This window comes from Phoca vitulina, unplaced genomic scaffold, assembly GCF_004348235.1.
Source record: "Phoca vitulina isolate PV1807 unplaced genomic scaffold, GSC_HSeal_1.0 scaffold28, whole genome shotgun sequence".
NCBI classification, from domain to species: Eukaryota; Metazoa; Chordata; class Mammalia; order Carnivora; family Phocidae; genus Phoca; species Phoca vitulina.
The window spans coordinates 9,571,698-9,643,786 of NW_022589731.1; the positions used below are offsets into that span (position 1 = coordinate 9,571,698).

A 72,089-nucleotide genomic window follows, 5' to 3' on the forward strand; every position below is an offset into this window, starting at 1 on the left:
AATGACATTTAAAATCAAATATAGTAACATTTCAGACAAGCCCTATACACAGTGAGGATATTTATCTTCAGACCCGAGAAATGGCTGCTGGAGGTTAGCACAGAAGCAGGGTCCTCCAGCTGCCAGGGTAGAAGCTGTATCCCCTGGGAGAAGAAAATGCAGCCTGCCCGGCCTGCCCACAGCCCACATTGTCAGGCCGGGGATCCAAGAATTTTATGCAGCCCCACCCCCAGGTTGGCCACGTTCAGAGACGCTGGCTGCAAGAGCCACACCAGTCGAAACATGACACCTGTGCCCACAGATGTCAAGACCTCCGTGGGCCCTGTGGGGCACAGAGGTCCCAGCAGCCCAGGATGGTGGCTCTCCCTGCATCCTCCAGAGAGCCTGGCCCCATGGTTAAAGGCCAGGGCAGAATAAGGAAAACATCCCCCCCACCCTTGGTTCCCCCGCCCAGAGCAGCCTGGAGGAAACGGCTTTGGAAGTGGGAAGCAGAGCCAGCTCCATGGGTTGGTTCTCGAACAGTGTCAAGCCGGGGTGGCCACCGGGCCAAACCCTCTCATGGTAGAGAGACCTAGAGAAACCTTCCTCCCTGCCTGTCTGAATCCTCCTCCGTGCTTCTAAGAGCGGCTCACTGCCCTCCGCTCCCTCCTCCTCCTCCCCTTCCTCCAGGTTTGTGGTCCCGCCTCCCCCCCCCCCTCCCTGCTGGGCCCTCCTCCCTCACTCAGGGTCCCCAGCACACACCCCCCACCCCCGACCCCCGCCCCGCGGCTTCTGAGCCTCCCCCGGCAGGACGGGCTGAGCTCCGGCCACACCACCTTCCCGCCCACTCATTGCGGGCCAAGGCCTTGTCACCACCCCAGCCAGCAGCGCGCGGGGAGGCGACCCCAGGAGACTCGCGGGTCTAGCGCATCCGATGAGCTCCTACTGAGTGCAGCCCCCAGCTCGGCCTGAAGCCCGGAGAGGGACAGACGGGCCAAAGACGGGTGCTCCCCCAGGAAAGTCACCCTGTAGGGAGGGGGCTGGAGGCACCCACAGGATCCTGGGCGGGCCGACCCGACCACACACACTGGGGCCAACTCAGGGAGCCCTTCTAATGTTCACCACCGGGGTGGGGGGCTCTGGCCAGGGGTCCCCACTCTAGGGCTCACATGGCCAATAGTGGGGCCAGAGGGGTCGGCGAGAGGCCCAAGGAAGCCGCGGCCACGTGTGAGCACCTGAGCGGTGGAGCGGGTGCAGGGGATGCCAGACAGCAGTTCCAGGCACTACAGTATGTCCATCCTGAGGTCCCGGAGACACCCCAAACCTCGCCCACTATCAGCGGCCCTTCCAGCCAAGCCCGGCGCCGGCAAGTGCCGGCCGCACTGAGAGGTGCTGGCGCCCTCTAGCTGCGGAAGTGCAGACGGTCCTCCTCGACCGCGCCGCGGTCTCCGGCTTCTGGAGCTTCTTCCCTGCGGGCGGGGAGGATGGCTCACGTTCCCAGAGGGGCAGGGCCGGAGCAAAACTGTGCAGCGCGGGACACTAGCCTTCCGGCTTCCCGTTCCTCCCTAGGCCCCTCCTCAGCGTTTGCCATCTTCCCGCAGATCCAGGCGCAAAGTGACACATCCTCCCTCCCACCCCCAGCTTACTTTGTGGATCTCAGCTTTAGTGAGGTGCGAAATTGACACTGTAAACAAGACCGAACAGGGCAGCCTTCGGAAGGCAGTTTACAGCCAGTAGAATCTTTGTTAGGATTGAAGTTCGGATCTGGTTCAGGCGTCCGGGATGTGTTTCTAGGTGTGTGGGAGGCACCCACTGTCCCCTTCTGCAAGACCATCTGGACCACGGAACTCCTAAAGCACTCCACTTTCCAGAGGTTTAGAAGCAGGCAGGCGGGACCACCAAAGGGAGAATAGGAGGGATCTAGAGCTCGCTGCTTAAGCAATAGCAGTGAGGGCCAAGTGGGCTTAGAGCCCCGTGGGCACGGAGCAAAGGGGAAAAGAGCCCGCCCAGCCTGGCCCCTCACTGTCTCCATGCATAGCAAGCATTCCTCACACAGCCAGGGGCAGGCAGCAGAGCGGACCCTGCCCCAGCCCGGTTGGCAGCATCAAATCCTGATGCTTGTTTTGCCCAAGGGAGTCCACCCCAGGAAATGCTTTCTGGGACTCAACAATTAATCAAGCACAGTTCCTGCCCTCTGGAAGTTCCGAGTCTATGAATCAAATGTCAAATCGACTGTCCAGGTCACTCTGCCCCTCCTGCGCCCAACCCGGGAGCTGGCTGCTCCATCGTGTCACCCTTGGCTTCTCAGAGGACACATGGCCTCAGAACCCCTCCGCCCCAGCCCAAGCCATTGGAGTTGGTATTCAACTTGACACGAGACCCCATCCCTTTGTGATAGGGAAGAGTTGCCTGTCAATCTCTAGAGCATATCCCAGTGGGCCCACTCTCCCAGTTCCTCCCACCGTGTCCCGGACACCATCATCTTCTGTGCATCGTGCTTTCCTTTCTTCCCCTTCCCCCCAGGCCGCGGCACACCAAACAGCAACAGTGCCCTTTAAAGGGCTTGAGCCTTGATTTCCCTTCGGTGACCTCCTACCTTGTGCTCTGGTGCTGGGTTCCAGCCTTCCCCCAGCTTCTCTACAGCTAGTACCTTCCTGTCGTAGTCCCAGGGCCCCACTCGTGCTGCCCCCTAGGCAGAAGCAGCCCACTCCTGAGCCGCCTTGCAAAGCTGGCTCTTTGTCAGCCTTAAGGCTCTCAGCTTAACCGTCAACTTGCTCAGAGAAGACTCCCCCAGTCCACATCCCAGTTATGCTCTCTCGCAGCACCCCAACACCCCTTTAGCTTCATTCATCCTCGTCTGTGCTTCATTTACACTCGTGTTCACTCCTCTGAGGCCGAGCTCAGCACCTGGCATGCAAGCTCCACGAGGGCCGGGACGTCAGTGTTGTTCACCACTGCTCAGCACCTTGCTGCACACAGTAGGTGCTCAGTGGAATGGATGAAGGCGTCCTGTGCCATAGGAGAGACGCAACGAGCGTTCAGAAGAAGGGACAATCACTTCCAGGTGACCCAGGGGGGAAAAGAGAAGATTTGAACGTGCAGAGGTGGTGACAAGGCTGCAGAGGAGGGCGTGTCTAAGGAAGGCTCTTAGTGGTTGGGCTTGACTACAGTGAGCAGTGAGGGCAAGGAGGGGGGATGTGGTCTTGGAGGGCTCTGGGAGGAGCAGAAAGGCTCATGGAAGACGGACAGCAAGGCAGAGGGGACAGAGGCCAGGGGGACCGAAGAGCGTGACAGAGTGGCCAGAGCCTGAACTAACACAGGGGATGGGCCGAGACACAGCCACAGACATAAGCCCAAGGCAGAGGTGACAGGGCTCCCTGGGGCCTCACCCATTGGCATCCTTGTTCCACTGGGACAGCAGACAGGGGACCTAGGGCCGCAGGAACCGCACCCACTGCTGCCCTTTCTATCCCACCGCTCCCCACTGAGGTCTCTTCCCTTCCCTTTCCTCCCCTTGGAGGATCCATCCTGAGGTCTCAACTGTGGCCGCGGCTGCTGAGGAGCAGAAGGAGCTTCTCAAAGCACCCCGCCCTCCTCCGGGAAGCGCACCTTCTAGTCCTGCGGTCTGGGCGGGTCCAGGAGCCCTCGGTGGGGCGCTAGCACCACCTAGTGGACGGAGCCGGCGTGGCCACACCCTGCCTCCCCGTGCAGGTGGAACCAGACTGGGGCCAACTCCCGTCGGAGGCTTCACGACCTCAGCTAGGGAAGCACAAAGCACTGTTCCTGACCATGCTGCCCTGTCATGTGGCTGGCAGAGCTTTTACCAGAGTGTTCCGGAGATCTCCGGCTGAGGGAGAGCGGGCAGATGGAAGTAGAAAAAGCAGAGGGTCCTGGGGAAAGTTTGAGTCATCTGGAAAGGGACAGAGCCTTGACAGAGCTAACATTTATAAAGTATTTCCTATGTGCCAGGCTTGGCGCTAAATGCTTCCCGAACATTCCTTATTTCCTTGTAGCCCCTGTGGGTGGAGGCGGGTAATCAAGAAACAGCTGGGAGGTCCCCGGGCTGGTCAGGAGGGAGCTGGGACTGGAAGCCAGGGAGCCTGGGCAGATTCTAGGCACTGACAGAATCACAAAGCTATGGACACGTCAGCAGCAGTCAAGTCAGGAAGACAGTTAACGCAGAAGCCCCAAGACTCCTGCGTGGGACCCTACCTGTTCAAAACTATGTTGGCGGTTCAGGGCTCTGTACCTGAAGAAAGTCGTGAACACGGAGTCACCCATAACTTCCTGGTCATGGCCTGCTTTTCCTCATCCAGGCTTGGGATTCGCCCATCTGTCACACTCAACTCCAGCCCTCACATCCCCTCCTGAAACATCTCTCTGTCCCGGGGTGGGCGGGTGTGAGTCCTGAGGCAGGACTGGGAGGCCTGTGGGTCCTGGGAGGCGGGCTTCAAGTCATAGGGGTGACCATAAGGCCCCACTTCTGGTGCGTCCCCGGGCTCTCTCTCCCACTACCCTCACCCCTAACCCACTCCTGAATGTGGTGACTGTGGGGACTTACCAAACCCAGATCATGAAATTCAAGCACTCAGGAAGAAGCTCAAGGTCAAGGCAGCCCCGGGGCTTGGTGGACAGAGCAAAGGTTCCCGCGCTAGGCTGGTCATGCTTCCTTTAAGAAGCTTGAGGCTTTTCCCCAGGACTTTCTGCCTCCACTTCTTCATCTGTAAAATGGGGAGTGGCTGGCGTGCCTGGAAAGCTGTTAGCTCAGCGACCAGCAATTAGTTCGTGCTCAATATGTACCATTTTACTCTCCCCTAAAAAAAAAATACCTTTCCCATCTGCACACTCAGATGGCTTTCTTTTTTGTCATTTTAAGTAAAGACATGCATTTAGAGACATTGCTCAGTATTTGAGGGAAAAAATTAAAAACTGCAAGCAAGTGCAGTGATTCAGTGACCTCTGACCCTTGGCCTCAGGGCCGGGGAGCAATCAGGTGGGGGCGGGGGAGGGGACAGTAACAAACTAAAAGCCACAGGCCTCATCTGAACCCATTGTTCCAGGTGGAATGCAGACCCACTGTTGCCAGATCTTCTAGGAATCTTAACAAAAGTTAGAATTTTAGAATTTAGAAATCTTTTTGACAGCTTGCACATTGACTCCATTTGTTTGGCATTTCAAAGTTACGGAAGGAGGCAGGTCTTTGGGCTGACTGAAGCCCACAGGTGACCCATGCGCATGGGTCCTGCACATGCGCAACTTAATAGCTCTGTGAAATTTAATTATCGAGTGAGATTCTGCAAGGATTCCTGTTCCCACCGCCTGATTCTCACCCTGCCTTCCAGACCCAGCTGAAGACTGACTCTGCCATGTGCCCCCCCCCCCCCCCCCCCCCCCCCCCCCCCCCCCCCCCTGGTGCCTCCCCCCCCCCTCCCCCCCCCCCCCCCCCCCGCATCTCCCACAGCAGGTTCTGTATTTGCCTCCAGGTAACTTTTCTTGGGAAAAGTCCGTGTCTCCTAGGAGACAGGGAGCTGCTCACTTTACACTTTGTATCTTATTCTCCCGCCTATTAAACCCTGTCAGTGTTGGCAACTGATAACAATAACACTCCCCGAACATTTACCACCTGAATGCTGATCTCTCCAAGCACCATGTTGATCTTTCCCACTGACAACCAGCAAAAGAGGCAGGGCAATGTTTATAGATCATTCCTCATCACCATCTTTGAACATGGATCGCAAACTGGGAATTAGATAAGTCAGGTTCTTTCCCTCTCTCTTTAATTGTTCTGCTAGCTGGCATGACAGTGCATTGGTGAGTCCAACTTAGCAGCCTCTGGAAACACTCTTAACATCGCTTTGCAGCTCAGCAGCTAGCCAACGAGTAGTCATGACGGCTGTCTTAGTTTGGGTTCCCCTAAAAGCAGCTCCTGAAACAAGAATTTGTCTACAAGTCATGTATGTGTGAGCTGGCGCCAGGAAGCACCGGTAAGGGACAGGCAAAGGGAGACACAGAAGAGGGAAAGCCAAGAAAAAAGTATAATGAGTGAGTCACTGCCATGGCCGGTGGAGCTTAATCTCACTGGGGGTCCTCTGAATTGTTCCAATGAGAGGCAAAAAAGCCATCTATTTATCTTCTGGTTCCCACCCCTCCTTGGTGGAGGGTCACTCTTGGGATGTTAACACTCCAGCACTTCTGGCTTGCTCTCTGGGCCTCTCATGTTTCCCAGCCAGAGACTGCCCTCAGCAGGGAGATCCAGGCAGACAAGGGGTGCCGGAACATTCTTGAGTGACCCCCAGGTGGCCAAGAGGGTATAGACAGAGTCCTACAGAATCTCCTGCAAGAACTCTGCTTCCAGAAGACCCAGTTCCATGGCACTGGGAGAATGAATTATACTTGCAAAGCATAGCCCACTGGCCCATCTCGGTTCCCCATGATAGGCATGGGGCTCTGACTCGCTGCTGTAATTTACAAATGGGAGAAATCAAGTGTTTGCCCAGATGGATAGAAACAGTTACTGACTCTAGTTTGCGGACTTGCTGAACTTTATATCACTAAAGACCTTGCCAGGGGGTTACTTTACGCGTAGCCAAGCATCTCATCCCTTCAAATTATTCTGTAATTCTTATTTATTTTTATTTTTTTAAAAGATTTTATTTATTTATTTGACAGAGAGCCACACTGAGAGAGGGAACACAAGCAGGGGGAGTGGGAGAGGGAGAAGCAGGCTTCCCGCGGAGCAGGGAGCCCGACGCGGGGCTCGATCCCAGGACCCCGGGATCATGACCCGAGCCGAAGGCAGACACCCAACGACTGAGCCATCCAGGTGCCCCTATTCTGTAATTTTTAAAGCTGATTTCCTCACATCTTTTCAGGGAATTTGTCTGGTTCCTGGTGCGTCTTTTTGCGCTTGAGGGTCATCTCTGCTACAGAAACCTATGTCTGCAGAAATCCGATGTCTGTCCCATTCTGGCCCCTTCCAGTGTCGTGAGATCTGAATGCCCTTTCTGACAAGTACTCTTTCAACTTGTACATTTCACGTTAATTTATGTAAAACTGTCTCCTGGGCACTGGCAAGATTTTATTGTTAATAAAATTGAATTAAAACAGCAACCATGGACACACCATTTACGCTGATGCCCCCGGTACAATGGATTAGAGAGCACAATGAGTTTTCATTGGGAATGATCTCAATGGAAGGTTGTTGCCAATAAAAATTAAGTTTCGTCCTGATCAAAAACAATGGCTGTGTTCCACTGCCCATCTGAGACATTCTTTCCAAATTAATTTGCCTGCTTTGTGCCTCCAGTGAGCGGGAACTTCAGTGGGGAAAAGTTAATGAGGCTGGAAGGCTCCTACAAAGCAGATTCTGTAAAGCTTCAGAATCCAGAGATAGAGGCTAACTTTCCGTTAAAAAAATGACTTGCTGTTTTGAGCCTTAGAGCATTACGTAGCTCTGACCCTGTGGATACCATTACTGTGCCAGGAGTGCAGATTTAGAAGTGATTTATTCGGTGCTTTGTAGGGGAGGGGAGCTCTCCTGACCCCAGATGGAGGGGCCAGGACCGCAGGCTGCCCTGGGGGACGACAGAGTGGAACCTCACCTCTTCCCTCCACAAGAGAGACAGTGACTTGTCCAACCCAGTGAACACAGTGGAAGACTTCGGCGTGAGCTCAACCAAAGCCTGCCTGCCACTCAAAACACCTCCCAAATAAATGCCACCTGCAGATTCCGGGTCAATGTTATCCGTTCTCTCTTCCAGACGTGAACCCACCAGGGAGGCTGAGTGCCTTCACTGAGCGCTTATAAAACACAATGCTGAGGATCACAGCCCGCTGGCAACATGACCTTGCCTCAGTTTCCTCTGAGGGTCTTGAGGACCACCACCAAGTGACCAGCATGGTGCCTGACACACAGGATACTAAAAATACTATCATATGATCCTTCACAAACTGGCCCTTGTACACTAAGGGCAAAGAGACACCAAAGAAAGAGGCAGACCACTCCAGATGGGTAGGTGGCAGCCGTAAACAAGCAAGGGAAGTTACTTATGAGGCTTGTCCTGGGCGGTGGCAAGACAAGTAGATCTCCACCCCGGAACCTTAAAAGTTCACTGAGAGACCTTCACCAGGTTCCGTCACAGAAGCCCTCCAGATGATCTGAACAACTCCTTCCTCTCTCAGCACTACCTCCTTGAAATGGCTGCTAGGGCCGAAATAGTAGGCGAAATGTACAGGGGAGAGGTGAGGCGCCTCCCATTGCCCTGGTCCAGCCTGTGGGAGGTCACGTTCTCTGGATAACCTCCTCCCACACCTATGGCAATCACTGCTGAGTTCTGGCTCTGCACCATGACGGATACACGATAAATGGCAGCCAGTTTTAGCCATCTTCAACCTCGGAGGCTCTCCTCCTGCTCAACTCTGTGCAAGCAAAGGGACCATGGCAGGCAAATGGGTGTCTAGGTATAGGATCAGCCCACCAATAAAGAACCCAAAAGGAAGCAAGGGGAAAGGTTATCTACATCTGCTCTTGCCTTATGTAGGCATGTCACTTCTACGAAGTTCTCTATCTTGGCTATTTAGTTAAGGACTTTAAAAGGTGTTCGAGGGGGTCTCTGTATGGATTCTTTTCTTTCTAATCTTCAACTGTCCTGCAATGGGAAGGTGGCAAGACGTTTTCCCAGAAAGCTAGAAATTGAGCTTGTGCACTTATTCTCATCACTCCCTGCCAGAAGCTTTGGTCCTAGTACCAAGGCCACTGACAGGTGCAACCCTGGCTTGTTTTGACATACCCTTTCCTCGATGTGGGCATAGCAATGAGCCCGACATCAAAGGCTGACTCAGATGCCCACCACCTGCGTGGTTAAACATTACCCAGTGGTCCTCATCAAAGCTTTGCTTTGAGACCTCATCCCTGCTTAACTCAGATGAGCAAGGTCAACCTTCTTCCAACAACGGATTGCCCTCTGGCTCCTGGAAGGGGCATCTAGAACTGTGCTTTCATAGCCACTGTCTCCCAGGCCAGAAGGCACGAACTGGCTGCTGACAAGACAGAAAGGGCCCAGCAAGCCAGTGTACATGATCACATCGTTTGTTGCACTGACATATGAAAATTGGGTTCCTTCTTATAAAAATAGATTTCAGACAAAATTGATTTTTTTAACTCAGAGACTGCAGCAACAATACCAGGACCATCTGATAAGTGGTGGGAGGCAAGGAAGAGCTGGAGAAGGTGGAGTTCTGATGGAGACAGAAGACCAGAGGGCCAAGGAAGCTAGAAGGGCAGAAGCAGCATCTCACTGAGAGGCCAGGCTGCAGTATGGACATCGCAGGGGCTGTGGACAACAACCAGGAAAACGCCTTCGTATCTGCTGAGGGACATAGGAATTTCACTAGATGTGTGTGTAGAGAAGACAGACTGCCAGTTGTTAAAAAACGGAATAAACAGGACTAAAATGAGTGGGCAGAACGGAACATTAAGAGATTAGCCTTCAAAATGAACATCCACTTAGAGTGAGTGGTTGTAAAAAATGGAATTTTGTATGATAAAGGGAAGGTCACATTTGGCCGCAGCAAGAGAGTTGCTAATGCAAAGAAAGAAATGAATGCACCAGAGGGCAAGGACATAGTCCTGGCAACAATCTTCCAGAGCAAACCAGAGGGGGGAAAGTGCAAAGTTCAGATAGAGGGTCTGGTGGAGAACAGATGGGATGGTCTTGAATGTCAGGTTCACAGCCATGTTATGTACCCAAACGACATGGGCAGCATGGCCAGGCACCTGTTCGCTCCCTTTCCAGAGGGCACACTCTTCTTGAGAAGGCTGCATTTGTGTGATTTCAAAGGAGCCACAGAAAATAGTGCTGTAAGAAAATACTTGCCTTACTTGTCAAAAAAGTCAACTAATATTTTTTGGGCGACTATTATGAACTGGTGGGAAAAAAGCTAACACTTCAGTACATAAAAATAGGAGATAAGCACCAAGTTTAAAGGAATCTTGACAGAAACTCCAAGTATATCTCTGTAATGTGAATATTTACTAAGGAGAGCAAATGCTTGATCAAATTTGGAGAGCTATGGATCAGTAATAAAACCATGCACTGCAGGCTCATACATTTATGTAAGATTATTTCCTATAAGCATTTTAATAAAGTTATGTAAAGTCAAACAAGAACAATTGTTTGTCTAATGAATTATGTCAGGAACTTTTAACTACAAATGCAAGACATCAAGAATATATTCATTTTTGATTTATTAAAACAAAACTACACTTCTGTGCTTCTTACAATACATTAACAGGCATAAAAATCAATCAACATTTCCAAATAAGTTTCGCTCACAAAATCACTCAGTATTATTTCACAGTACTTTATAGTAATTCTTTTTACAATTTAACATTTCTTTGTACAACAGGAAAATAACACCTTCCATCAAGGCATTTCAGAGCTTTAGATGTTTAGAAATAAAGTCAAAATTCTTTCAAATGCAATCATTAGTTTGTATTAAACTAGAACGCCAGATGCCAAGTCTCAAGTTCCTAAAAAGAGTGTTTTAAAAAACAGATTTACATCCAAATTAAGTCTTATAAACTTCAATGATTGGTCTTACCATTTCTAAACACTAGAACTATCTGTGGATAAAAATCTGCATTCGGTTGTGCAGTATTTTCTTCTAGATCTGAATTAAAACCTTAATTATTTACCCCAGTTAATCCTTGTGTTAATTTTATTACTTTCAGGGAAAAACCCAGGATCATGGACGGCTGATCTCTCCATCAAAGGAAAGAGACCTGACCGCCTATATTAGTTTTCTGTGCTTATCGTCTCGGGGGGGCGGGGGGGTGGGCACACATCCACTAACTGTAACAGGTGATTGTACAAAATGCATGCAAGTTCTGCCTCCATGTCATCTCGTATTGTTTTGTCCCCTTAAAAAACTACCTAACGTAGTGTTTTCCAAAATGTTTTCCATGGCATACTAGTGAGAGGCTCATAGGGATACCAAGGGGGACAGAGGTCCTGGACTGACAACAGTGTGGAAATGCTGGGTTAAACAGGCTTGGGACTGGCACGCCCTGAGCCCACGCCATGCCAGAGTGCACTGTTGAGTTTCTAAAAAAGAGGATCCACGTACACATTTATCGTACCAGCGACATGTCTTCTACAAAACACCTATGAACATCTCTCAGAGCACAGAGATTGCATGAAGAACCATGGGAAATGCTTTTCCCCTTCAGGTGCCTAGAAGTTCCACAATCTGAGTTCACATTCATGGCAATCCCTGATGTATTTTCTCCACTCATCCTCGTGACTTCGAGAGACTGAACAGATCTGAGAAGGAAGACCTGGGAGTACTTTCCCTGTTACTACTAGTTCTATGCATCTCACACAAGTTCCTTCCCTTTGCTTTTCTTGAAATTAAGGGAGCAAAAAATCCTTCCTCTTTTCTGAAATCACTTAGGACATTCTCGGTTGGAAAGCGTGCAGATTCATATTGCCTATTATTGGATTTTGTTTTTTAATTTGACTCACAGTCTTCCCCTGGAGGGCATGCATTTCAGTTTTAGAGAAATGCAGTAGAGTAAACTGTAATAAATTATTTACAAGCACCTAGTTTGTATCATCTTACATGGAAGCCATTCGCTTTTGGAAAACAGTGAGAATAAATCTTTAAGCAAAAACAGTGCTATCTGGAAGCCTGACTGTGATGACATATGTTTGTTTTTCAGTAATGAGGCACTGAAGAATGAGTTGTGCTAAAATTAACCCCAGGTCAGCTTGTCTGGATGAGCATAACTTTGGTTGAGATTTTTCTTCCTTAAAAAAGGTTTTCAAAGCACCAGTTAATTACAAAAAGCATGCATATTTATTCTCACAGTGAGTTAAGTTGCGAGAGAGCTAGCAAATCATACATTGCATTCCCCAAAGCATCTGATGATATTTCTAGAAAACAACTGAAAAGGAAGATGAAGCCAGGGCAGCCACTGTGCCCTGCTCAGGCTGACTCGGCAGCAGCGCTTAGCGGAAGCCACGGGCGGGGCAGTCCCAACCTTGACTTTCCAGGTAACTGAGAGAGTGCTCGGGCAATCCTTGATCTATAATTGAGAGAGAGAATGAGCAAGACTAGTGCAGTGACTGCCCGCCTGGAAAAGGAACACCCACGGGGATAACGAAGTCTCCCTGGGTGTCCCCCACGTGCAGGGCTCCGGCCAACAGAAGAACTGCTCCTCTGTCCCCGTTAGTGCAAGGAGCGCCACCACGCGGAGACCCTGTCCACGCCGGAGCCGCGATAACACTGACAATGGCTTAAGGGTACATGAATTCCTATAGAGAATAGAGAGATCTTAAACATGGAATTTGAGAAGACTGGAAAAAGCTCACAACAGCACAGCATTATTGCTATGAGTTTCAAACGAGATCTTTCATACGACGTGAAGTACCGATCAGTCCCCCTCCTTCTCCCGACACACACAGGACATTCATGGGCTACCATTAGTGTTTCAAGTCCAAGCTTATAAAAGTACAAACTTAATTCTCAGTACTTTCAAATTCAAAGTCTATATGCAATATTCATCAGGAAAAATTCCTAATTCCATAATACCATGGAGAGAAGGAACAACAAGCTGTTAGAAAATGTTTTAATATCACATGATCTTTATGAAATCACCATAATTATCACAATGAACAGTTATGCTCCCTCCTCATAAGAAGGCACCTACCCATTATGAACAGACAATTTTTCATAATAACCACTACGTGACATCAGGGTTTAGGCATATAACCCATACATATTTGTTAAAAACCATGGTTTTTCCTCACAGCTAAAAGTCCGTAACTGCCTCCAACCACGGAGCAGTCCACTGGGCTCCCACATATACGGCACATGGGTTGTACCCCACACAACCTGAGCGGGCACCAGTCACGTGGACCGGGTGCCGTGCACAAGCTGCACACAGTACATGAGAGCCCGGGGTCAGCAGCCTCCAGCCGCAGCACCCTCCGCTCACACAGTCTATCAGGCCAAGCTAATCATTAGGACGGTTGCTGTTTGGCTGGAGAATCTCCAAGAAACAGCTGTACCTGGGAGAGGCAGGTGCCACCTGAGGGCTGGGAAGGGGTACAGACATAAAACAGGAATCGTTCCTAAATACTTGCTGGTCATTTAAAACTCAATGGCACTTTTTTATATGAGCAAAAGTTCAAAGTCAGTGTTCTGGCCAAGTTTACCTTGAATTTTGCCGGCCAAATTTATCTCCTGATGTCGACTTTTTGATCACATTAGCCCTATTTCTGACCTAAACTAATATTGTGTTTTCATGTAGCTCTTCAAACACTTTCTAAATCTGACCGCAAAGGACAGCACAGTGATACCTGGGTGTGATATAGATCAGCCCATTCATTTGTAAAGCACTTTGGGATGAAAGGTGTCCCCTTTAAAATTTAGCTACTATTGACAAAGATAAAACTGAAAAAACAAAAACAAAACAGTGAACAGATGACTCAATTATGTTTAAAGGAAGCATTAACCATTAATCAGAAAATATACCGACAAATTATCCGACAGTATTAAGAATACTATATAAGATTCGGTTCTAGAATGAATCTACATTTTTGTGCCCATCACAGTAATTTAGTCCTTAACGGTTATACTTAAAAGGGAAATCTTTAATAAACTCCAGAATAACTTTCTGAGATTTCACTGTGTCATCTACTGACGATGAATTGCAAGCAGAAGCCGGGGGGCCCCCAAGCGTCACGCGGAGGCTGCCGTGTCATCTCGGAGTAGGGGTTAGCACAGCCCCGTGGAGGGGAAGGCACTTGTCTTCCAGCACGTCACAGCAGGACAGGCCAAGCCCGCCCACACGCCGGCACCTTCAGCTCTCGAGCCAGAGGCTGGAGCCTACGAGGGACTCGTCCGATGCCCTCCACTTGCCAGAGGTGCCAGGAGTAACCTACAGCACCACAAAACTCAGAATGTACTCGAGGAGCTTCTGCCGGTTGCACTGAGGTAGAAACGTGCTGCTGAGTTCTAAAACAGACACTCTCTTTTGTTTGGTCTCTTTGAAAACCTAGAGAGAAAGTTAAAATTAAAGACAAACCAAAACAAGGAGATATTTCTGCCACCAACCCTGACTGTGTCCTAGACCCCAAAAGGCAGTCAAGGCACGTAAAACTGTATCCTGGCTTTAAGTGAACAGACATGTGGGTGCTCACGAGCAGGGTTAGGGACGCAGGGGTGGTGTTTTTATGAGTAGAGTCCAATCAGCGTATTGTACTTTAAAATCTGTGTTAGAACAAAGTCACAAAGAGTCCCTTACAAAGGCCATTAGTACCTCCATGGAACTCCCGTCCCATAGGACACATGGAGTACAATACACTGGAGGAAACTTCCAGCAATACTGGTAGAAATACAGTAAATGAAAATCATACGACATAACTAACATCCCTGCCGAAAACTGCAGTAGCATGTCGAAACACACTGCCACCTGTTATATGTAAATGGTTTGGGGATGAAGGTGAAAACCAGGAAAATTCTGGAACATTCAAATAAATCTGTACTGATGGGCCTCACCTTCAACATGCCCGTCCCCTTTCCAATCCCCAGAAATGTGCTCATGATCAGCCCAGCAGAAACTGCTTTTCTCAGGGCCCGCCCCAAATGCAGGTGGCTCAAACAGACGAGATCTGAGCAGAGCGAGAAGGTAACACACGCCTTCCTACCATAAGCGGTGGGGACTCACCCCAATATCCTTAAACATTTTCACAGCATTCTTCACGAGGCAGTAAGTGGCGCTCTCAGCTGCAGGGAAAGCATAAGACCTTGTCAAAAGCTGATGCCCGGCAAACACGTAAACCCCAACATCTACAGTAACAAAGTGTGGGAGGCCCTGGATAGGGTTTGAGCAAGTCGGCAGACTCGGGTCCAGCTTCACTCCTGCCACCGGCAACCTGGGAGGTCTCACAGGACTTGCTGTTTCTTTAAACCTATTCTGTCATCTTTTAAGTCAAAAAAGAGCAAGAAGAAAAGAGAGACAGAAAGAGGAAGGGAGGGAACGAGAGAAAGGAAGAGAAGGAGAAACACCTACAACATCCATCTCGGCGGGTTTTTGAGAGAAGCGAACAAGACAGCGGGTAGAAATTCTGTTCAACTGCACAGTGATGCACAGATGAGTCCTGTAACAGTGGAACCAGAAAGAGCACAAATCTTGAGGTCGGAAAAAGAGTGCTGAACCCACGTGTGCCCATTAACTGGCTATGTGATCTACGATAGTTTCCTCATCTATAAAGTGGGTGACTATCTCCAGATATCTACCTATCTGGAGAGAAATATAGAACCATATAGGTCTACATGGATATGGAGAGATGTCTAGAGAGAAATTATCTCTAGAGCCCGTCTGGCTCTAAAAAGTCTGGATTCCAAGCAGTTCTGGTCCTAAGCCATCACTGTATAAAACACTGCTCCCACCCCAGTCGCACCTCTTATCACGACCAAGCAAGGGCCGGAGGTGGAGCCCCAGAAACACGCCGCAGCCGGAGTGCAGACGGGCACCCCCCGCCCCCAGGAACCACCGGCGGGGCCCACGGAGGCTCTGACAGGCAACACTACGCCTACACGCAGACAGGTTCGCGCCGACGCCTTCAAACACACTCATGGCAGCCCCAGTCACGGCAGCTCTCAAGTGCAGACACCCAACTATCCCTCAGTGATGGGCATGAATAAAATGCAGTGGATATTTATATGCGGGAATACTATAAAGCAACAAGAATAAACAAACAACCACATGCACGAACACGTAGGACTCTCACTTATGTTAAGTGAAAAAAGCCACACACAAGAGTATAGAACTGTATCGTCCCATTTATAGAACATCCCGAAACAGACAACAGGAATCTATGAAGTCAGAAGTCAGGAAAATTTTGCATTTCTTCCCTACGGTCTACAAGTAGCAGATTCCTGTCATCAAAAAAGGCAGAGCTTTTAAAAGAAGCCGAAGCAGCGACAGGCCTACCATATACGGCAACACTTCTTTCCGTTCTGGTGATCAGGTATTTGTGCAACTTTTGCAGGTACTCAGGCTCGGGAACCGGGCCACTGAAGTTGTGGATGAAGATGGCGGCGGAGCTGTAGGCCTCCAGTGAAGGCCCGAGGAGCCTCTGCAAGAAGGTGACGAACTGCTGGTGCTCCTTGGACTGGCTCACCTGGGAGTGCAAGAGCGGGGGATGAGACCACGGAGAAGGGGGGAGAACAAGCAAGCTGACACAGCAACTTCCGCAGAGGCCGGACCTGGGGCAGACGGAAGCAGCCCGCCACTCCATGGGCACAGGCCCTCTGCTGAAAAGGACTCTGGCTTTGAAATGGGCCCTGTACTGGGGTCATTGTTTTCTACAGTATCTGAGGTTTGCATTTACTGGACAGCTGCCTGGAAGAAACTGGCATACTTGACTGACATATCGTCACCACTGAGCATAGCTGGTCCCCAGGCTGGACCCCCCCGCCCTGGGTTTCGCTCAAGTGTGAAAGAGGGCACATGGCAAGACGCCAAGGTCACCTCAGTCCTCCCCGGCCCTCACTTCCTGCCACCCCACGTGGCCTCTGGCCCACATTCTGGCACAGTGGGGAGTGGCGGTCGTGGTGTGGGGTGCCGGGTGGCAGAGGGGTCTCTCACTGCCCCATCTCACAGCTGATCGCACCCAAAAAGGCCAGGCGGACTCTCCAGAAGTCACACGTCCTGACTGTGTGTGTGTAAATCAGGGGTGTTCTAGAGTAATCCATTTAAGGTATTAGGAAAAAATGGGTCATTATTAACTTATAAAATTACAAATCAGGGACAATCTATCTTTTAAACATCTAAAGTTTCTCCTATGATGAGATTTGTTTTAATTGAAGGCAAAGGGCTCAAGGTAAGAAATTTGGGGAGGACTGGCAAGACTGAGCAGCACTCCGAAAGAGCCACCGGGCGTGGCAGCTGAGGAGTGATCCCTCCACCATCCTGGGCCCGCGCTGCCTGGTCTTGCTGGTGACTAAACACAGTCCTGCCTCTTCAGGAGGGAACGCAGGTGTGGGCAAATAGGTTTGCACCCTGGGCATTGTGAGGAGAGGGTCAGGAAGGGTCTCACTCACGATGTTCATCTTCCCGAATTTGCACTTTTGCTTCCTTTTCTGTTACCTGCACCCAAACTGAGCAATTGGGGGTATTCGCTCACCTCTAACATTTGAGTGTCTTTATTAGGCAGAAAGGGCCACAGCTGGTTTATGGATGCCAGAAATGGGAATAAGTCAGCGGAGGCTCAGTTTCTAAGAACCTCATTAACTAGGGGCAACAAAAACCTCAACTCCTCCCTGTAACGTCCACCAGAATTCTTCACCGAAGTACCTTCAGGTAGCAATCTCGCTGCTCCTCACCAAAATCACTGTCTTCGTCTTCTTCATCACTTCTCCAAGACAAAGGCTCAGGAAGTTTCTTGTCCCACTGCTGCTCAGCAAGACCAGGACTAATATCTTCCTGGTCATCTTGCTATGCCAAAGAGATGGCGAACAGGAAATAAACATGCATGGGCACACGGACATCTGCGTGTGCCTGGACGGCAGGCCAGCAGCCCCTCTCCCTGCCTCCCTACTCCTCTCCGTTAGCCACTGAGTGTCAACCCACCTCCGGCTCCAAACTCGGAGTCACTCGGGAGACAGTGGGGAAGGAAAGAAGGAAAGGAGGAAAGGAAGAGGCAGCGGGGGGAAGCTACCAGACAGAGCAAATAAAGATATCCTCACCCCCTCTAAACTAATACCTACTTTCCCAGGCCATACCCACTACACTAAATCGACAAAAATTAAAATCTCAAAAGAGAAAAATGTGTGCGTGCAAGCTACAAGCAGGCGCATATGTGAAGCGTCTCCTCTTGGAATGAAAACTTCCAGGTATCATGGAGTCAAGATATGTTCTAGACAACACCAGTTACACAAAAGAAACCAAAATATTAAAAACAATCCCAAAAGATGTTTTACTCTCCCTATTCTTACTCTTCTCTTCATGTGGACTTGACTACATATCAAACGTAATTACTGTCTAAAATAATCGGTTATAACACTGGTTAAAATAATTGGTAGAAAAGATAAGGAAGAGCAAACTAAATAAAGGCAAACGAAGGAAAGCCATTCCTCTTACCTCTGCCACTACGAGAATGCCATACTGGATAAACCTTCCTACTGTTTCATGGCAAATCTGGTAAAACGTCTGGCAGGGCTGAAAAGAAAAGGCATTTAAATATGAAAGTCACTGACCTTTTTTTTTTTTTTTTTTTTAAAGATTTTATTTATTTGAGAGAGGAAAAAAAGCACAAGTGGGGCCAGGGAGGGGCAGAGAGAGAGGGGGAGAAGCAGGCTCCCTGCTGAGCAGGGAGCCCAACATGGGGCTCAATCCCAGGACCCTGGGATCATGACCCGAGTCGAAGGCAGACTCTTAACTGACTGAGCCACCCGGATGCCTCATCACTGACCTTTTTATAGACAGAAAACACTGTACAAAGTAACTGCCAAATGCTTCCAATATCAACTACCTCGTCCTACTGGGCAAGTCCTAAGATTCCCAACGCCCACCCTCTTGATAAACGCATGGTCAAGGGCAATGCCCAAGAAAAGCCCTCATTCTGTGTCTGGCAGAGCACCCAGTGAGTGGGTGGAGCCAGTCCTCAGAAGCGCTGCTCGTCAGGCCCCTCCCACCGATTTCTTGTCCATCATAAGACAATTTCCCTGCAAATGCACCTTACGGTAAACGCTGTACAGAGAGGTGGTGGAGGAGACAAATATTCAAATAACTCAAAAATGACCCAGGAAAAGGACACAGTCAATCTTGGGAGTTCTATCCCCCCCATCCCATCCCGCCCTGACCCCCAAGGTTCATGCAAAACAGATTCCCCAACAGGGCGACAATATACCATATGCAAAGAACGCTGTGGAGGGCCATACTCAGAATGCAAGTACACACAAATGTCCCAGGACACATTCAGATGAGTGAGAGTATTAGACTTTAAATAGAATAGGGATACTATTTGTTGATGATTTTGAGGAAAAAGGATCTATTGCTGAATACCTATGCCTCATTATGAATGTAAAAGTGCTTGAATATAACATAAATGCTCATCAGTCCTGCTGGGTCGTAGTTTTCCCATTTGTAAAATGCCAGGGGTTGAAGAGACGATTTTTAAGATTGTCTTTGGCTCTTACGTTCTGGGCATACTAATTATTTATAAGCCTCTGACCCAGTGCCTTATGTACAATAAGAGCTCAGTAACTTTGGCTCTGACTCGTGGAGAATGTGGAGCTATCTGTCCCATCACGCCTCACAACTACATCAAGGGTTCACTGGAGCAGTGACCCCAACAGCCAACAAAGTTAGCAAACAACATATTGGCCTGAGAGTCACTGAGACTCAGGAGTAGAATGTAAAGCTTCAGTAACAGACCAAACATTCCCTGAGAGAAAAACAAAGGTGCTTATGTTTTCATAAAAATTCTCCAGAGAAAGACAACGGGCGGCACTAAGGAGCCCACTTACGAGCGACACGGTGCCTTCGTTCGAGAGCAGGTAGCACAGGCTGGAGGCCTTCCGCACCAGCTGCTCCTGGCTGATCAAGCTGGGGGGCGGCCCCGCAGGCCCTCCCGAGCCCCTCTTGTTCAGAACTGCGTAAAGGCTGCAGGCTAAGGAGAGAAAAGCATCACTGAGGCCGGCCGCCTTACAGCTCCAAGAAAAACTTCAACTGGCTCGGAAAACTTGGATTACCTTAATAGATTGTGAACACATCAAAAAGAATTACCTGCATTCACTGGAGAAAAATGTAACTAAATGTCTTCAGGATTCACTCCTCATGATTCCATGTGATCCTAACTCCATCTAAGCCCTCCCCTCAGGGGCTTTGGTCCCTCCTGCTCTCCTTCTCCTCTGTTCCCTCTTCATACCCTACACTCACTTTACTGCCATGTGCACTTTCTCGCCTCACTCAGATTTCCAGCTCCTGATAGCCAAACACCTTCCCTCTCCTCCTCAGTAATAAGTGTAATACTATGCAAACAGTAATTCAGTAACTACTCATTGACTACTAAATGTAAAAAATAAGCTATAGTGATATAGCGGATTACATTTTTATTTGAAAACTAAAAATATAGCAACACATCCCCTCCAACAATGGGCTACGATCTAAATCAACAGACACCACCATGTGCTTTAGGCTCTTTTCCCTCCCACGAAGCTACTTCAGGGCAGGCCGTACCTATGATGGCCTCCATGATGAAGACATGGAGCACGCCATTGCTGTAGAAGTTGAGTTCAAAGACTGATGGGACAGTTGTGCTGGGGGTAATAAAAAACTCATCGTTCCTGCTGGTGTGGGTGATCGTGACACAATTTCCCAGCAGCTGTATGGCATGCATGACTACATCTTCAGAGTTTCCTGAGAAGCCCAGGTCAAAATCACGAGCCAGGACTTCCTCCTTCATCACAAAGAAGTCCTCCACCAATGTGGAGAGATCAATGCCCTGGAGAAACAGACAGAAATGGTCTCGCAACAGTGGAAAACCTACCTCCCAAAAGGCCAAGAGGCATTCTGAGGATTTTATGTCTTGCCTTGGCTTTCCTGCAGCCTGCTGTTGGCACAGAGAGAAAAAGGGCCAGAATATTAGGACACAGGATGTCAGAAAACTGGTGAAAAAGGTGGTCCTCCATAAGGTCAAGATATTCACATCCAGAGAGAATGCTCTGGTCACAACACATGACAGGAGCATGTAAGATCACAAAGGGCAGAAGAAGCCATCTAAAAGAAGTGCTTAAGTTTTAAGCAGTAATTCCCCTCGTTTTATTTATTTATTTTTTTAACAATTTTATTTATTTATTTGAGAGAGAGAGCTAGAGAGCAGAAGCAGGGAGAGGGAGAAGCTGACTCCCCGCTGAGCTGGGAGTCTGTGTGGGGCTCAATCCCAGGACCCCTGTGATCATGACCTGAACCAAAGGCAGACACTTAACCGACTGAGCCACCTAGTTGGCGCCCCAATTTCCCTCATTTTAAGTATTTAAATATTTATCTGACAACTACTTAGTTGGTGTTTACATGTGTGTGTACATACATGTATGTATGTATATGTGTGTATATATACACACACACACACACGTAGGCACTATGTTTGGTGTTGAGAACATGACTGTGAATGGCACAGACGCGGTCTTTTCCATCACAGCACTTAGACAAGTGCATAAAGGGAACGTGGCCCTAAATATAAGTCAAACAGCTGTCATCAGCTGTCAGAACACTTATGGCACGTCAACGCAATAGGCCTTATTTACGTGAACTATACACTCAAATGTCCTACTGCTGTCTACGTTACGCAGTCTCGGAGTTTTTTTCACGTAGACGTCTTCCTCCGTCGGATCTGGAAGCCCCCATGGGCTAGGTGGCTTATGTTACTGCTTATCTCAGAAGCACAAGCAGGACTGGGCCATGTCCGCTCGCGAACAAGCTCTGAAAGCTGAGACGGCATCCGCACGCTTCCCCCCGAGCACAGGGGACGCCGCAGACGTACCTGCCTGTGTCTGTAGAGGAGCAGGCAGGCCACGATGTGCGTGGACATAATGGCACAGGACTTGCTAGCCGCTGGAAGGCAAACACAGAGCTTTAGTTCCCTTTCTTCAATAACGCTCAAAGTCTCCAGAAGTACCTACATCTTAAATAGGAGTATTTACAACTATAAACACCTCTACACCTACCACAGTTCCTGTAACTAGAATTTACCGAAGGGAAAGGACAACACTGTACCACGTTCTGGCCAACAGTCCTCATTAGAGATCACTGGTATCGTGTGACAGCATTCAGCCTAAGACAGCTCCACTTTCCAAACAGGCCAGTGGAATTTAGTTACTGAATGGCCAAGAGACACCTTCATGGAAGGCAGTAGAAGACCCAGAGTAGAAGCCTGCTCTGGCAGCCCTACAAGGGTCTTCCACTTCCGTGCTTCTGGACGTGCTCCTGGCTCCAGGCTCTGGTGGGTACACCTCACTGCTCTCTCCTGCGGGCAGAGTCACCATCACCTGAGACCAGGGGCGTGGCAGGAGAAGGGACAGTCGGTCTGAAGTCAGAAAATCTGCACTCAAATCTAATTCCTACACTGCCTCATTTCATAACTGGGGGAAATTACTTCAACCCCCGTGCCGCGGCTTCCTCACTGGTAAGATGAAAATGCTGCCTCATTCACTGGGCTGAGGAGGAAAGGACCAGGCCCGAGGTACGGAGGGAGAGGACAAAAGACATTTGAGAATGACTGTAGTCCATAACCCAATACCCGGAATTTGTAGAAAATTATAATCATATAAATCAAATATGAGAACATCTACGGAAGAATCTGAAATAAACACACCGTGTGTGAATTTTCTGAGATGATAATGAATTCATGTACACTTCACTCACAGTCAGTGTTGTCTCCAGTGTTTAAAAAATGAAAAAAAGTACCAAGTACCATATTCATAGCCATTAAAAAGAATATTTATACAGAGTTTTTTAAAAACATAAATAAATATGTGTGTTATTAATGGAAAACAGTGCAATACAAAATCGTAAAAAAATATTTTGAGAGACCAGACAGCCACATCCCTGGTTGTCTGGGTAGACACACACAAACAGATGTGCGCACGAAGAACACCCCGACCTCCCGTGAAGCAGGACCAGGAGCTGGAGCGGCGGGAGCGAGAGGAGGCGAGGAAGTCCCCACGACGGTGTCGCCAGCAAATGCTGAGAGTCTGGCCTGCCTAGGAGTGAGGCTCAGGGAATGGCAAGGAGAGCCCCCTGGGCTGCGCACCGAGGGCCTAGCCACTACCACTGCCACAGGGCTCTGAAGCAGATCCTACAGCAGGACACACGTGGCATTTGGGACTTCGAGAAGGCTAATCCTGCACACGACTCACTCTGCTCTGGCTCACTCCCACTTGAATTCCCTGCGCGCAGCTCTGCCACCCAGACGAGCGTAAGCTCAGGCAGAACTGCTAATTCTTCAATTTGTATTCCCCACAGCTAAAACAAAGCTTTACGCATACATAACAGCCCCTCAATATTTGCTGGATAAAAATAATCATGGTGTCAGCAGGAAAAGGGACATGCAACTATAAACCTGAACGCCATCCCACTAATTAGTTCAAAGAAACAAATTCATGAACAAAAGAGACAATAAATCATTTTGACAGTACTGTTTTTTAAAAAGCGTGACACCTACCATATGAGCACCTACTAATTCTCAGGCACCCTGTCTGATGTTTTACTCGATTACTTCAAATCCCCCTGGCATCACCTTCTAATAACTCTCCATCACCACCTGTGTAGTAGGTAACAGCACCAGAAGGAGAACCCAACTCCAGCAGATTCCAAAACCGGTGCAGTGTGCCCTGCACCATGCTGAGTCTGAACTGCAGAATGAAAGGGTTTGGTATTGTACTTACTGAAGAGAACGTGCTCAGCCAGATTTGCAATCAGTCTTCTTCGGAAGGATTCATCTGTTACATTTCTGGACTCATTAATGGATGTGTCTGCACCTTCATCAGCAGCATCACTGGGTCTGAAAAGATTGTTTTTTAATTAGACTCTATAACTACACTCTCTTATCTCTCTTATAAGCAAACTATCTAGAATTAAGGTATAAATGTCTTAAATACTTTCAATCCTACATATTCTAAATTTAAACCACAAATAGATTATTTCTATGCATTGTTTTCCCCCATAATATACCTTATTATATTTAATACAGTCTCCTGACCAAAAGATTTTATTGAGTTATGACTAAATAATCTATTGGTACATCACCTCCAAAATCCACTGGCCGAAAAAACTGCATAAAGCAAGATACCTCATTTTAAAACATTTCTAAAATTTTGACACCTGAACACATTAGGGGAGGGGCTTAATATTTAATTTCTCTTAGTTACAATTCACCCTGAATTCTGGACAATGTACATAGGAAAACTCTTTTATACACTGCACTTACACACAATATGCATAACCTAAGCTACTACCAAAAGGAATTCAGTTCCAACATTCAAAAGCATAAATCAAATAAGAACTCCTACCTGATTCACACAATCAAAAAGATGTCATAACGCAAATAATCAAAAACCTCCAGACTAGTATGAAAATGTGTCACTTCACTATCCTTTATCAGACCAAGAGAAAAGTTACCCAAAGCGAGGAAGTGACAATGAGAACGTGCACATACTTCATACACTTAATCTATTTTTCTGTGCAATGCCAGAAATAACAGATATTTGATAGTGTAGACAGTACAAAAAGTTTCCACAAATCTTACCTTAAAGGAAGTATAGCTGGTAACAACGCTTGCTCCAGAGAAAGTGAAGCAGATACAGGTTTCTGACTTTGGCTTTCTAAATATTCCTGGGGGGCGGGGGGGGGGGGGGGGGGAGTACAACACAGTCATTAACTCGTTGTCTTGCTTACATAAACATATATAAAATATAGTTTGATCTTCAAAAAGTAAAAAGGGAGTACTTTATAAAATGAGCCATGCTACAGAGCAGGAGAAGTACTTTCCATATCCTAAACTACCTTCAGAAGCGCAGGACGACTCCTAGAATTTTGGCAAGCATGAAATCTAAGGCCTGATGATACAAAGGATGGGACAATGATGCTTAAGCAAAATTATGCATTTTTTAATTTTTAAAAATTTTTTTAAGTAGACTCCACGCCCAATGTGGGGTTTGAACTCACGACCCCAATATCAAGAGCTGCCAGGCACCCCTTAAACAGAATTATTTAAAAGTTAAACACTTAACTTTTCTCACATCGACACAAAATACCTGACATTCCCAATATTATTATTAGTAATGATCAACCCAACCATGCTTTTTAAAGGAAATCTGACAACCTGAGGGTTACATAATATTCAAAAGAACCTCAATCCAAAAGCAAATCATAACAACATAGAGAAATTGTGCAATAGTTTTGAAAAAGATAAAGTGGTAAGAAATGACAAGGCTCCTCAAAGTGGAAAGCACATAAGGCCAGAAAGCATCTAGCCTAGCAGTTAGGTTCTTTAAAGTAAAACTAAGAATGGAACAAAAGGAAAAGTAGGACCTCTGCTCCTTATCCCTGGGCTCCCGATTCCCTTACTCATCCTGCTCCTTCTCCACCAATTCAAAAATCTTAGGAATTTAAAACTGCCAGGACCTCGGGACCCACCAGTGCCAGGCTTCTGCGTGAGAATGGCACTTTCCCTTTGAATGTGTGCGTGCTGGATTCCACTCAGGAGAACATCATCCTAGACTGTCAATTTTACCCAGATTTTAGGGGTAGATTTTGCAAAATTTCCTCTAAAGGCAATTTTAAAATATAAAATACCAACATATATTATATGAAGCAACAAACAGAATTCTCATGAACTAAAAAAGAAACAGTAGCAATAAATGTTGACCCTGGCATCTCCCGAAGATAAGATATTTACTATCCTCTGTCAACAGGCATACTTTGGTAGGAAAATTTAGGAAATGCCATTCTTGACCTAGTCTTCATTTTCCAAGAGAAGAAACCGAGGTGACACGGAGAGGAGGCTGCAGAGGCAGGACCAGAGCCCACATCTTCCAACACAGAGCCACACCAATGCTTTAACACTGCGTCATTCCAACAGATACTCACCTTTAAGGAAAATGGTTGTGCAAAATCCACTCTGACACATCCATAGTTTTTTCGTAACATTCTGATAACTCCTCTAGCTACACTCCAAAGGCTCTCATTCTTCTTAGGTTTTCCCTAAATTCCAATTTTGAAAGAATAGCATGGTAAGAAATAAAGCTAACAGGTATTCTGTTATCCAAAAAATGCCATTTATTTATTTATTTCTTAGCTTTGAGAGAGCGAGCGAGCATGTGTGGGGAAGGGGGTACAGAGGGACAGAGAATCTCCAACAGACTCCCCACCAAGTGCAGAGCCTGATGCAGGGCTCAATCTCACCACCCTGAGATCATGACCTGAGCCGAAACCAAGACTCGGACATTTAACTGACTGGGCCACCCAGGTGCCCGCCATTTATTTTTTTTTTTTTTATGGAAACCGGAGGTTTGTATAAAGAACAACACTAAATAAAGGACAACACTAAATAAAGAAGAAAAATAAGTATTCATTGACTGAGACCTGTCATAAAACCTTTAGCATGCAAAGATGCTAAAAGATGTAATCCTTTTATTGGGAGAGGCAGTTTGGTCAATGAAAACCAGAACACTTAACACTAATTCACTTAGTACATTGTTTACGCCATTCACAAAAACACTACTGCAAACTATGGTACTGGCACAAAAATAGACACATAGATCAATGGAACAGAATAGAAAGTCCAGAAATAAACCCACAATTATTTGGTCAATTACTCTTCAACAAAGGAGGCAAGAATATGCAAGGGGAAAAGGACTGTCTCTTCAACAAATGGTGAAGGGAAAACTGGACAGCTACATGCAAAAGAACTAAACTGCACCACTTTCTTACACCATACACAAAAATACGCTCAAAATGGATGAAAGACCTAAATGTGAGACCTGAAACCATAAAAATTCTTGAAGAGAACACAGGCAGTAATTTCTCTGACACTGGCCATAGCAACATTTTTCTAGATATGTCTCGAGACAAGGGAAATAAAAGCAAAAATAAACTATTAAGAGTACATGAAAATAAAAAGTTTCTGCATAGCAAAGGAAACATTCAACAAAACTAAAAGACAACCTACTGCATGGGAGAAGATATTTGCAAACAACATACGTAATAAAGAGGATAAAGAGTTAGTATTTAAAACATATAAAGAACTTACACAACTCAACACCAAAAATCCAAATAATCCAATTAAAAAATGGGCAGGGGTGACTGGGTGGTGCAGTCAGTTGGGCATCTGACTCTTGGTTTCGGTTCAGGTCATGATCGCGGGGTCATGAGATCAAGCCCTGCATCGGGCTACATGCTCAGCACAGAGTCTGCTTGAGATTCTCTCTGTCCCTCCCCAAACCCCCTCCATGCACCTTCTCTCTCTCAAATAAATTAGTAAATTTTTTTTTTTTAAGATTTATTTATTTGAGAGAGAGAGAAGGAGAGACAGTGAGAGAGTACAAGTGGGGAGGAGAGGGAGAAGCGGGCTCCCTGCAGAGCAAGAGCCCTATGTGGGGCTTGATCCCAGGACCCTGGGATCATGACCCGAGCCGAAGGCAGTTGCTGAACCAACTGAGCCACCCAGGGGCCCCTAGTAAATAAACCGTTAAAAAAAAAAAATGGGCAGAAGACATGAACAGATAGTTCTCCAAAGAAGACATACAGATGCCAACAGACACATCGTCAGGGAAATGCAAATCAAAACTACAATGATATATCACACCCATCAGAATGGCTAGCATCAAAATCACAAGAAACAAGTGTTTCAAGGATGTGGAGAAAAAGGAACCCTCTTGTACTGCTGGTGGGAATGCAAACTGGTGCAGCCAGTGTGGAAAACAGTATGGAGGTTCCTCAAAAAATTAAACATAGAACTACCCTACAATCCCATAATCATACTACTGGGTATTTACCCAAAAAATACAAAAACACTAATTCAAAGGGATACATGCACTCCATGTTTACTGCAGCATCATTTACATCAGCCAAAGTATGGAAGCAGCCCAAGTATCTACCAACAGATGAATGGATAAAGAAGATGTGCAGGAAAATGCCACATTAGCAAGACCAATCAGACGGACACAAGGGATGAAAGCTACTCACCACACCCACTCTACCATGTTTCCTACAGTGCTTTAAATAGTAGCAAAAAATTCCTAATTGATTCCAAAAGCCCGTATCTAAAAGCAAAAGACTTGGAAGTGAAGACGTTTGGGAAGGCAGTCCTCTTACCAGCTGTTCGCCATTGTAGTGACCTTCAATAATTCGATCATAGGAGATTCCAACAGGTATTATCAAGATGTCTGGGATGGTATTAGTAGACAAAGTATCTACCACAACTGACAAAAGTCCTGCCCGAGCACAGGAGGTTTTTCCACTCCTAGAGCGTGTACCTTCCAGAAAAATCTCTAAGAACTGCTGCTGTCGAAGTAGTTCAACTATATGCTGGAATATAAGGAGAATGTAAACCATGAATTCAAGACTACCCAACTTAGAATAAGCTCAGCAAAGTTAAATCTTAAACAAACAAAAACCTGTAACTTCACTACTGACAAAATATTTTACTCACAGGAATAATAGCAAGCCAGCTCCGCCGATGCTGTATTTTGGTGATAACAGAAATAATCAACCCCCATACCCAGACAATAACCACTTAAATAATTACATAGACAACAATTTTTTTTTTTTTAAATCTCAGTCAAGCCTGTTTTTCCTTCTACTGTGATAACTACTGTAAGGGCTTTAAGGGCGATGAGAGAGCGTGCATACCCCATGGAGCAAAGCTCTATAGAGAATATCCTTCCGTCCATCTGGCGTTTCATCCAGCCTCCGACGTATGAAAAAGCCCCCAAGCTTATGGATCAAGGTACTATAAATTGAAGAATGCATCCGTTATTTATAAATAAAAATGTAACAATATTAAATTCCAAGTTACTTCAAAACATATGCCATAGGAATATAAACCACATGTGTTGTTTGAGCTGTTGACAGTGAAAATGTGGATGTTTTTCCATTTTCCATGTTACTGACGTGTTTTAGTCATTTGCATCATTTGTCAGCCTTTAGAATATCACTTCATGTACTGAAGTTCTACTAACCTACTAACATCTGTTCCAAACCAAAAGAAGTTCGTACAATATATTACCCTGCAAAGGTAATGTTACAGATTTTAAGAGGATGATGAAATATTGCTAAATTTGAAAACTGTCAAGGATCTCAGGACACTGACTATTAGACATCCTGAAATCTGCCTTTGGCACATTTACTACAAAATGAATGTGATGTTACAAAAGCTCCTTTGGGGAAATTTCCTCAAGAAAGTACTGCTTAGAGAGTGTCTCTGTAAGACAAGGGTAATTTTATCAAACCAAAACCAAGCATAACCATTTTCCCAAAACATGAAACAAAAATGTGCTTTATGTACACTTACACGGGGATAAAACGATTCTTTTCTCAACCCCATGGTTCTTTCTATGACACTGACAGATTTTGATACTGAGATGAAATTTTATAATATTTAAGGCAACTTTTCCAAATTCAGAGCCTCCTCGTCTTTTCAAATAGAGTGATATTAATATCAATATCAATATATATTTTCACTATCTACTTTCACTCTCTGAGAGCAAAACTATGGAAAAGTTCATAATGAATGAGATGAACCTCCCAGAGAAACCACCCACCCTGAGAAGTGGTTTGTGAACTGGCAGACTGGCGTGAAACAGAAGAAAGCTGCCAATAAACAGGCCAGGTCATCGACCGTCATGCCTGAAGGGAGGATGAGCTAAGCAGCGCCTGGCACAGAGTTCACGAAAAGCAAAGCTGGATTATGAGAAATTATCAATTCTTAACACGCATTTCGATGAGATCCTTCCAGGAGCACCTGCAAGCTGAGACCCTGGAGGGAACAAGTGCAGGAGTTATTCTGATGACAGGAAAGGCAAGCTATTACGGGGCAGGGCCCCGAAGCCCAAAAGGGAACAGTTCTCTTGGCTCTAAGTCTGCGCCCGTTACCAACTTCCTGGTGACTTTCTAATGCAGCTTCCCAGTTTTCCCAGTACTGGGAAGAGGTTCCCAGGACAGTAAACGCAGATATTCTAGTCCCTAGAGAAGCATGTCTGCCCCGCAGGGCTGTACTGCATCGCATTATAGCTGTTTGTTTATATTCCCCAGAGATTACGAACTATTTGAAGGCAAGGACTATGTAACTTCTTCACTCTTGTCTACAGCACAGCTGGGTAAGTATCAGTGACTACACGAATGAACGGCCTCCCTTCAGCTATTCCCATGAGTCCGGTTAGCCACAGAACTGAGCCAATGGATTAGGAAGGAGCTCCTTGGACTGTGAGGCTGAGGATCAGACTTCACAGCACACAAAGGTAATCACGGCTACTTTGTGAGCCCTTATGTGCACAACCCGCCACTCCACTTGCTCTCCAGTTACTGTAAATCCATCCTCCTCATACTCCCTATTGCTCGGAGCTGATGTCACAGATGCTCTCTGCTTTGAAATTTGAACCTGCAATGTCCCCAACTGACTAAACCTACTCCTCACCCATTCCCCATTGGTGATCAGCTCCACTGTCTATCCAGTTCCCTGGTGGTAAATATCTGGGAGTCTTCCTCCCGCAACTCCCCCTCTCTGGACTAGCATTTCGTCTTATAAATTCACCTTACTAAATACTTTTCCACTCTCTGCCTTCCTCACCAAGAGCACCACTACAAATTTTAATTTAAGCTTTCATTATCTTTTGCCTGAACTACTGTAATAGAGTCAGAATTGTTCTAACACCCTGTAATCCAGAATGACTTTTCAAAATGCAAATCTGACCACTTTTCAACTACAGGATACACTCTAAACTCTTGGCTTAAAAACTGTTCTGATCTAGCTCTCCCTATGCAATGACCACTTCTGGGCTCTGATCCTTCCCACTGCATCCTGCATTCTAACCCTACTGAATCGTCTGCCGTTTAGTGGCCGTACCATGCATTTGAGCCTCTTGGCCTCTTCACATACTATTTCCTCTGAATGGAATGCACTGCCTTCTCCTGAAAAACCTCTAAAATATACTTTTTGTGTCATATTATAATTATTATGTGTTTCTAGCACTACTAAATTATCAGGTCAAAGGTAACAGGTATGGTTCTTCTTACTTTATACCATCACCATGACCCATATCCCCACCCCCACCTTCCCTACTGCCAAACCTGATACAGTAATTTGCTATCTCATCTTTCTAATTGCTTTTTAGCCATTTGATAAATATTGCCCATGAAGTTGAGGTATTCACAGTTCACCAAGTATCCCACATAAAACAGAAATAACAGTGATAGTCTTAATGCCTTTTTGTACCTTTCAGATTTTCCACAATAAACATGCATTACTTGTATAATGAAAGCAAAAAAGCTAATGTCATCTCTACAATAACATGTTTCAAAATGTACAATGAAAACACCAAAAATTCAAAATATAATCTTTTCCATACCTTAAATTTCAAAATAAGTTGGTCTTACCTGAAGATGGGAATGTTCAGATTGTTCCCTGAAGCAATGTACGGTGCTTTGATGTTATGGCAGAAGAGAATGAAGGTCAGCAGGAGATAGTCAATATGTGATCTGTGAACTGGTAGAAATATAAGTGGCAAATTCATCTAGTAAAAGAAAAAATGCCAAATTTAAAATTCAAATGTGAATTTCAATCACACTTCACAACTTCATATGTGGTTAGAATCACTCAAACGCTGGCTGATCAATGACTCATTCTTTAAAAACATTTTCCAGTAATATGAACTTCTTCCAATTTAACACTTCCTTAGCTGAAAACAACCACCACCACCACAATAAAAAAAAAAAAAAAAAGAAAAAAGAGTTGGGGAAGGAGAAGTGCAACTGAGAATTCAAGTGGACTTTATGTATCTTCTGAAAGTCAGCCCTGATCATGTCAAAAGAGCAGAGTAAACCCCAAGCTTGGTTTAGCTTGAAATCACGGGAAGTCACTTACTAGCCATGACTGGGAAATCTTTATCTGTGCTTTTATTTTGTCACTTACAAATATGGATTGTTCTATCTAATTTCAGAGCTGTTGCAAGGTAACTTGCAAAAGGAATCCAGCACATTACTGGTAGGTCCTCCTTTACTCACCCCTCCCTAAATGCACAGCTACTGTGCTCATGTCACATGGGGGAAATCTTCCAAATGGGTTGGATGCACACAGCACACAAGAGAACATTTCCATACAAAAGAACTCTAAAAATCACTCCACAAACATGGGGACCACAGAATGACAGATCACACAAAATTCTTGCCTCAGTTGCAGCTTTAACCATCTCAAGTTGGCCTTTGTGAATCTGAATATTCCAAAAGAAGCTGTTGAACAGTTTGAGCAACACCCATCCCGTCAGTCTAAAAGGAGAGAAAAAAAAAAAAAGAAATTCGAATGTATATACATACATTTAGAGAGAGTTGACTTTTGTCTACTTAAGTTTCTGAACCTACAACCGAAAAGTACTTGTAAGTGACTTATATGTGTATGTCTGTACCTGAACTACTGAATTAAAGAGCTGACTTTTACATGCACACTTATAGATACATGTATTTATTATAGACTAAAATCTTACATTTCTATATATCTATTTATTACAGACTAAAATCTTACATTTCACTCAAATAGCACACTTTACACTTCAGAAGCAAATTATTAACGGAATACTTAGGTGAGCAGAAAGCCGTATAAAACCACTACCTTTAAGATATGGATATGTGAAACCCAGCTCACAAGTCTAGAGATAAGTCAGCAGTCATATAAGGGCTGCTATCGATTAACAAAGATTAAGGCACCTTAAAGCCTACCACAGGGCTACTTTCCATGGAAGTTGAATAAGAATATAAGGAGTTTGGGGCACCTGGGTGGCTCAGTTGGTTAAGCATCTGCCTTCAGCTCAGGTCATGATCACAGGGTCCTGGGATCGAGTCCCACATGGGATCGAGTCCCTCATCGGACTCCCTGCTCAGCAGGGAGTCTGCTTCTCCCTCTACCCTTCCCCCCTGCTCGTGATCTCTCAAATAAATAAAATCTTAAAAAATAAAAATAAATAAAAAATAAATAAAATAAAAAGGAGTTTTAACAACAGAATATGTCCAAACTTCCTCTGGACCAAAACCATTGTGCTAGGAGAGTCTAATGGTTCAGTCCCTGTTTGCTCAAAATAGGATGGCTCTCACTGAAAACTCTGTGCTTTGCCTCCTAATACCTGATCATTGTTGGGGAGACAGTGGCAACCATTTCTTGAAGGATCCTTTTGGCTTTCTTTTTCACTTTATTGATGGCTTTTGATTGCTGCTGAGCAGAACCATCAGGGTTTAATTCAGCAGCCACTTCCGCAATTGCCTCTTGCACTCTGGAAAACAGAAAGACAATGTAACTGGTTCTATGCTACATTCTGCATTCAGTATTTTCTAAATCATAGCTATAAGTCACAAAACAAAATGTATCTTCTTAAAATGTGATTAACATGAAAATAAGCTCAAATTAGATATGTTTTATCTGGCTGCCTAATAAATATTAAGGATATTATATTCCTAAATCAATGAATCCCTGAAGAATCTGGAAGGCAGCTTTAAGAATTTAACTCAAATTCACTGGGTAACAGCTACAGGAATTTGAATGTTCCAGGTATGTTGCGCGGGATACAAAGTTACACTCTAGCAGAGGGGAGGGAAAGAAAGGTTATTGCTTTAGGCATATAACTCAGAGGTATCCAAAGCCCACTGCCAAAGTAATGTGTGATTTTTCTTTTAAAGACCTAATTTATTACTCATTTACATAGTGACTTTATTAGTAGAACTATATGTAAAACTCCCTAGGAGGGATCAGAGAGGGGCATAAATATTTACAAGTGTTTTCCATATCAACCCAGTAATTTAAGAAAGCTCAAGATTAAAACAACACAGAGTAATAAGCAGTGAAGTAAGAGGTAAGATTTAATCCAGTTTTGTAAATTTTCCATGTGACTCAGGGAAGAACACATGAGGTTAAACCTCCTTAAATCACATTTAATATCGTAGTTACGAGTCAAAACCTCTGGATGGAATGAAACATAATTGAAGGTTTTTACCTAGAAAACAGAATATACAATAACCCAAAGGAGTTTCAAATAATTACGTTTTCTCCCACTGTTGCTACTGATTTTAGACTAGTACACAGCAAAACCGCATATAACCCCATAATTCATTAATACAAAAGTCCAATTCCACAGGTTGCTGATGCACCTTAGCCCATTCCTTTAATACCTTTATTTCAATCTGGCCAGGAATGTTTTTACAAGTAATTGAGAAGATAATTAAATCTCCATTATCAACTACTTATTCATTCATTCAGTATTTATTGAGTACCTACTACATGCCACCACCGTTCGGTCCTTAACAACCACACTACAGGGTTTCTAAGCAGTCTTTCAAACCACTCTGGTCTCTGGCTCCCCAAATCCAGATAGAGGTCTACCATGGTGACACCAAATAAGGTGGATCAGAGACCAACCTTCATGCAAACTCTCATATTCTAACGCCTAAACTTGAGAATGATTTATTTCCCCACTCCATCTGAGTTCCAGTCAGTCTCTCCCATTTGTAAGTAAGCTCTTCTGAGAGCGAGGACAGAATCTTATTCTCTTAAAATTTCTAGTAAGGATTTCCTAGCACAAGAATTTGTGCCTAGGTACTCACAAACTGACAGAAATATCAAATGTGTTTCCCTTTTGGCTATAATGATAAGAAACACAATGTCCCAAACATTCGTATTACAGAAAACTTAACAGAGAACTGGAAATATGTTCATCTCTGAATTCCGACTCTCACATATTAGAAACCCATTCGATTGTTAATGCATAAAACAAGACTGCTATTCCCAAAACCATCTGTTCTCCTACTTTTCCTTGCTTTCCTTTGGAGTTTAACATTTAACATTTGGAAATGGAAATCCCTCTTGAGACAGAGTCCCAGAGAAAGTAAAGGTTAATAAAGGCAGGCAATTCCTACCCCACTTCCCCCCCCAACCCCCCACCTCTTCCCTTTATAACAGCATCCCCACCCTTACCTACTGCTGTTCAGTACATTTTCAGCCACATTGGTGGCAAACATGCCTTTATGGACATCTCGCTCTTGAACAAAAAGCACGTAAGAAAGACGTCTTGCAAGCCATCCTCTGTGCCTGCAACGTGAAAAGGACTTAGCAGAGAAGTAGTCTAGGAACATCTACAACAAATTGCTTGACTCGTACAGTAGTTTCCTGCTATAAAAACAAAGCCTTGTTTCATCTATTCCTGAAATTTGGTGTTCTCCTTTAGCAAATTCTCCTTAGTAGTTCAGGAAGATCCATGCAATTTCATTCCTGATTTCTTTCGTGTACACTCAACTAAAATTTAAACTTGGAATTTGTGCACTAAAATGCTTGGATGGTGTTACTCTGCCAATAATAAATCAAATATAAAAACAAAAGAAATAAAGTTTTACTTTATTAATACATTTTTTAAAAGCAAGTATGTTGAATGCTATATATATATGTAACTTATAGCTATGAGCTATAAAAAGATAATTCAGAAGTCTTTTCTACATGAAGGGCTAATTTTTTATTAAAGGTAATTTTTTTTTTATCTAAGGTAATCACTGACTCTGACAAAGCTGATTAGTTGACAGAAGTCAAGGATAACTAACGTATGGTCTAAACATTTGTACACTGGGCTTATGAAGCCAGAAGTTCTTACCTTTCCCCCGCCCCCAACATTTGACATATCTAAGGGATAGGACGTATTCCCATTGTTGTTGGTAACTACGTGTTACTTATATGGGGGCTTGGGACAGAGACCTCAGAATAACAATGTTACAAACCTTCATATGCAATGATTTGAAACCATTTGTAATGATTATTTAATGCCTCATTATCATTTCACCCATAAAGACACTCAAATAGACAGATTTCAAATATAAATTCATGAATTCTGAAAAGCTCTCAGTTAAGGAAAAGTAACTGGAGGAAGAATTGTTGATGAATCACTTGTTCCTTCATCTCTTTTCCTGACATTCTCTTTTTCTACCTCCTTTCCTTTGTCTCAATTCTCTGCAAACCTGACCCACTATGTTAAGTGTTTAATTCTAAATTCTTCCTTGAGCGAACACTTTCACAATTGTTATTGGAATGTGCAAAGTCCCAGCTCTTGATGAAATCCTTCTGTAATGGATTGAAAGCGGTGTGTGTGTCTGTGTGTGTGTGTGTGTCTGTGTGTGTGTGTGTGTGTGCTTAAAAGTGTCTAGGCTTTGCTTCATGTAACACACAGAGAAGTGAAGTAGCCAGCTCAACTGCACAGGCAGGTCATCACGCGGATTGGTTTCAAATCACCTAGTCAGTACAGTGTAGGTTTTTTTTCTTAAATGCTTTCAACTGGGGACAACAAATGAATCCTTTGGCTTGATACATAAAATGGCGACTTACATAAACAAGAGACTCTATGAGATCCCTTAGGATCTTAAGTTAAAAAAGGGAGAAAAAATATCAGGGGGCCAGAATTGCTCCTCTCTCCTTTAAATTTAAAAGAGAGAGAGGGGGAGGGAGAAGGGTAGCATGGGATGGGGAAAAAATATGTCCCTTGACTTTGGTTCTATTAAAAAAAAAAAACACTTTTATATGCAGGTATTGTCATGCTCACTTATTATCTCATCACCAAAATATGATCAGTAACATCAGAAAGCCTTCAAATTTACATATTTGACTTCTTGGATCAATTTTCACAGAATTTCAAGCATGTCTCTCATCACCTGAACCTACTGCTGACCTATTCCAGGCATTTACTCTTAGAACTAAGTAGAAGGACTGGCAGCGTTTTTGGCTGCCATTCTCTCCTGCCTCACAGACATTCACACAACCTCCCCTCCCCCCTCCCTTATCCCCTAGCCTAGATTCACATAAAACAAAGCCTCTTTTCTCTCACTGGGATGCCTAACAGCCCATCCCCAAGTGCCTGACGTCTGGAAGAATTCTAAAGAAAGTCTTAAGCTAGTAATAAAATGAAAGAACATTTGCTCAATACAGGAACACATCTTCTAAAACTCCACAGATTAGGTTGATTTCAATTTTTAAGCATAAAATAATAATAAATCATAAGACATTCAAACTTACCCTTTCCTCAGACAAATCTTTATCACGTTTTGGCACACTTCAGATATAAAATCAATATGCAAATAAAAAGAGAAAGCTATAAGTGATATCTACACTCTCATGAAATAGTTACTATATAATTACATAGTAGTAATAGTAACCAGTCTCTCAGGGGGCTGTGCTACTTCCAATTTTTAGATAAGGCCTCTTGTGTCAGAAGCTCAATTCTATTAATTCTCAAAAAGATGAAGAAATTCCTCTTAGAGTACATCCCTTGATTATTATAGTTTTTCTTTTGAGATGTATTAGAAATAAAAGAAATTTCTTTTTACCTTGTGTGAGTTTCATTGATATAAATAACATTCCGCAAACCCAAAGATGGGATACTGGAGTTGAAAAATTTATCCTACATGAAACAAAATAAATGTAGAACATAAGTATACAACTGGATGGCTGGTGAAGAGCTCACATTACTACTTCTTTTTTTTTTTTAAGATTTTATTTATTTGAGAGAGAGAGAGCACAAGCTGGGGGGAGAGGCAGGGGGAGAGGCACAGGGAGAGGGAGAAGGAGACTCCCCACTGAGCAGGGAGCCTGCCTTGGGGCTCGATCTCAAGACCCTGAGATCATGACCTGAGCTAAAGGCAGATGCTTAACCGACTGAGCCACCCAGGCGTCCCACATTACTACTTCTTGATAACTTTCATAACTCAAGTATAAAGTTAAGCACTGCTTCAAAAATCTAAGTGATGAAGAAAAATGTTTTATTGAAAAGTACTTTTTAGTCTTCAAAGAAGGTCACAAACTCAGAATTAAGGCTTACCACGTTGCAGAGGAAACTGTGCCTCCCTTTCCTGCCTCACTCCCTACCTCCAACCCAAAAGAGTTGAAGCTACTGAGAGCTTATTAAATCATTGACAGGAATATTGGAGATTTCAGTATTCCCCAAATGCAAAAATACCATGCTAAGTACCATGTAGTTATCATTAGATTATTAAATCCGGCAATAATCCTGACACAATAATTATTGTCCCCATTTTACAGATAGGAAAATTGAGGCTGATGGAGGTTCTAAGATTCAAATCTACATCTTGCTCTAAAGAGTACAGTCTTTATTTCTCTAAAATGACTGTTTACTTAATTGGAAAATGTACAGCTAAAGGTCGCTCTCTTTACAGGAAAACTTAAAGGATAACTCAGAGAGAGTTCTTCTGGAAAGAGAAAGTCTGTAGCTTTATCAGTGTGGACAAAAAGGTAAACATTCCATAAATAAATGCTGGGAAAGCATAATGTACCTTCAACAGAAGATATAAAAATATTTACTTGGAATCTCTTTAGAGATAAGGAAAACAGGGTATCAGAGAAAGGGTAGCAAATATCAAAAAATTACTATGAAAGTACTGTTTAAAATTATTTTAAATAAACATGCCACGGAAGAACTTTAAGATCAAGTTCAACTCCATCAGGTATTGTATTTAAGCAAAAATCAATTATTTACTATACAACTCATCCATGCCCACCCCAAAACACCCCCCCACCACCACCACCAAATAATTTCCTATACTCTCTCCTGACGCCTGGGTGGCTCAGTCAGTTGAGCTTCAGACTCTTGGTTTCGGCTCAGGTCGTGATCTCAGGGTCCTGGGATCAAGCCTCGTTGGGCTCTGTGCTCAGCACAGAATCTGCCTGGGACTTTCTCTCCCTCTCCTTCTGCCCCTTCCCCATGTTCGTGCATGTGTTCACTTCCTCTCTCTCAAATAAATAAATCTTTTAAAAAAAGAATACATTAAAGTCAAGGTATTATTTTGACTTTTTAAGGATTTGAAATTAGAATTAGATGAGATGCCAGTCTAAAAAGAAAAGCCACATGATCATTTATTTAAATTTTTATTTCTACTGGCCTATTAATCTGAACTGGCCTTACTCCTAGACTATAAATATCATGGTCCTTCAATTCTACCAAATTCCTGCAACAAGGCGCTTGTGATTTAAAAGGAACAATATTTATAATTAAGAATATTTAACATAAATTGCTTGGGTCCCACACAAATCTTTCCCAAGTTAGTGAATCCCTTTACACCAGACTCAGAATTCTACTTCCTAAGCCAACCCTGAGTAGAAAATTCACACAGCACAGTCAGCTACCCACACAGGTCATAAGCAATGTCTATAAATGAAAGGCACTCAAAATGGCAGAATTTCTGTCCTGATAACTGGCCCATCCCAGAGAGAGTTAACATCCAGGTATACCTTTTAAAAGGTAACTCTACTGCCCAAGAACACAGCCACTTCGATTCTACATTCCTGGGCTAATTCATCCCTCTAGCAAATTACCAACAAAAGCTTGCCTTTCATCCAACTGACTCTTTTCAAATACTACACTGTAATGTGAAAGATTTTGCATGACATGTGTTTGCTTCACCAAAATACAAACAAACCCACACATACTCTATTTAAAATCTTCAGCCTAACATTTTATTTTTTAAAGATTTTATTTATTTATTTGAGAGAGAGAGAGAGAGAGTACGCACGCATGTGTGCTTGAGCAAGCAGGAGCAGGGGGAGAGGGGCAGAGGGAGAGGGAGAAGCAGACTCGACTCAGGACTTGATCCCAGGACCCTGAGGTCACCACCTGAGTTAAAGGCAGAGGTTTAACTGACTCAGCCACACGGGCACCCCTTATTTTATGTTTTAAAAAGATTTTATTTATTTATTTATTGGGGGGGGGTAAAGAGAGAAAGAGAAAATCTCAAGCAGACTCCATGCTGAGCACAGAGCCCGATGCACAGCTCCATCTCACAACCCTGAGATCATGACCTGAGCAGAAATCAGGAGTCGGACGCCTATCTGACTGAGCCACCCAGGCACCCCAATCCTAACATTTTAGTAACCATCCTTCAATATAATAGTCAACAGATACTCACCCTCCCTACCCATCCCCCCGCAACAGAAACTTAGCAAAAGGAGAGTAGGGTAAAGCCACAGCTTTAAAACTTCACTCTGTCCTGCTATCTCTTACACATCTCACTAGGGTTTTAACAGTGAGTCAAAAGTTCAGTATCTAGAAGTTCTATGAAGGTTCCCATCAACTCTTTAGAATTAAGGAGGGCATGTGATCGATGAGCACTGGGTGTTAAGCAACTAATGAATCACTGAACACTACATCAAAAACTCATGATGTACTATGTGTTGGCTAATTGAACTTAAAAAATAAAAAAATAAAAAAAGAAGAGAGATCTAAAAGTAAGATCTACTCTTCCCCTAAAGTCATACTAAACTAAAAAAAGAACCAGGGCGCCTGGGTGGCTCAGTTAAGTGGCTGGCTTCAGCTCAGGTCACGATTCCAGGGTCCTGGGATTGAGCCCTGTGTTGGGCTCCCTGCTCAGCAGGGAGTCTGCTTCTCCCCCTGCCCCTCCCCCTCCTCCTGCTCTCTCTCTCTCTCTCAAGTGTGTACCCATTCTCTCTCTCTCAAATAAATAAAATCTTAAAAAAAAAACTAAAAAAGCATGAAATTATCACTTAGCATCAACTGTTTGACCAATATTTACTGAATAAATGAATGGAAAGAAAAACTGAGTCAACACCATTACTTGGAATATTTGGTTTATAAACATGGGCCTAAGTTCTAAAAATGAATTAAGTCCATTAAGACTACCCAATAATAAAATTCACACAAAGTTGGAATTTCACTGTTTATTAAAGGTCAACAAGCATTAACATTCTTACCCAGCTCTGGGGAGTACAGGAATAACAACATCTTCCAACAAATGGCCTTTTCCGGCTCATTAGGCTTTCTTTCCATTTTAAGGTTGCAGATCTGAAGACAGTAGATCTGAAACCACACTCACCCTAAAAAACGTTAATGGAAAAAAAAAAGTGTCTGAATGGCAGGAGAACTGTATTTGTCCACTTGATCTCTAAAACTAAGATATTTCAGATAGACGAGAAACCTAGACTTAGGTTTCTTTTGGTAGTGTAAGTTTCTCAGAGTGATTTTCCTTTATGGTACTCCCCTCCATCATCAACACTTGGAACAAAACTTGGAACATAAGCAAAATTTGAGCACCTGAGAATAGTAATAACTAGCAAGGACTACCACACACTCAGAGGTTCAAAAACAGTTTTACAAGGTTAAACAGCCCATGACAGCAGCAGGATGAATAAAACCAGACTCCCGGATCCATATGCTAACAGTTAATCTTATTCCTCTTCAATCACGGATTCCCGCAAAAGCACTACAAGCCTTACTCAGTAAGCAAGTTGTTATGCACAGCTTAAAATATTTTCCTTTAAATAAAAAACAAGGTAAACTTATATAACATTCTTTTATCCTGACAACAGAGTTTAAAAGCTGGAATTCTTATCATAGCTGTATGTACTGTCCAATTAGGGTCAAATTCTGCTCCTCTGTTCTAAACATTTTGCTCATTGAGTTCATTAGTTGCTCATATCCCACTGATACAACATTCTCAAAACTAAGCAAAAAAACCCCAAAACTCCGACATCATTTTTATATAAAGCAGATAGTGTTCAAGAAATATTTTAAACATGCCATGTTATGTCAAAATGGAAAAAAAATACAAGAAAATGCATGTCCTTTGAATTGAGATTCATACTAAAATTTATTTTTATTTTTTAAAAAAACTTTATTTCCATTACAAAATTCATACTTATTATGGAAAATAGATACAGAAAGTATAAGTACACCACCCAAAACAACTCGTAGGTTTTTCTATGCAAAGTATTTTGCTTTTAACACAATCACTATGCTTAAATATCCCACCCAATTTTTTCTTCCCAATTAACACAAAACCATTAGAATGTTTAAATATTAGGCTCCATAAACATATCTTCTAACAGCTGGAGGCAGTTTCTGTAGCTATTAACCTCTATTTGATCCTATGTTGCTTCCAGCTACCTTCATAAACAACACTGAAACAACCATCTTTAGGCTGAATGTTTCTAACCTGTATTAAACTTACCCATTCCTCATTTGCATGCTTACATCGACCAACACTGTATTCTGATGAATTTGGCAAATAAGAAACATCTATTGTGCCAAGGGTCAGTGCAGATTCATCCATGTCACAAGAAGCAACTCCCAAATCATGTGCTATAAAAAATATACATCATTTAAATTAATGACTAATCCAGACAGTAAAGACCAAAACTCAAAATTCTGACCTCGACATTATTTTGCTCCATCATAGGATGTCAAATGAACTACTGGTGGACGTCTACCATGTTTAGTCAATGTGTAAAAGCATACTTTGATGTGTTTAAACTCAACAGCTCTGGTAGACTGTTCTGATTTTTTTTTTAAATCAACATTTGTATCTTTAGATTTCCTGAACAAAATAGCCATGAATGTGCAAGGGTAAATAACACCTTATTTCAGGTAGGTGACAAAGAATTATTTCATTTGCATTAATAACTGAATAGTTCCTGGGAGGATGAAGGTATGTGTTTATTTAATTAAATAGAAGTTACCTGTATGCGCACAAGTAGATGATTTTTTTAAATTATGTGCTGGGAATTTCTGGTCATACATACTATGCAATATAAAAATGGTGAAGGCAAAGAGGGCACCTCTAAAGTTTCCCACTCAAAGTGAATTAAACTCTCAATTTTCTTGTGATGCCTTAAATGCAACGATATTTGCACTTTTAATATTTACAAAGCTCTAAATCAAAACTATACCATCTTGAAATATCTGATTTAAAAATTTTCATCCTTGGCGTGCCTGGGTGGCTCAGTTGTTAAGCAGCTGCCTTCTGCTCAGATCACGGTCCCAGGGTCCTGGGATGGAGCCCCACATCAGACTCCCTGCTAGGTGGGAAGCCTGCTTCTCCCTCCCCCACTCCCGCTGCTTGTGTTCCCTCTCTCGCGGTGTCTCTCTGTCAAATAAATAAATAAAATCTTTTTTTAAATAAATAAAGTTTTCATCCTTTTCAATAAGCCTTTTCGTACCCTAAGGGAAAATTTCATTAACAGTGAACTGCTAAAAACAAAACAAAACAAAACCAAAAAAAACAGCGATTAACCTAAAATATAAAAACTCCCTAACATAATTCTCAAATTGCTTTAGCTTTTGGCTATTTCTCACCCTGCCTTAAATTACTCCTTTAAAACTCTGAAAGGTCACGTCCAGGGTAACAGTGTTACTCCCCATATGGGTTTGCTGCGGTAACTATTATTCTCAGCACAACCGTATCGTCCTTAGCAATTTAACATGACATCAACCTAACATAATAGGCCAGTTGAGAGAAGAGTAAAGCAATGCACCTGGCAGGAAAGCTCTTCACTATTATGAAATAAATCAGCTATCAGTTTCACACGCAGAATGTAGCTGCAACACGGGGAGCCCCGTTGCTGCCTGAGAAAAAGAAGTTGCTGCTGGCCCCAGCGACGGGAGTAGTGGAAGGAGAGAGTCCGGTGCCAATAGGAAGTCACGGTTCGCTCCTCCCTCCCTACAGCGTTTATCCAAGGTCAAGAAGTAAAACAAAATCTGGAGGCGCCAAACTATAAGCTGAGGGGAACTAACTCCGTTTTAAAGGAACAGAGATAGGAGGATCAGCTCTGAAGCCAAACATACCCAAGTTCGAATCCCCCACTGCTGACTATCTGCGTGTCTTTGAACAAGTTGGTTAACTTCTACGCCTTGGTTTCCCCATCTGGAAAATGGGCATATGATAGATCTTACCTCCTGGGGTTGCTGGGAGGGCTGCACAGTACCTAAAAACCGCCTAACATAGTGTCTGGCACACGATGTGCGCTCAGGCCAATCATTGGTTAAGTGTCATGGGATTGTCCCCAGCACCAGCTGCTCGCAAAGCACCCCAGCTGCCCGAAAGCCAATGCCCCCACGATCCCTTCAGGTGCATAGGCTACTCAGTCCACAGGAACTTCCCTCCTCCCCAGGGGAGCCCATGCCGCAGCCCGGTCTCCCGACCCCCACCCGGCACGAGCCGGGCCCATTTCTCAGGGGGGAATCCTGGAGCTCCGGGGAGGTGGACAACCTGCCGGCGTGGCGCCGGGTCCAGCGGAGAGGGCGACGACGCACCTATCGCGGCGCTCCGGGCCCGAGCAGCTTCCCGCAGCCGCTCTCGCCCTCGCGGTCCGCACTCCGCAGCTCCGCCGGCTCCGGCTTCCGCTCCTGCAGCCGCCGGCACTTCGAGTCTCGGCCGGTGCTGCTGCAAGGTCGCGGCCCGATGACGCAAACGGCGCCCGCGAGTGAGCGGAGCCTCGGCGAGTCCGCGGCCCCGGGCTGGGCGGGGGGCTGCCGGGGGCTGGGGCGGGGGGGGCTCCGCGTGCGGATCGGAGCGGAACGTGTGCACACCAGGGGACCAGTGGGGCCAATAATGGAGTGTGTGTGCCTAATCGAACGGGTGCTCCGCCTAGGCGCTGAGTCACGTGAGGGTGTTGTGCGCGCGCGCCTGCGCGCTCGTGCACGTGCGCCTGAGGCTGCTTTGTGTCAATTCTGCCCATCTGCAAGTCCGTGCCTGCGCCGGGCTCTTTTGGGACTGTTCGCTTGGGTTGTTTGGTTCCCGTGTGTATGTGTGGTCTGTCTTATGAGATTTGTAAGAATATGCAGAAATTGTTAGGGTTGGGGGAGGTGGGGGCTGGGAATGACCCTGTTGTGTAATTTCTGTAACAGTGGCTGAGTACCTTTTCCTGAATAGAACAAAATGAGCTGAAAGAGAAACAAGGCTTGAAAGAGCCTGAGTCCAAGTTTGCCTACCTTTAATTCTTCATGGGGCACAAAGAAGTTCTTTCACAATACTTGTCATGCCACTGACAAAGCAGGTGGTTATCAAGAATATTAGCAATTTGGAAAGCAAAGGATAACCTTTTACATGCACCTTAGCAACCAGCGTGAAGTTTGAACCAGCAGATGGGAATACAAAGATGATTAGGTCATGGTATAGTCCCTGCTCTCACACCTCTGCCACCAATCTTCATCAACTCTGCACACATTAACCCTAACCTTCTCATGGAAACACATCTTCCGTGTCCTCCCATCAAAAACCATCCAGAGCTCTCCACGGTCCAAATGCCTGAGCCTGGCACATAAGGCCTCCACAGATAGACCTCTACTTTCCCCACTGCTCTCCAGTAGAAGCTCCTACTCCAACCTCTCTGGTGGTCCCTAGTCAAGCCATGGGCTCCCATACTCCTAACCGTGCTCACACCATGTTTTCCTAAATCCTGTAATTCTTTCCTGAACTAGGTCTCCAAGCCTTCCCTATTATCTCCAGCTCTCAGTAATCACACCCTTCTGTGAAATCTCACAGGTTTACTGTGGCGCCACACCTTGGGTCTTTATCAATATGTGTCATTCTTTCGTAACAGTATGAAATCATCATCAATGTCTGTGACTTATCTCAGTCTCTTAGATAATACAATAACACTATTGTAGTAAACACTCAATAAATACTGTTGAAGCTGAGGAGCAGGAAGAAAAACAAGAATTCCTTTTCTTGAACTTTCTACTTCTAAGTCCATCTCAAAATGCAGAGGTGTCCTACTTTTAAAACAACCCAAAACTGTGGGAGTAGCTATTCATAAAAAAAAAAAAAAAAAAAAAAAAGACTGAGCTGCTTGAAGTCAAAGGCCCTGCCTTTATTCAACCCCACACACCCCTTTACTCCAAGCACACACCTGAGTACAAAAGGACTGTGCTGACAAGAATGTGATGAATTCTAATCCCAAAACATCATGACATTTTGTGTGTAGATTGTTGGTCCCTGACCAAAAAGAAAGAAAAACAAAACAAAACAAAACAAAACCAAAACAAGGAGAGGAGAAAACAAAGGGAAGTCTCAGGGTTTGAAGTCATTGCTAAAGAGAAAGTGATGAGAAATGAAGCAGAGAGAGTATTGCAGGAATGAAAATGGAAGCCAGAGGGAAAAATCAGATTTTCTTACACAGAGTTGATTTGTAGGCAACGCTTCTGTCACGCCCATCGCACAACGATGTACTGTACTTGCAGGAGCTGTGGATTGCAGTGTAAGGTATTTCAGGTTACATAATGAGAATTCTTTGGGAAACAGTTGACACAGCAATCTGTTTTATCAACAGAACAACAATAATTTATAGTAATCCAGTCTAGCCAGCCAAGATGGAACAACATTGACTGAATTTACTCTCCTACTAAAACAGCTAAATAAATTAATTAAATAAATAGGCAGCAATGCGGAACAGTGGTCCATAGGGAGAACAGACGAATGAGGTGGTTGCCTCTGATTGCCTCTGCTTACTGCCTAAGAGAGCTGCCAGGCAGCAGTGCAGAGAGAGGGATCAAGGAAGAGCTAGACAGACTCCCTGAGTTGAGGAGATAGAACTGGGAGACCGGGAAAGCCGAAACAGTGGGAGCTGGGAGTTGAGTGCTGGAGAGAAGAGAACTATGCAGTGAAAGAGGAGCTCTGGAGACCTACAAAAGGCCTTGTTCCAGTCTTCAGCTGATTAGCATGTGAGTGTGAGGAAGCAACCCATGGCCAGGGAAAGAGCCACCTAGAAAGAGAGCGAGAACAATCACCAAAGCTTGCACAGGGCAGGAAGTCGTTCCTGTTCCCACAAATCAGAGTGGAAAGATACCCAGTGATTATATAGGACCAGGAATAGGACCTGATCCTGGCACCCAGATCAGAAACCTCGTAATTCATGACTCAATAGGTCTTGTCTCAGTAGTGGGGTAAAAATAACCATAGAGTAAATGCTGCTCTGGTCCTACCGAACAAATCTTAAAAGCCAGCACCAAAAGGACCAAAGTGTTTCCAAGAACAAAGTATCCCAAAAGCAGTACAACAGTACTTATAGGAAATCAGAGATATCCACCACCCAACAAGATAAAATTCACAATGTCTGGCATCCAATCAAAAATGATCAGACATACAAAAAAAAATGTAGGGAAAAAATGGCCCATATAAGGAGAAAAATCAATCAATTGAAAGAGTAACAGAGGGGCACCTGGGTGGTTCAGTTGGTTAAGCGTCTGCCTTCGGCTCAGGTCATGACCCTGGAGTCCTGGGATTGATCCCCGCATCGGGCTCCCTGCTCAGCAGGGTGTCTGCTTATCCCTCTCCCTTTGCCCCTAGCCCCACTTTTGCTCTCTCTCTTTCTCTCAAATAAATAAATAAAGTTTAAAAAAAAGAAAAATGAATCAACTGAGTCACAGAAATTATAGAATTAGTAAACTAGGACATTAAAAAACAATTATAACTGTATTCTACATGGCCAAGGAAGTAGAGATATGGAAAATCCTTAAAAAGACCTAAAAAGTAAATACCTAGAAATCATAAAAACATTGAGATTTTTTTTAAAGATTTTATTTGTTTATTTGACAGAGAGAGACACAGCGAGAGAGGGAACACAAGCAGGGGGAGTGGGAGAGGGAGAAGCAGGCTTCCCACAGAGCAGGGAGCCCAATGCAGGGCTTGATCCCAGGACCCTGGGATCATAACCCCAGCCGAAGGCAGACGCTTAATGACTGAGCCACCCAGGCGCCCCAACACTGTCTGAGATTTTTAACACACACACCCTACACTTCTTTGGGACTAACAGCAGATTAAGCATTACTGGGGGAGAAAAAGGTTAAAGAACCTGAAAACATTGCAATAGAAACTCTCCAAAATGAAATACAGAGGGAATAAAAAGCCTGAAAATATAAACAGAGTATCAGTGAGCTTAACATACACATAACTGAAGTCCCTGAAGGACAGAAGAAATATGGGAACGAGGAGGGGTCAGGGAAGACAGAAAAAACAGTTGAAGAAATAGTAGCTGAAAACTTCCGGAACTTGATAAAAAACTATAAACTCGCAAATCCAAGAAGCCCAACAAACTCTTCAACAGAAAAATGAAGAAAACTATACCAAGGAACATCACAATTAAATTGCTTAAAATCAGTGGTAAAGTGAAAACCTTAAAAGCAGAGAGAAAAAAAGATACATCACTATGCAAAGGAACAAAGATAAAATGAGGACAGTTTTCTTATCAGAAATTTGCAAACAAGAAATCAAGAAAGCAGCATCTTTAAAGTACTCAAAGAGGGCGTCTGGGTGGCTCAGTCGGTTAAGCGTCTGCTTTTGGCTCATGATCCTGGGGGCCTGGGATCGGCTGCTCAGTGGGGAGCCTGCTTCTCCCTCTCTCTCTCTCAAATAAATAAAATCTTTAAAAAAATAAAGTACTCAAAGAAAAAACCATCAATCTAGAATTCTTTTCCCCAAATATATAGATTTCAAAAACAAGACAAAATAAAGACACTTTCTGACATACATATTCTGGCCATCCATTGCAGCCAACATGGTCATATGACCCAGTTCTGAGCAATGAGACCTAAGAGAAAGTCAAATTTGAGGATTTCCAGAGAAGCTTTTCTTAGTAAAAGGGAACAGACAGCTAGCACTGCTTCTTTTTCACTCTTTTCCCCCCATTTGTTCCGTAACTTAATGTCCAAACCCAACACCACCAATCACACATCTCTGGATTTTTGTTAAATCTCTATCTGTTGAAGCCAGTAAATCTTGTTTTCTGTTACTCACAGGCAAATGCATTCCTGACTCACATTTAATTTTGAGCACAATTCTAGCCACTAGAATGACTCAAATATATAGGGAAAAATGAGAGAAGAGTTAAGAAGTCATCCCTACCAGTGTATCATGCTGGAGTTTGTGGCAATGGAAGTGATCGTAGAGCCTGTCATTTAGAAAGTACGTTAGGGGGGTACCTGGGTGGCTCAGTCGTTAAGCGTCTGCCTTTGGCTCGGGTCATGGTCCCGGGATACTGGGATTGAGTCCCGCGTCGGGCTCCCTGCTCCGCGGGAAGCCTGCTTCTCTCCCTCTCCCACTCCCCCTGCTTGTGTTCCCTCTCTCGCTGTCTCTCTCTGTGTCAAATAAATTTAAAAAACTCAAAAAAAGAAAGTACGTTAGGCCAGAAGAGAATGGAACCCTTCTGACTCACTTTTACCACATTTGTGGCAGAGTAAGGACTTCAGTTCTACTAAAAACTGCTTTATTAGTAAATTAAGCCACAAACTCCTAATAACCCCAGTAGGACGCAGGCAAGCTTCAGGTAGATCTGCCTTGGCATCTCCTACAGGTTGGGCTACCTGACAGGACTCACCTCCCCACCCCTCTACCCCCAAGAAAGAAGGCCCGCAGGAACTAGGTAGGGTTCCAGACTTTCTTTCAGCCATTAGCTGCGCCTCAGGGCAGGGCACCGGTTCCAGAGGGGGTCTGGGGCACTGGATCAGAGAACTAGTGGAGCAGCATACTTAAGAAATTAGCTTGTAAGTCGAATTTTTTTTTTTTTTACATCTAATAAGTTCATTCTCAAGAAATGGAAGGTATTTTTTCCCCTTCTCCCAGGCTTGTAGCCAGGCTCTTGGGTTTAAGTCTCGAGATTCCCCAAGGCCGTAAGGGAGGCTAATTGCAAGTAACTGCCTTTTTGTTACTGAAAGCAACAAACTGACAGAGGCAGGTGTTGGGAACCAAGAGTGGCCAGATAAAGCAGGCCTTTTTAAGCCCTATTAAGAAGTTCCAAAAATTAAAAATAACATTGTGACATGTGCCAGAAATGTCATGGCCGAGTTCACAGGCCCTTTATTCTGTAAAGATTGGAGAAGGATGAATCAAAACAGAAGCCCAGGTCCGTGGACCTGGCCAACCTGGAAGGAGGAGGCAGTGACTCAGGAGCTATGATGCGGGCAGGGACCTACCTGGGGCCGACTGGCTGCAGAGAATCTAGCTCAGAGGAAAGTAAGCACATTCTGTAAGCTACCATTGGTTGAGCACTTTTTATGTGCCAAGCACTCTTCTAAGTACTTCATAGGCATTATCTCAAGCAACCCTCTGTATCAGTCATGGCACGATCTGGAAAACAGCCCATGCCAGACCACCGGAAGTGTGATTGTTATACAGAATCCCTCTTCGAAAGGTCTTGGAAGAGCTGAAAGAACAAAAGAGGACCGTGACGCAGCCCAGAGATTAGCAACACCAGATCAGTACTCTAGGGCTGGAGCAACAAAGATGTTAACACAACCAGAAGCCAGAGCCACCTAAGCCACATCTGGGACCAAGGAGAGAGGGGCTGCCTAGGAGGACCCCAAACCACAAAGCTGCCGCAGCTGGAAGTGCCACCTGAAACAGGAGGAACACCCTCCCTGGCTTTCCTCCCTTTCTGCCCTCTCTCCACCTGCAAGCCCCTCCTGTTGGCTGAAGCAAACTGCAAAGAAGCCTAAGGAATGAGTTTGCAGGGATCACTCCCCTCCCAGGCATAAAGTAGAGCAGGGAAGGATGGGGGATGGATCTGAGAGCAAAAAGAAAAACAAGGGGCCCATCCTCCCCAGCTACCATTCTACTAGCTGGAATGATAGTTGTTCCAGCCCCATGAGCCAGGAACAACTATCACCCACATTTTTTCAGATGGAGAAACAGAGGCATTGTGGAGAGGTTAAGTGAATCCAGTACCTGGCAGAACCTCAATGTGAATTCAGATCTACCTGATTCTAGAGCACAAACACATAACATACATTTTCAGCCAGCTTAGGTGAGAGCCTGGTAGAGTAGTCATGTCCCAGGTCTGAAAAGCATATCTTAATGTTAAACCCACTCTATAAAGATACTCAGATGGGGCTGGCTTAAAAGCTGAGCTTCAAGTGAGGACATCAGTGGGCCAACCCTGAATCCTTCTAGCAGAATGTCTGAGAACTCTGCAAGGACTTTGGAGCCAGACACCCTGGATTCCAATCTTGGTTCTACCATTTACCAGCTATGTGACCCTAGGAAAGTTATTTAACCTCTCTGAGCCTCAATTCTCTCATTTTAAAAGTGGATTTGCTCTTGTCCACTTCCTTATTGGGTTATTTTGAGATTAAATGGAATAATGTATGCAAGATAATTAGCATAGCACCTGCTGCATGGTTAAGATTAACTAAATAGTAGCTATTATTACAATTGTTAGTAGTCTCCTCTTGCAGAGACTTTGGAGACAAAAGAGAGATCCTAATTCTTTGAGCTTAAATGCTGGCAAAGAATTTGTCCTAAAATCTTTGGACTCATATAAACTCTTAAAGTTACTTTGTTCTGGAAAGGGTGTCTCTGTATCAGTCAGGATGGACTGGATTATGATACAGTAACAAATGTCTCAGAGCCTTAAGACAACAAAGTTTATTTCTTGTGTATGCTACATGTAAACTGCAGGTTATTACAGAAGCTCTGCTCATAAAGGTCACTGAGGGAGGCTCCATGTTGATACATACTTCCTTATTTGCTGAGGTCTTCCTTATTTTCTGAGGCCAAGAACAGAGAGTATAAACCATAATCTCTTAATCCATACATTGCTTGTGTTCCAATTTCATTAGCTAAAGCATTGTATAAAGCAAGTGGGTGAAGAAATATAATCCTACCAAACTAAATGTGAGATTAAATAACCAAACATTTACGAACAACTCTAATGACTATCAGAACAACCTCAGTGAACCTTCTGGTTGGGATGGATAAATCAAAATTCCCAATCTGGAATGACGAGAGTTTGGAGCTTTTGACTGGCCAGACTACCCTATATGACATCATAAAAGTTTACCTTTGTTGTGCCTTTGTTGCATTTCTGAAGACAACATGTAGTTTTGTTCCTAAATATAGCTTTAGGTCACTTCTCTGAAAATCACTGTTGGTTTTTGGAAGATATTGTCCAAGGTGGTTTGTGGAGTTGAGATGCTAGCTGGACAGAAAGCATCTTGTCTTCTGGAAGAGGGATCCTAATGTGGACTAGATGGTGAGTGCCCAGACTTACCCAGAGTCCTTCTACTATTGTACAATGTGATGTCAGATTATCAGATACTGATGGCTTGCTGAGCAAGTTCAAGTTCTAGCAGAAGGAGCAAGGCCTTTCCTCAGCTTTCACAACCCCATGCTCTCCTGGATTTCTTTTTCCCTACCTAGGTGTTTTTTCTTGGCAACTTTTGCTGGTTCGAGGCCCTCCTTCGTTCTTACTCCCTTCTCTCTCAACAGACCAGGAACCTAGGAGTCATTCTTTTTTTTTTTTTTTTTTAAGATTTTATTTATTTGACAGAGAGAGACACAGCGAGAGAGGGAACCCAAGCAGGGGGAGTAGGAGAGGGAGAAGCAGGCTTCCCAAAGAGTAGGGAGCCTGATGCAGGACTCGATCCCAGGACCCCGGGATCACAACCCAAGCTGAAGGCAGACGCCCAACAACTGAGCCACCCAGGCGCCCCTTAGGAGTCATTCTTAACTTCTTCCTACATCCAGTCCAACACCAACTTCTAGCAATTTAACCTTCTACATAACTTTAAACCCACCATCCATTTGCCGCCTCTCTACCTGTACTATCCTAATGCAGGCCACCACTCTCTTTCCTGGGAGGCACAAAACTTACTACCAAGACTCCTCATGTCTGCTTCCCGTGCACCATCCCCCCAAACATCCCACACGTCAGCCAGAGCAGACGTTTGAAAATGCAACACTGAGCACTTCAAACACCCCCACTTCTCTGCCTGATCCCCACTGCAAGGGATTAAAATCCTTTCTATTGTTCTTGCAGTTTTTAGGACAAAGGCTTTGGACTTTTAGGGCAGAGACTTTTAGGAAACAGTCTTCAACATGGCCTCTAAGACCCGGCCCGTCTACCCTTGATAACCTTCCCATCCTCATCTCCTCCCACTTGCTCTTTCTCTCTGACATAGGCCACCCTGGCTTGCCTTCAACTCCTTAAGAAAGATGGCTCTGCCCTTCTCTCACACATACTCCTTCCTCTGCTGGCTGTGGTCCCCACCACAACCCCCTCTTTCCTCTACAATCCATGCTTCATACCACAGCTCAGTTCCCACCTCCTCGTGACAACCTTCACTGACCCTCAGACTAAGTCAGACCCCTTGTCAGATGCTTCTCCCCCATGGGACCTATCACAATTATAATTAAAGACTCCATTATAGAATTAGCCATTAACGTCTGCCTGTCCCTCTTAAATTCTTGACATCTTCCATTCCCCTCTCGATTTCCTAGCACCTAACAGTGCGTTGCACAAAACAGATGCTCCAGATCTGTTTGTTGAATGTCTAAGTACAAGATGTGATTACTTATTTAATAAAGGAGAGTGTGAATGGCTATTACAACTATCAATAGTCATGGTCAAGTATAACTTTAAGAATAGAAGTATTCAAGGAGCAATACATGAACCATAGAGTTTTAGGGGCTCAGGACTCTATGGGTCTTGAAGAAGCATGTATCCAAGCTGGGTAGAGAGATAGCAAGCAGATTACCCATTCCCCCACCCCCCGACCCTCACTCCCTGGATCAGAGAAGAGGGAACAACATAAATACCAGGGAGAATAGGGGCCCAGGTCTCCAGTGGTGACCAGCAACACAATGGGTGGTGGTCTGCCACATGAGTATCCACAATGGAGAACAAGGCAAAGCAGAGGCTGGGAGGCAAACACACATGTGCCTTGTACACTTGAAGGGAGGAATTTGAAAATACTTGAAAGCCAGACATGGCTGGAGATAGACTTATTTCTACTTCCTCCTTAGAATCAGTCTTTGTCAAAAAGGAAAAAAGTTTTCATAAAGAGGATGAGGAGAAGCAGAACTACTTTGTATTTAAATTATTCTTTTTCTAATGAGATCGAAGTAAACTAGAACTTCACTTATTAAATCTAATCAGGAAGAGCCACAAAGTTTAACTAAGTCTCCATTTAGAATACTTTTAAAGACATTTAGTTTTATTACTTTTGGGGACATAGAAGCTCTAAGATTTTCTTTTAGAAAATGTATTTTCTTGGATGTTCCAGACATACTCCTTATAACCATCTTTAGCTTTTAGCTTACAGATTTCCCAAAATAAAAGGTTTCCAAACAGTGTTATCAACACAGTTTCCAATTTTCTAAATTACCTGATACAAAGCAAAACCTGAATAAGCGTAATAATATGATCGGCTGTGATTTTTACCAAATCTTTTCTGACAGTCGTCATCATATTATTCCATAAAATATTTGAATTAGATTACAAGGATGATCTCCAACATGAAAGTAAGATATTGTATAATAGGCTTTCCATAACCCAGAGTCACAGGGTACAATCCCCTCTTGTAGTCCCGCTTGGTTGTACCACTGATGGGGCAGGTCACTGAGCCCGACCCTTCACTCGGGGTGACTTACACCTCACCCATTCCTCTTGTACATCCAGTTCTGCTTAGGAGATGACAAAACAGTTTCCCCCTCTATCAGATTATTTTATAGTTATTTTTTCCAAAGGCTGTCGGTTCTGATCCAGGGTTCCTACCTCACCTCCTGAAATTACTGGCACATATATGTAAATTTAGCATGCATCCATGAATTGTAGAATTCCCAGTAACCTCTACAGGTTACAGATGGGATTAAACAAACTTTCATATCCACAATGTTGCTTCTCTCTAGGTTGATTATAAGTGATGTTTTTAGAGGATAGTCCATAAGCTTCTAGGTCACCTGCTCATTAACTGTTGAAAAAATATAATGAATTATATCGTAAGCCCCATAAATTGATCAAATCCTGGAATGAATGAAATTTTAACCTCTCAGAGAGAAGGCTTAGTTAACTTTAAGCTCTACAGTGTCCTGGCATGCCTTAGGTACATGGCATGAATTTTTTAGTGGTGATAATAGTGAAAATAAAATTATCTAGTCAGTAACCCCATTTTATAAACCACAGTGACGCTTAGACAAATTCTAATTAAAAGAGCAGTCAGCTGGCTCTCCTCTGCACATGACCTGCAATCTGTTCTTATCCACCAGAGGAGGTACCTATAGGAATCCTATTATTAATTAGGCATGTGCTTGGAGATTACAACATGGCTACCATTCAGACATGTCCGAAATGGTAATTACTCTGAACCATTAATTACAGCTTGACAAAATCCAGGACTGTGAAGGGTCTTGGAATGTTAAATGCAAACTCAATCTATAGTTTTAATCTCTCTGTGCCTCATTTTCCTCATGTGTACAGCAAGACTAGTCATAATATCTGCTTTATATGGTGGTTGTGAAGATTAAGAGTTAAAATATGTAAGGCCCTGGTGGACAGTACCTGGTGAATAGAGGGCAATACATAATGTTTGCAATTCCCATAAGAGTTCCTGGGAAGATGTCTAGTCTGGGAGGCTTCATTTGATCCAGGTTCATAATCAGTCAGTGTGGTAGTTCAGAATCACAGGCTTCCCCAGCTCCAACCCCAACAACTTCCTTTTTCCACTTACAAATTTGCATAGAGTTTTCCTTCGATGACTATAATATGGGTTGTGTCACTAAAGTCCTAAAAGACTCCACTTTTTGGAGTCAGGGGAACACTATGAGAATCTGATGAAACTCTAGATTCTCTCCAGAGGAAAAAAAAGGTACATGTAAAAGTTTGCGTTTGTGTTTGATTTCAGGGGGTTCATCACCCACCCCCCCGAGGTCATCCAGGGACCCCAGATTAAGAATCAGTGTTTGAAAGCATGGCTTAGAAGACAGCTACATTCGGGATCTTGTTCTTTTAACAATGTCTAAAGCAAGATGAGACAGAAACACATATTTGCATTGCAAAGGAAGTATTAATTACTATTAGCCAGGTAAGTACTTTCCAATGAAGGGTTTTGGTGATTACGAAGACGAAGACGATGAAGAAGAAGGAGGATGAAGAGGAGGAGGAGGAGTCATCCAAAGCCAATAAAGGTAGGTAAACTAAAGGTAGACTTTTAATTTAAGTAAGCTAGGTTTGCAGCACGGCTTTGAAACTGGGAAGTGCCACATGGCTGTTATTATTAGCAACTCTAGAGGCAGTTTGGGTAACTGATTGTATCTATGGCTTTCTTTAAAACCGCCAACAGGCAAAATATTTTCACTGGGGCTCTTAACGCCTGTTCAATGATTCAGACACAAAAGAAATGCTAATTATGGGAACTGAGCTGTGAATTCTGAGTGACCCTAGGGACAAAATGATTATCTGGTGGTCTTATGTTGCTGGAAATTTATTAGGGGGTTTTAAGATTACATTAACTGGTTTTCACCTTAAGTGCTCTGCCTGGAGAAGCATTTAAAGGCTCCTGATAAGAAAAATTTCAAAGAGGTAATGGCATTGGCCAAAAGATCTTTTGGGTGAGTCAGGGGTACTATAAGGAGAAAAGCCCAAGTGAGGTGGCTGGGATCAGCCGGGGTGGCGGGATGGGCTTGCTACAACCAAAAGCTTCCAATCTGATGAGGGCTCCCCTAGGCCCCTTCCCATCTCCAGTTTCTAACAGCGACGAATGCCAGAGACCAAAGAGGAAGAATAATATATTACAACAAAGGTCGGAGAATGAGGCCAAGGACCTCATTTCTGCTCCATTATGGTCTCAGATTGCACCTCTAACTCTAAAATCTTCTCAAGGCCCACAAGTCGACATGCTGTTACCCCTGTTGAACTTTGCCATCCTCCTCTCCCTGGTCCCCAAGGCCACCCCTCTTCTTGAACCATCCCGAGCTCATCCCTGGCTCAGGCATTGCTTACTTGTCCCTGCTGTCAGGAACATCCCTTTTCTGGATCTGCACATGGCTGACTCATTCTTATGTTCAGGTCTTAGCTTGGTTAGCAACTTTCTGTTCCCTGCCTCGTCACTTTCTTCTGTGCCGTCCTATTTTATTTTATTTATAGCACTTATCACTACCTGATAATAATCTGTGACTCATTTCCTTTATGTTACCATCATTCCCATGAGAATGTAAGCCTAGGAGAGCAAGGACCTTCTATGTCAATCTCTGCCTTGGCCACCACCCCCCACCCCCCCGGCTTAGCACAGAGAAACCACTAGGTATACATTTGTGGGCTAAAAGAATGAATGCTCAGGAATAGCATTTGCTCTGTGCCAGGCACAGGGCTGTGGTTTTCACAAATGCTATCTCACTGAATTCTCACACCAGCCCTGCAAGGTAGGTATTTATCTACTATCCCCATGGTACAGATTAGGTTTCAGAGAGGTCACGCCACATTTCCAATGTCAAAACTAGCTCGTTACATGCTAGCAAGTAACCAAGACCTGATTTGAACCTAGGCATGTTTGACTCCAACACTCATAGTCTAAATCAGGAGTCAGCACACTTTTTCTATAAAAAAAGTATTAGCAAATACTAGCTAGCAAATACTTAAGTCTTTGGGGGCATATGGTCCCTGTCACAATGATGCAATTCCATAGTAGTATGAGAACAGACAAAGACAATACATAAACAAATGGATGTGGCTGTGTGCCAAAAAAAACTTTATTTGCAAAACAAGTGGTGGGCAGGATTTGGCCCAGGGGCCGTAATCTGCAGATCCCTCCTTTAAATCATTATTTGATATATGCTATGCCAGAAGGGGGTTAAACAAAAGAGGAGGGGAGTAAAAGAAAAACATTAAAATATGTGCTCCGTGCATGGTGAGCCCTCTTCAGGTAAGAAAGACAGCCATTTTCAGTTAAGTTTTAACTTAATTTAAAAAAAAGGTAGAGTAAGAGATAGAGTTCTGGTAGGAAATAGGACTCTATTGATTCAACTTCTTGACTGAATTATGACCATCATTTAAGAGTACAGTAGACTTTGGGTGGGAGGATGGGTTAGCCTGGTGATGGGTATTGAGGAGGGCACGTTCTGCATGGAGCACTGGGTGTTATGCACAAACAATGAATCATGGAACACTATATCTAAAACTAATGATGTAATGTATGGGGATTAACATAACAATAAAAAAATTTAAAAAAAAAAGAACAACAAAAAAAAAGAGTACAGTAGACTTTAATTCAATTAAGTTATTCCATTTTTACCAAGGTTCCACTCACAGTGTAATTGCATCTGATTTTGCATCATGTGAATTATACATGATGCCAGTGTATAAACGGAACCACACAACCTCCCATTGCAAGTAAGCCCCAAAGAGTTAATATTGAAGGACCAAGTGTAGCAAGCCACTCTGTTAAAATTCTTCCTCTTTCGACAGTGAGCCTAAAACCTCCAGTCTTTCCTTCTCAAGCAAGCTTAAAGGTTATTGGCAAGAGGTGAAAGATACGATACGAGTCACAGCTCTGGTCAGCCCAGAGAAATCTCTTGCAGCCTCATTGGGAAGGGGTACACGATTTGTGCTCAGTTATATGGTCATTCATAGCAGCTCTTGAGACTGAATATCAGCATTAAAGCAAAAGATCAACTCACCAGTCCCTTGGGCCTGGGCTGGGAGGTAAGGGCTGAACTTCGCGAAGGTGGGAGATGGAGGGACAGAGGCAGTAGTTTCGACAGTGTTTGGCTGTGCATAAGGACAGACTGGTGTGGCTGGGGAGTCTTGGGGGGCTAGGCCTCCTCTCACACTCCGCTTTTCTCTCGGGCAACCCTAGGTCATCAGAAACCCATTAGACAAATATTCATTTCTCTCTTACCTGGAAGAAAGATTCCCTCTGGAAACAGCACATGGTGCTTAAACCAATAGGCACATTTTCCTCAATTTGTATGCAATTTTCCAAACTGGGGCTTTAAAATTTCTGGGCAGGTGACAAAAATTCAAACTTTAGTCGGTCTCCTGAAACTTCTCCTAAGCCCATCTGTGCACCTCCTCCTTGTAAAATCCAGTTTTAGCAAGAACGCTGCTCAGTTTCACCAGATCCCCAGCCTTCCAAATCTGATCCAGCTCCTCACCGTCCACCAGCCCGCAGGTCTTGCCTGACCACCCCGGCCTGTCTTCGGTGAAGAATCTGGTTAGGTCAGTTTAGCCAGAGTCCCCCTTAACCTTGCTGTTTCTTCTTAGTATTTTTCCATCCGCTGACCCCTCCCCTGCTCCTTGCCCATGCTATATTTGGAGTTGAGTCCGATCTGTCTTCCCCACTGTAAAAAGCCCCATCGTGGTGGTCCCCAGACCTCTGGTGAGAGTCCTGAAGAGTCTGCTTTACCATGTTTACAGGTGTCATTGAATATTTTGTTTCTTTAACACAGGAAAGCAGCCCCAGCATGGTAGAACCAGCACGTGAAGGAGAATCTAGAGATGCAAGAGCTGCCCCAGCTCTGCCATTAACCTGGGCGCCCTTCCCCTTGTTTCCCCTTCTGAGCCCATTTCTCATGAGCAACAGAATAAGTCAATGTCATACCTGCCTTTTCATCCACCCAAATCCCTGTTTTTGTTGTCTAATACCTGTAATATTTATTATTGTTTATAGTTACTATTTAAGATGATATCTATTATCAATAAAAGTGGATTTCTATTGAGCATATGCCTTCCACATATTCTATCATTTCATTCTCACAACCTCCCTATGAAGAGGGAGCCTTGTGATTGCCGACTTCTCAGATACAACAGCTGAGGTTCAGAGTAGTAACATAAATGTCCCAAGGTGAAATAGAGAGTAAGTGATAGAGCTGGGCTTTGAGCCTGAACTTATTTTTTCCAAGAACTACACTGTCTGCATGTTTCCCATAGCCCCTGGTCAGGATCTGACTGGAGAAGAAAATACAGATTCAAACTCCATTGCCCTGAACTCCTTATTACTGCACCATGATGCCTTTCACCATGTCAAGCTAGCAAACACCAACATGTTTTCCTTGGAGGGGATGGTGCAGGAGTTCCCACAGAGGACCAACACATGGTCTTTGCCCTTGAGACACTTAGAACCCATGATAAAACCCATGACCCGATCAATGCCCCCTGGAGAAGCAGTGCAGATAACTTGCAAACCAGGAGCTCCCTCTTCCTCAGATCCTTATTGTCACCATGCAAAGAAAACATGAAACAATGACTTCTGCAAATCTCTGGTGATTCTCCAGACTCTGGAGAATCTTTTTCTTCACTAGAGGAGGCAATTCCTTCAAAAATGGACCAAGTTAACAATCTGGTAAAAGAAGAGAAGGCAGGGAGGGGGGGATCTCCTTGAAACAAACAGTTGGAGATTTTTAAGAAGACAATCAGTATTGGCCTGACTGGGGAGAGGGGTGGGGGCACGTGGTAGGTGAAGGGTAGATGCCTAGAGATGGTAGAGCAAGGCTGAAAAAGTTAATGTTTTGTGCAAAGCTGATTCTCTCGGGGGTGGGGAAGAAAGGAGAATGAGTTTAATTATTGAATGTCTACTATGATAAGGTCTTTTATATACACTAAGCATTAGGTCCTGACAACAGTGTGTAAGGTTGACGTTTTATAGATGAGGCTAGTAAGAATCCAAAGAGAGAGTCTCTCTTTTTTTTCATTCTATCTCAATGCCTATGTAGAAACCATTCTAGCTCTTATTCAGATTTTCATGAAGTAGATGGCACTTACTCCATGGAATATCTGTAAAAAATATTTAAGCTACAAAACCTAATGTAGTGCCTAGCATAGAGTAGGTGTTCAATGAAACAGGATGGATTAACAACTCAATGTGGTTTCACAAACTGAAGTAAATATAATTTGATCCAATAGTTCTCAACTGGGGATGATTTTGCCCCCAGAAAGACATTTGGAAATGTCTGAGATACTTTCAGTTGTCACAAAAGAGGGGAAGAGTACTACTGGCATCCAGTGGGTAGAAGCCAGGATGCTGCTAAGCATCCTACAATACACAGGACAGCCAGCCCCACAACAAAAAATTATCTGGCCCATAATGTCAATAGTGCCAAGTTGAGAAATTCTGATCTAATCCAACATGTTTTACAGATGTGGAAACCATGACCCAGAGAGATAGATGACCTGCCCAGGACCATACAACTCATTGATGGCAAAGCCGTGATGAGAAACATCCTTAAGCCTTCTACATTGTTCTTGCCAGACCTCAAGCTGCTGACCAACCAGAGGGCTGCCCATTACAAGAGGGAGGAGTTCAGTGGAAAAGATTGTGTCGGCCAAAGAGCCCAGGCAAACCAAATACCATTAAGTGGATCAAGCTTGTTGCTCCCCAGTCTGGATCACACCCTGAATAAGCAGCCAGGGCAGGTTCCAGAAAACTAGGGACCAAGGCTGGGAGCACAGAGTGCTCACTAGAGGCCTTAGCTGCCCACCAGCTTTACTCCTACTCTTTCCTTTTCTTAGGGTGTAAGCCAAAACATAATTATCAAGTCAAAGAAAGAATTTTCTTCTAGTAATTAAATAGGCAAGTGAAAAATATGAATGATTAAGTGGTCATATTAGGTCAAGGTAGAAACTGCCAGAAACTGATTCTCTCCAAAAGATAGAGTCATTTGCATTATTGTTACCACCAACAACAATTTTTTTGGCATCTTACATGCCAAGAGATGGGCAAAAGGAGAAAAGTGTGTTCACCAATAAGGTGCACAAGGCACACCCTTGACCTCCAGAAGGACTCAGTCCAAACATGAGAGTCTCCTTTTGTATTGGCCATTGCAGAGCAAAACCAACATTTCAGAGTGGTAAAGGAAAACCCTCCTTATGGCTAAATTATCTAAGCCTAGCATGAGTCACTTATTTTAAATAACATTTTAATTAATTAATTAATTAATTTTGAGAGATTTATTTGTTTATTTATTTATTTGGGAGAGAAAGAGCACAAGCATGAGAGGCAGAGAAGAGGGAGAGAGAATCTCAAGCAGATTCCGCACTCAGCGCAGAGCCCAACATGGGGCTCAATCTCACGACCCTGAGATCATGACCTGAGCCAAAACCAAGAATTGGTGCCCAACTGACTGTGCTGCCACCCAGGTGTCCCTTAAATAACCTTAAATATAGAAACATTCAACTATAGCCCAAGAACTTGGACTTTACCACATATATTATCGGGATTTGGCTTGCCTGATGGGCATTTTCTTCTACCCATCAAACTTCGTGGGGACTTCCAATACCCTGGACCATATCTAAAATGGTGGGATAACCAGAGGCAGTATGGGACTTCATTTAACTAGACGAGATACTTTGACCCCAAGATTTCCTAACGTCAGCAGATAGATAGAAGGCCCATAAAAGGCTGCTCCAGGCCAGGGTACTGGCATCTTTTCCAGCAGTTTCTAAGCTGCATCTCAGTGGAAGCTGGAGATCTGGGTTAACACAACTCTGAAGATCAACTTTTATCTTGCAATTTCAATGAAAAATTAAACATCCTGATAACACTGAATACGAATCGCTTTTATTTCCATTGCAACTGCTTTCTGAGACAGATAATTCCCCTTTAGATTTTCATGAGTTTGGCCCAGAAATTGGATACTCAAGGCATTAAACATACAGCAGCCTGAGACGCCAAGAAAGCAGGAGCGTCTATTTAAGGATTTGGCCTCCACAGGCAGCTAAGTGTCTTCGGCAAGTGAGTAGAATTTGAATGCATCAGCTTGGCCAGTCTGCCACAGACTGAGAAATCAGACGCTAAGAAAGACACCCCAGGGGCTCCCACTTGGGTTTGGACATAGGTGTTAACCTTGTTGACAAGCAGTTTGTTTGGCAATGCTTCCCAGACTTTGAACTATCGCGGGGCGGTAAACAATGGATGCTGTTTTATTCTGCCCAGTCATAGTATTAAAATTAAATGCAACATAAACTGACAAACACCATTGTCTCATAAAAGAAAGAATGTTTCAACATCCCAACAAGCAGGAGGGATAGACTCTCAGAAGGAAGGGAAGTTCCTCCTGCGAAATACACACAGCTGTACTAAAGACTGGCTACTTTGTCCTTAGTTCTTAAATCATGGTGGATTAGAAAAACATCACAGACCAGCCCTGGTCTGCAGTCTGGAATGTGGCTACTGTGAGTAGCCACTGGAGTTGCTGAGAGAAGAATTAGGTTTGAGACCCAGATTGAACAGAGAAGGTATTCCAGGGCAAGGACAGGGAGGGGTGGGCTGGAGGGATAGAAGCTGCTCTGAGAATAAGCTGCTCTGCTCTATGGTGGCACTCCCCATGTGGTAATGCTACCCTAAATTGCTTGTTTAATTACCCATCTCTTCCACTGGGCTTTGAGTTCCTTGAGAGCGGGGGCTGTGCCTTGTTGCCCTGAGTCACAGAGCTAATTAGTAGTGGGGCAGGGGTGATGGTGTAGGGAGAGGGCATTCCAAGGAGAAATGGCAAAGCACCCGGAACACAGAGTGCTGCTTCACGAACTTCTACAATGTGACGATTAGAGGGTACATTTTCTATTGTCTAATCATGGATGCTGTTTCTGGCTGGTGCAATGGATGGGGCGTCCTACCTCCATCCTACCCAAGAGTCTCACCCTGGGCATCACCCCATAAGATAATTAAAATGAGCCCCAAAGGGAGTGCGATGGGGGTTAGGACTGCTACTGCCCCAGGGAGGTGCCAGGGGACGGATGAGCGAAGGTTCAGCACCTCTGCCACGTCCCTGAACTGTCTGGGCCAAAGCAGGGCTGGGTGTGGAGCAGCCAACTTCCCGCCTGCTGGCTGCTTGATCCCCCCCCCATTTTCCCACTGCCAAGTCGTAGAAGAGCTTTCAGTCCCAAGGCTTTCCATTTTCCCAGGCCCTTGTTCCTCATAATCATTTTTAATTTGGAATTGACACAAAGCAAACATCATCCACACTGTAACCAAGCAGCCCCATGGTTAAGTTCCACAGCAACCACTCCTCTCCGCAGAAAAAGTCCAGCTCACGGGGGAAATGGATGTTGCTTTTTTTAAAAACTTATTTTGGGTAGTTGTTTTTTTTTTTTTTTTTAAGCCAACTCGATTTCTGGCAAGAGGCTGAAGCTCAATGCACAGAGCCAGCCTCAGCTAAACTCCCTGCCAGACCCATAGGGCAGGTTGGAGGCCAAATGCCAAGTTCATTAAGCAAGTGCATAGAGGCAAGGAGAGGATGGGGTGGGGAGGGGCCTCCTGGCCCCCTGCTGCTTGAGAGCTCAGGAGTGATGGAGTATTTTCATTAGCACTGGCTCAGCATGGTAACTCAGAGCCCCAGTATACATCTGAAATGCTGCTCAGGACTAGAGAACCCAGCTTCACCCTGGTTAAGATCAGCAAGGCTGCAGGTTCTGGGAACTGAATGGTGAGGGTGTCCTTTCCATTGCGCATAACCTGCCACTTTCCTTTTATGACGCATTGGGGAGGATTTGCCTCAGGGTACAACTTGCTATTCAAAGTCTCTTTGGAAATGCTCTTGGTGTAATGTATTATTTATCATATAGCATTTTTGTTCCTTTCTCAATATCCATCCAATCCTCTTTGACCACCCCCCAAACCAAAGAAAGGTTTTCAAATCCTGAGTTCATGTGAAGACAGTTGTATGCTTTGAAGTATCAGTCCTGCAGCCTGCCTTCCCGCCATTATTGCTCCCTCAGGCATCACTGGCTAAAACACCGATGTCCCTGGGAGGTCCTACTAAGCATTATGGCCAGCAAGCAGTAGGTAGGGATTGGCTAACAGACAGCTGAAGGCAAGAGTGTGGCCCCAGGTAAGGAAGAGGAGATAGTAAGTTGATATGCCCCTGGAGGTCAAGGGGACAGGGTACCCCATGGGGAAGGTGGGAGAGAATCAGGAGCCTGAAACTGATCATTTCCTTTCATCACGCTTGACAAGCTTAGCCTTTCCATCACCTCCCAGAGTTTCTGGCTTTGTCTGGAAAAAATGCTAACCAGCTCTTCACAAGGGCTGTCACTAAATCCCTGGCCAGAGAGCTTACAAAAGACACTGTGTGCAATGCAAAAGGAACATGGTGCTCCTGGGGGCAGGCTGAGTGGGTTGGGGAAAGGGGCAGCCAACGAAGATGATGGGACCCTCCCCAAATCCTCAACTTGCTGCTCCCCTCCCAGCCTGCCTGTGCTTGGAATTTTACCACCAGAGACGATCGCCCCAGGTGGGTTAATCATCCACACTGGACATGTAGGAACCTGGAGGACAAGGACACAGAGAACCTGTTTTCTGTCCCTGGGAAGGGGCTTAGGGATTTCCATCTAGAAGGAGTGACCCCCGGGGAGCAAGGATGTTGGGGTCCAAGCTGGGGAGTGGAAGGAGGTGCTAGAGAAAGGGGCTTCCAGGAGACAGAATCAGCCAAGTCTTCCTCCTGGCCTCCTTGAGTTTGGACTCAGGCTCTCTCCATCCATGGAGACAGCTGGGTAGAAGAGCACTGGACAGGGAATCAGGGGATTCTCCTTTAATCTGACTCTATCTTGCTATGGATCAAGGGAGTTTTAAGTACCAGAAACGGGCAACTCAGCTTGAGGAATCATTCAGTCCACCCCCCACACTTTATACTCACAGCCTTTGAGTCCCAGAGAGTTGCAGGTGGTTGGCCAGGGCCCCATGTACTGAGCACCTACCGCATTCTGGGCCAGGTGGCATGTTAGGTGCTCATAAGCTAATGGTTCATCAGAGAAGACTTTCTTGACTAGCTCTCCACCCCAACTAAATGAGGTCCTTTGTTCTTTTTCTCACCACAAATGGGAATGACCTAATTATTTGTGTGATTTTTTTTTAATACCTATTGCCCCTAATTCAACTGTACATTCCACAAGGGAAGGGAGCTTCCTCTGCCCTAGTCTCCACTATATCCCAGTGGCTCCCACGTGGCAGGCACACACCCACATTTAGTGAACGCAGAATCTGTATTCTCAAAGTAATCCCACAAGAGACGCATTATACCCATTTTCCAGATGAGGAAACTGGAGCTTAGACAACTTAAATAACAAGTGCAAAAAGCAAAATTCAGCAGTGGATCTGAATGATCCTCCCAATGCTTTATTACTCTTCTAACAAAGGTTTTCAGACTTTGTAGATTCCCTTAGGTTGGGGGCCTTGGGTTTAGGCTTTTTTGGCTGTGATGTTCTAGGACTAGATGCCCCCAAACCAGTCCCTGGTCTTGTCAAGCCCTGTGCTGGATCGTGGTCCAGGCAGGGAAGACGATGCTGAGGACCACCCCACAGTGAGGAGATCCCCACTCAGCAACTGGGAAGGCAGACAGTGGAACAGAAATATCTGCCTGACAGGAATTTCAGAGGGGACCCATTCCCCGACGGCAGGGAGCCCAAAGCTAAGTGTTTGTGAAAGCCCCTGGTATGTGGGAAGGGCACCAGCTTTGAGGCTAGATACATCAGAAATTGAGTCTCAGCTCTCACACTTACCAGCTTGGGCAAGTTAGTTCTCTGAGCCTTAGTTTGTTCCTCCAAGATACAGGATGATGCTAACCCCCTCCCTCACAAGGAGGATAAATGAGATCTGGCAGGGAAAGCCCTCAGCGCAACACCTGATCGACTCCTCAACTCCGAGGATCCAGCCAAAGATAATTTCCTGAAGGGCTCCCTTCAAGTCTGGACCAAATTCCTGATCTGGAGCCCCTCTCAGTCGTGAGGTTGGAGCCCGTAAGTGGTTAAACCTGGCTACCAAGGTAGGCAAGAGGCTGACAGGGAAAGCAGATCCTGACAGAGAGGACAGAGCTTGAAAGGAAGACCCGCTCTGGTCAGGGTCTGTGCCCACTTACCCCCATGTCCTCAGAGCCTTGCTCACAACCTGCCCTGTGGTTCCTGTGTGGTCCGCTCAGCTGAGTGAACAGCTCAACAGTGCAGATGGGAGAGTTGCCTAGTGTCCCGCTCATTACCCTGATACCAGTCATTTGTTTTTCATGGACTCCCTCAGCACCAGATTGGCACACGGCATAGCAGTGAAAGCATGCCCTCTGAAGTCCACCATTTACTAGGTGAACTTGTTTCTTAATACAGTTCCCTCATCTGTTAAATGGGTTGATACTCACCTCACAGGTGTGTTGTGAGGACTGAGTTAACAAGTGTAAATCACGTGGAACAGCGCTGGGCAGGGAGAATATGCTCCGTCAGCGTTACCTGCTATTACCAGTAAGAGTTTAGTGGGTGTCAGACGCTGCTAGGCTTTGGGGGCCTGACTGCAAGCAAGACCCCTGGCTTCACAGAGCTGCCGGTGTCGGGGAGGCAATGAGTAAGGACACAAGCAATCATAAGACAATACGATTAGGGGTCCAATGAGCTAAAGTGCAGGGGACCCTAACCCAGTACTGGAGGAAGAGGCTTTACTCAAAGACCCAACTAATATGTTGACTTGGCCTGAGCAGGGGCTGGGGAGGGTGGAGAGTGCTCCAAGCAGAAAGGAGAGCATGCAATAAGGTCACCATGGTGGGTGGGAAGAACGAGTATCCGTGTGGCAGGACAGGGATGGACAGAGGGATGGTGAGAGAGGAGGATCCAGACCATCCAGATGATGGTAAAGGGAGGAAGTGTTCCCAAAGGAGCAGGAAAGAAATCAGGTCCAAGAGGTACAACCCCCTACTCTGGGCTTGTCCTCCCTCTTGCCATTTCCCTTAAAATTAGGAGGGGATAAGCTCCTCGGACCATTACTCTGAATACTCAGGAAATCCAATGGGGGCCTCAGCAGAGAAAATTCCCTGGGGGGCACTGCAGAGTCGTCAGCAGGAGGAAGGGTCCTCCACACTGTGGAGAAGCTTTGTGGGGCAAAGTGATGCCAACATCCCGCCGACGCCAGCAAAGCACAAACAACCCGGGTACAGACAGTTCGGAACGAAGGCAGCCTGGATGGAAGCACTTGGCAGTTAAAACAACCGCCATGACCAGAGAGAGGAAACACAGTCAGCCAACATGCGGACGGAAGAACCAGTTTTAATACCAGTTTACTCTAAAAGCCTTCTTTTCTACTTAATGCCAAGATAAAATGTTTTTCTTGTTTTGCACCCTGTTCCCCGCCCCGCCCCCCTTGGCCACCTCCAGCCAAACCTCACAGAGAGGACAGTTTGGTCCTCATCCCCAGGCAGTTAACCCCCAGCTGTGGCACCACACGGAGCCCAGCTTGCATCAGCAGCGAGGAGGAAGTCCTCTGACTTGTCCTCCGTCCGCCCAGCCCAAGCTGAGCCGGGAGCATTGCGGGGATGAGAACAGACCGGGCATGGCACACGGGCATCTCTGATAAAGTGGGAAAGAAATTCTCATAAATGTGGTGCTCGGCCCCACTCTGCTCTTCTCTGTGGTCAACATCATGAGGACTGGCGCCACCAAGCCCACCCTTTGAAGGCCATGTCCCATTTGCAAATCAGATCAGATAAATTTCAAGCTAAAGCAACTGGACTGTTCATACAGCGTCCAATACCCTGTCAGGACTTGGGGGTTCTGAGCCAGTGGGGAGGATGACAGACACGCCAAGGGAGTGGACAGACCCCGGGGGGGCTTCATGAGAGCAAAAGTGCTCAGATGCCAATGATACATGGCATCATGCTCACACCTCACTCCAGCTGCAAATAACTCACACCTTGGCCTTGCCTTTCTGTAGAATTCCAAGATTCGGAGTCTTTTTTTCTTGCACTTCCTTTTTCCACTTTTTCTGCCTCTCCTGCTTTCCGCTCTGAGCCCCAGAGTTTCCACCATACACCCATTTCAAATGTCATGACATCCTAGGAAATTAGACGCCCCCCCAAAAAAATTACCTTTAATACCTGTATCCTTAACTCTGTAGTGTTTGAAGAATTATGTTCAACCAGTTGATTTGCAAAGCTGATGGAGACTCTTCAGAAGACAGCCCCTGCCCGTGTGTGGCGGCGGACGGAAGCTCCTTTGGCTGTCTGTACGGCTGGAGGCCGAAGGACTTTGGGTGCTCGGGAGTAACCTCAGAAAAAGTCCCCAGGCAGCAGCAAACTCTCCCAGCACAGTTTTGAAACACCAGAGGAGGAGGAAGCCTCTTTAATCAAATAATAACCAGCCGGAGATAAGGCCTGCTAGTCCGAGATGCGCCAGCCAATCACCTGCTTCCCCCCCTCCCCCCCCCCACCCCGCAAGGGCAAACAGACCCAGGCTTTTGGAGTGAGTTTCAGGGCTCGTTATAATTTAATGATGCTGTAAGTGGTGACTTCTTGGCTTTGCCTGGTGGGGATTTTCTGACTAGGGAGTGAAGCTCCCAGCTCAGGAGCCTCGTTCTCAGTGGAGGAGCCTGACCCAGGGGCTGCAGCTGAGGATCCTGAGCAGTCACGTGGGGCACTCAGCTCCCAGCCTGGATGCTTCCATGTTGCCAAGGCCAAGAGAGTTCTCAGTGCTGCTAAGAAACCAAGCCTGAGTGGGGCTGAGCAGGGCTGGGTAATGGGGGGCGGGGGGGGAGTGGTAAGTATATTTGGCACCAGATGAGCAACTTATTGACTATGTCCCTGAAGAGGTCATGGAGATGCTAGGGACTTGCTGTCACGTGTTAGAGATGCTTCACATGCATTTCCTTGGGTCCTTCATTGGCAGTGACTTAGAGCTTCTCCATATTCTTCATCTTCCCCACCACTTTCCCCTCTCATGTCTCAGTCTGTCTCTGTTGGGCCACAGAGGCATCATGAGGAGGGTGCGTGTTGGCAGCTAAACAGACCTGAGAATGGGTAATGGCTCCACAGCCTTGTAGCCCTCTGACTTTGAACATGTCACTCAGCCCCTTCTCGGCTAAGCTGCTGCTAAGGATTTAATGGGAGAACTCTGCCAGGTCCCTGTAAGGTTCTATGTGCCCTTAGGAAAATACACAAACCCTTAAATCCTATTGATATAGTAGAGCTCCTCCCTAAAGGAACTTCAGTACATCTTTGTTATGCAAATAACACTTAGTCACTAGTAGAATCAATTTTAAGACATTTCAAACGACCTCAGAAAGAAACCCTTCCCATTAGCAGTCATTCCCCTTACCCCCACCCCAATCTCCTCTATCAACCGTTCATTCAATAGAGATCGATTTTGTGTCTACTGTATCAGAGACTGAGGTAATCCGGGGAGAGGGGAGGACGGAGGGGGGGGGGGAACCACTCATCTTGGTGCTCCTTCCCAACCCGGTCCTACAGCACAGGAGGCAGGAGTTTATTAGAGAGTCCTTTGTGCAGTCAAGCCAAAGGAAGGGGCCAGTGAAGACAGCTTGCCACAGAGAGTTTGGGCCTGTCCAAAGGGGGCAGGGGAAAACCAGCAATGATGGACAGGAAGTGGACTCAAGTCAGTGGGCTCCCTGCAGGGCTCCAACTAGGGGAAAAAAGAGGATAAGCAAGGTTGTATCTCCACTTTAAAATATATATAGGGGCGCCTGGGTGGCTCAGATGGTTAAGCATCTGCCTTCGGCTCAGATCATGATCTCAGGGTCCTGGAATCGAGCCCCACATCGGGCTCCCTGCTTGGCAGGGAGCCTGCTTCTCCCTCTCCCTTTACTGTTCCCCCTGCTTGTGCTCTCTCTCTCTCTCTCTGTCAAATAAATAAATAAAATCTTTAAAAAAGGGGCGCCTGGGTGGCTCAGTCGGTTAAGCGTGTGCGTTCAGCTCAGGTCATGGTCCCAGGGTCCTGGGATCGAGCCCCGCATCGGGCTCCCCACTCAGTGGGAAGCCTGCTTCTCCCTCTCACTTTGCCCCTCCCCCCTGCTTGTGCTTTCTCTCGCTCTTGCTCTCTCAAATAAATAAAATCTTTAAAAAAAAAATCTTTAAAATATATATATATATAAAACAGCCTCCTTAAGATATAATTTATATACCATACAATTCACCCATTTAAATTATATAATTCAACAATATCTAGCATATTCACACAGTTGTGTGGCCAGCAGCAGAATCCATTTTAGAACATTTTAATACCCCAGAAAGAAACCCTTTCCCATTAGCAGTCATTCTGCATCCCATCCCCCATCCCCACCTCTACCAGCTCTAGGCAACCACTGGTCTACTTGTGTCTCCCATGGATTTGCCTATTCTGAACATTTCATGTAAATGGAATCATATACTATGCGGCCTTTGTGACTGGCTTCTTCCACTTAGCATCATGTTTTCAAGGTTCACTTCATTCCTTTTATTGCTGAAGTACTATTCCATTGTGAAAATATACCATGATTTGTTTATCCATTCATTGCTTGATGGACATTTGGATGGTTTCCACATATTTGCTGTTATGAATAATGCTGCTATGGACATTCATGCACAAGTCTCCACTCCCCTTTGTCCACAAATTCACAACCCCATAGCAGAAAAGCAAGAAGGCAACAAAGCAGGGAAGAGAGCTAGCCTTCGAAGGGATTCTCTCCAGCCAGAAGTTAGAATGTCATAGCAGTAGCTGAGTCATATTTGCACAGATTTTTACCATGCAGAAGCACCATCAAACATTCCCCTTCGTGTAATTGTCCCCACAATCCTAGGTATGAGGGAGATATTATTTTTATTGTCATTTTAAAGATGACATAAAAAATTAGAAAGTTTCAGTAACTTGCCAAAAGTCACCCACCCAAAAATTGAAGCCAGAATTAAGTCCTATGTTTTTTTCTACTCCAGCTCTTCACACACAAAACAGATCTTTAATCTTCTCTTACATACTCAGGCTTGGCTTCCAGGATGTGTAGTTCCAGGAGAAAAAAGAAGAAAATAAAAAAAGAATTTCATTATTATTTATGAAGAAAATGGCAGTTAGACCAACAAAAGAGATGTTATCATCCACATTTTAAAAATGTGCACTTGGGGCACCTGGGTGGCTCAGTCATTAAGCGTCTGCCTTCGGCTCAGGTCATGATCCCAGGGTCCTGGAATCGAGCCCCGCCTCGGACTCCCTGCTCGTTGGGAAGCCTGCTCCTCCCTCTCCCACTCCCCCTGCCTGTGTTCCTGCTCTCGCTATCTCTCTCTCTGTTGAATAAATAAAATCTTTAAAAAAATAAAATAAAATAAAATAAAATAAATAAAAATGTGCACATTTGGCCCAGAGAGATTACATATCTTTTCTGAAGACACAGACCTAGTAAACCACACACTGATGACTGAAAGGCAGACATGTGAATCCCAGACACGGGCTAGGTCAGCTCACTTTCCTGCTAACATTTAACTGAGAGCAGTTGAGGTCCCGGTTGTTCAGGTGAGAGGAAGGGTAACCTCGGAGGAGGCACTGCAGGTAAGGGAAGACCAAGGTGAGGAAGATGCCATGCATCGCAGGGGAGTAAGGAACATAAAAGTCTGAAGATGCAGAGGAAAGATGGCTATGAAAAGAAGAAGAGCAGGAGATAAGAGAGAGAATGCGGGGAGAGTTCTGTTGAAAGGCTGGCCATGTTCCCAGCTTGCTTGTGGCCAGCAATGTTTCATCCAAACCCTAACGTTTGATAAACAATACAAAGAGATGTTCTGGGTTGAATGATGTGGGATAAACATCAACCAGGGATAGCAAGTGTGGGGACAGAGCTACAGAGCCCACCCAGCTTCTGATCACCTGTCCAGCCCCAACAAAAGAGCACAGACCCGGTGAGTACCACCCATGAGGGATCCTCCTGGAAGCAGGAGGGCAAAGTTCCCCATGGGGAGAAGGAGGCCTGGCAGGCCAGGAGAGCACAGGTGATGGGCATGGCCACAGCTCACCTCTGAAGGGGAGATTCTGTGCAAAGGGCTTCTCACCTGGGAGTAGGGATCGTGGGATGGACAG

At 44.9% G+C, this 72,089-nt stretch overlaps 1 protein-coding gene across 6 annotated transcripts; it reads right to left on the bottom strand.

Moving 5' to 3' along the window:
• Positions 1 to 10,208: 10,208 nt before the first annotated feature.
• GPAM (glycerol-3-phosphate acyltransferase, mitochondrial) lies at positions 10,209 to 44,065 on the bottom strand. 6 transcript variants are annotated; one of them, XM_032423148.1, is made up of 21 exons: positions 43,843 to 44,065; positions 41,762 to 41,892; positions 40,506 to 40,628; positions 37,112 to 37,185; positions 34,725 to 34,838; positions 32,884 to 33,030; positions 31,939 to 32,035; positions 31,148 to 31,284; positions 28,406 to 28,505; positions 27,869 to 28,081; positions 25,643 to 25,756; positions 24,300 to 24,385; positions 23,440 to 23,555; positions 21,537 to 21,607; positions 20,234 to 20,498; positions 19,522 to 19,664; positions 18,134 to 18,211; positions 17,348 to 17,488; positions 15,983 to 16,172; positions 14,714 to 14,772; positions 10,209 to 14,041 (listed from the first exon to the last, which is right to left on the bottom strand). In XM_032423148.1, the coding sequence occupies exons 2-21, from the start codon at positions 41,861 to 41,863 to the stop codon at positions 13,925 to 13,927; spliced, it is 2,487 nt and encodes an 828-aa protein (XP_032279039.1). In that variant the 5' UTR covers positions 41,864 to 41,892; positions 43,843 to 44,065; the 3' UTR covers positions 10,209 to 13,924. The 6 variants fall into 6 exon arrangements, with proteins under 6 accessions (XP_032279039.1, XP_032279040.1, XP_032279043.1 ...); XM_032423149.1 differs by having other exon boundaries at positions 43,799 to 44,065; XM_032423152.1 differs by lacking the exon at positions 43,843 to 44,065 and adding an exon at positions 43,483 to 43,773.
• Positions 44,066 to 72,089: the final 28,024 nt, after the last annotated feature.

Coding starts and splice junctions, on each gene's coding strand:
- GPAM (XM_032423148.1), bottom strand. CDS start 41,863: ATGGATGAATCTGCACTGACCCTTGGCACAATAGATGTTTCTTATTTG. Junction 25,757..27,868: donor ACTACAATGGCGAACAGCTG/GTAAGAGGACTG, acceptor ATTGGAATTTAG/GGAAAACCTAAGAAGAATGA. Junction 24,386..25,642: donor CACAACCATTTTCCTTAAAG/GTGAGTATCTGT, acceptor CCCGCCCCCCAG/GAATATTTAGAAAGCCAAAG.